The 72089-nt window shown below is 44.9% G+C and overlaps 1 protein-coding gene across 1 annotated transcript; it reads right to left on the bottom strand.

The window, feature by feature from the left end:
* Nucleotides 1–47568: 47568 nt before the first annotated feature.
* mmp15b (matrix metallopeptidase 15b) lies at nt 47569–69469 on the bottom strand. The gene is made up of 11 exons (XM_053886774.1): nt 69314–69469; nt 68820–69195; nt 60508–60656; nt 60059–60181; nt 58649–58956; nt 55677–55838; nt 55174–55370; nt 52168–52306; nt 49514–49664; nt 48736–48854; nt 47569–48663 (listed from the first exon to the last, which is right to left on the bottom strand). The coding sequence occupies exons 2-11, from the start codon at nt 68937–68939 to the stop codon at nt 48155–48157; spliced, it is 1977 nt and encodes a 658-aa protein (XP_053742749.1). The 5' UTR covers nt 68940–69195; nt 69314–69469; the 3' UTR covers nt 47569–48154.
* Nucleotides 69470–72089: the final 2620 nt, after the last annotated feature.

Raw genomic sequence — 72089 nt, 5'->3', positions numbered from 1 at the left:
GGATGGTAGAAAATAACCTGGATTCAATTGAGTCATTCCCTCTGTCGAAATGCATCAGCCAATATAGGCAAATGTTATTAGCCACTACATTAGAGAACACTGTCCGCACCCCAGAACAAAGACAGCTGACGCCATTATTTCTTGTTTTGCTGAAAGTACACGGTCGGCACTTTCTATGAAACGGAGGTGAGATGCTTTTAATGTGTTTCACCAGCTGGGAGACCGGTTTAATACATTCAGGGGTGACATTTTATGCTGTTTTTTTTCCCCCTGTGGAGTGAGACTTCTCAATGGCTGGTGGAGCTGGAGGCAATTTACAGTTTGGATTTGACATGCAGCATTATTTTGACGGATCATCTGCACCGACCTGTCTCAATTGGAAAAGTGCTGATCTTGCATGAAGCTGAGTCAAACACTGAGTCAACGACATTTTTTTTTAATTCAAGCACATGTCCAAAAACAGACCTTTGACTTGAACAGGTATAGAAATCAAATCTGCATCAGCATCTATCTATCTATTGATCTAAAAAAATATATAAACATATATATATATATATATATGTAAACGGATGTGTATCTGATCTTTACCCAGTGTGGGGCGCAAAATATATATATAAATAATATATATAAAAATATATATATATATATAAAAAAAAAAATTTGAGACCTGTGTCTCATTGTTCTCTCAAATAATAATATAATATCTCAAATAAAATTCATAGTTCCACCCTATCAAAAGTGATCAGACCGAGGTGCCACTCTGTGCAGGGCATTAGTGGCTCATGCCTTGTGTTTTAACATCCTCCCTCCAGCCCGTAACTTGCTGAGAGAGAAGCAAACCAGTCGGACATTGAAGGTACTTGTCACGAGACGAAGGGACGAGGGAGCTAAAAGCCCACGTATAGAGGACGTGGGGCTTAAAGGTCACGTATAGTGGACGTGACCAAGACCCAAGTGCGAGTGGTGAAAGGCACTGGAGGCAGGACGGAGTCAAAATTAGATATTTAATAATTAAACAAACTGAATCACAAACTGAAAGCGTCACCGAACCGGGAGAAACTAAGCACAAACTGAATATACAATGAACAGAGAATAAACTACAAAAGGGAACAAGAAACACATGGAGACTGGGGAGAAACAAAACACTAAGCTCAGGGCACCAGGGTTAAACAGAGAAATCCAAAAGCTAGCTAACAGAACAAGAGGAGCCGAACACAGGAAGAGACACGAGAACCAGGAGTGACTACAAGAGCTAGCAAACAGAACAAAAGAGGAGCCGAACACAGGAAGAGACACGAGAACCAGGAGTGACTACAAGAGCTAGCAAACAGAACAAAAGAGGAGCCGAACACAGGGAGAGATACGAGAACCAGGAGTTAAACGAGCTAGCTGCACACAAAACAAGAAGCTTAACAGAGAGGGAGCGAAACGAGAACCGGGAGTTAAAGGAGCTAGCTAGCACACAGAAACAAGACAGAACAAAAAGCCGAACACAGGGAGAGACACGAGAACCAGGAGTTACCACAGGGAACGCGAAGTCCAAAAAACACCGGAACGTGAGGAATAATCACAGGGACTTCCGGCAAACACAGGGAACAAACAATGGGATCAAATACGGTCTGGCACACGTTGCTGGAGCCCAGGTGTTCTTGTAGACCACCAGTCATTAGAGGTCAATCGGCTCCAGCCGTGTGCCAAAGGAACAGAGGGGAAAAACCAAAACCAGGATTCGGAGCCTGGAAGCGGAGCCATGAGAGTACTGTCACCGGCTTTTCTGCACTTCCTCCCTCCACTTCCTCCTTCCTGTCTGGCTATTGGCCCTTTTCCGCCCAGGGACTTTCTTTTTCGTCAGAATCAGAGAATGAAGTTGTTTGTTTGGTTTCAATCTCCAGGAAAAGATCCATTGATCTGCAGCTTCTGCCTGTTTATGCATGTGTGCGCCTCCGCGTCAGCATTTATCCAGTGAGAGAGAGGAGTTTCCTGCTTCCCAACCTCCAGTTAATGCAGGTTTTTTACATATATATTTCATTGTCAGTGAATGTCCTTGTGTTTACTACCCAGTAGTTGAGTTGCAATATACAATATATGCAGAAGACGAAGGCAGCAACTGAAGGCGCCGGAGTCAAAACACGAACCGGGAAATACACAGAGGGACTGGGGGAAAATCTGCAACAAAAGAGAGGTGAATTAGATTCAACCTCCAAAAACAGGGAGAACTCAAACACGCTGGGATATAAATTCACGCGGTCCAGATCAACTAAAAGCGCTACGTGGAGGAGAAGACTCAAACTCACACGCAGGGAAAAATCTACACAATCGATAAATGAAAAGTGAGCTTAAGAAGACTCATACGCAGTCTGGCTACAGAATTGAGATGAAAACGGAACTAAGAAAGCGTCTGAAGAAAAATTGAAGCGTGCACAAAAGTCTAGAAAGCTCAGGAGTACAACAAGGAAGGTTAAGTCGTGGGAGAGCTACCAAATGACACGTAGTGACCATCTAGCAGCCAGCAGTCTGGAGCTTGTGAGGTGATATCCACTGGAGTTGATGACGAGATGAGCTCCAGCTGCGCTGCCATTAAGCTGGATGGAACACAGGAAAAGGAAACTACAGGGGGTTAACAAAATAAAAGCACGTGGAACAGACCAGAACGTGACAAGTTCCATGCATTGAATTATAACAGCCGGACATGAAGCGTCAGCCTTTTGCTCCGCAGCAATACAAGCTAGTCACTAGGCCACAGGTCGTAATAAGAATGTCATTTGAGGCGTGTGCCCTTTCTTCAGGCTGAAACACCAGTCCACCTAAATGTCCACCGCAGGATGCTGGGGCGCATTTTTACCAGAGACAACCACTGGTGTTGTTTCTTTGCATTTATTTTTTAAAGTTTTCCACTTTACATTCTCAACATCTCACAGTAAAGAAAGCATGGAAGTAAAAGTATGGACGCATGGCAATAGTATTTTTTGTGACAGGTGGCTTGAGTACTGACCCCCAAAAAATGGCTCTGTACAGTAGGTGTCTGACTCCAAAGATGAAACTCGTGGGATTTTTCTTTTTTTTGTTTTTGGCTCGGACTGAGTTCACTGTTTGGGCCAATGCCTGATTGAGTTTGACACCCTTGTCATGGTAAATCAAGATGTGAGTTTTGAGCTGTTGTGTGTGGTTGTGTTGAAGCAACTGAGTGGCAGAAAGCGTGTTTAAGCGTATCCATCCTAGTGAGGTCCAATGTTAGGGAAAACACACAGCTTAAACACAAGTTTAGGATGAAGACTTCGACAAAACAATAAGGTGATTATAACTGGGTTCCAGTTTGGTTCAGAGTCCTGGTTCAGGTGGCCATGTGTGTTGGATGGTTAGGTTTAGGGGGAGAGGCTGGGGAAAGGGCGATGGCCATCTGAGGTCTCACAAAGATGGCGAGACAAACGTGTGTGTGTCTGGTTGATCCTCATTGGTGGGGAGCAAATATTGACCAAACACTATCCTTGTGAGGACAGTACGCCAAGGTGGGGACCATCTGACTGGACCGCACAAACCCAAGACTCAGTTTAAGGATGAAGGCATCAAAATAAGTGTAAGTTTGGTTCAGAGTCCTGGTTCAGGTGAGCCATGCGATTTGGATGGTTAGGTTTAGGGGGAGAGGCTGGGGAAAGGTGATGGCAACGATGGCGTGTGCTCTTGTACTTCTATCTTTGTAGAGAACCTGTACGTGTTTTTAATCGACAGGGTGAGGACATTTTGGCCAGTGCTCACTTTGTAAAGTCTCATTCTGAGAGTTGAAACTACAAAATACCAAGGTTATTATCATTGGGTTTTAGTTTGGTTCAGAGTAAAGGTTAAGTTTAGCCATGTGTTTTAGGTGGTTAGGCTTGGGGGCTGGGGAAAGGGTTATATCAATGTATGTCAATGACGGTTCTCACTAAGATAGGAAGAGAAACATGTGTGTGTGCGTCTGGTTGATCCTCCCTAACCGGATGTACTTGGATGGAGTCAAGTATCTTGGTAACTTCCAAATGTTTGGTCCCCAGCAGCAGAACTGCACCCGCCTCATTCTTCTACAGCTAGAACCGTCATCTTGTCTGTGAAGGTGTTTGCCAGTTGCCATGGCCCTCTTCGAGTCACGCTGCCTAGAGTGTCCTTTTCCCTGCTGACTTCAGAGGATCCCACTGCCTCCTGGCATCGCACATTTCACACAAGATCCTGTCAACTACTGCAGTCCGATACACACACACACACGCGTCTACAGCCTCTGACTTCCATGTTATGTGGCACTATTGAAACCTTCAGTATCCATCTGGGTTCTCTAGAACTGTTTTGACGCTAAAAGTAAAAAAAAAAAAAGCGTATTATTTTGGGTGTTTTTCAACGCTCCCTCCTTCCTCAGTGTGAATGAAAGCTGTATAGTTTACACACCACTTTGTTTACCCAGGAATCAGTCCAAATCCCGTGATCACACACACATGATCCCCATTCATCTAATAATCCAGCTGTTTGGCAACAAGAGCCGAGGGTCTGGGCGGGTTCTGCTGTGACTCTCGAATTAAAACAGCCTGTGCCAGCAAGCTATTAAAATCCCTTCACTCACTGCAGTAAACCACTGAAAAGTTCAGATGTTTCCACGACGAACACGAGTCTCTCGGGGGCGGGTGGATTCCCATCAGCACCTGTCAGGGTGATGCACTGGCCAAGCTTTGTGGCGGTGCAGTTTTTAGAAAGACTCAATGTCTCTGGATTATGTGGCTAATGTCCAAACAGCTGCTGTTTAGCACATGACACAAGCGGCGCCTCAAACTGATGTCTGCATCATCTCACTGGGTGAGGCAACACGGCTGTGGCTTCAGGTCCCCAGAGAGGCGCATCCCTCCGAAGGCCCGTTCATTCACGCTCCCTTTACGTTACCGTCACTGATCGCATGCTGCCATGCGTTCGCTACATTGGTGTGGCTGTTCACCAATATGTCCACCAGGGGGAGCAGCCCAGAGTCGAAAGTTTAAGTCAACCAACATGGCGTCTGTGGAGTCAGTATTGATCATGTAGCTCTTGCACCAAAGAGGAAACGGAGGCAGCGTTGTAGGAGGCAGTGGTTGGTGAGGCTGTTAAATATATCACCACTGGAGGACGGAGACTTTCCACCATTGTCACGTCGTCTTCATGTCTCAACAGAGCTACGTACCAGGGAGTAACAGCAACACTGCCCCCCATGGTTTCCGGTGGCACTGCTCCATTAGGTTTGGATCCGTAAGGTTTTTCAAAACGTGCAGAAATACAGAGGAAATGAAAGCAGAGTCCGGACAGAAGGATCCGTGCGCAATGTTGAGCGTAATTGGGCCTTAAACCAGAGGTGGGTTTTTGCTTCAACCTTTTCTGGAACTGTTTAAACTCCCCACTTTTGTCTGATTTAAATGACAATTGTATTTGTTCTGCATACTTAGACTTAATTGTAAACTCACCTGAGTCCAGTCCTTCGCAAATAGTGGGGCAGCGCCCCCCCGAGGGGCGTGGAGCGATGGGCATGTGACCTCATACGTTTCATTTCAGGCAAAGTGATGGACTGTAATCTCTTCTGTTACAGACAAAAACAATGTTAATAAAGTTATTGTTCATTGGAAGTTGATCTATATTACCTACTTTTTCCTTTTCTTTCATGTTAACAAGGGTACAATGTCATGCAGAGGTGTACTTGTAATAATTTTACAGACAAATGATACTATTTACAGAGGCGGTGGAGAGTTGGGGAACGCGAAATGTTTACTTCTTCCTGGTGGAAAATAATGGAGAAGCACTGGAGCAAGTTTCAGGTGCTTTAATAAAAGATGTTTCATACAAGTGGGGCTGGTTTCTTTGGATTGCTTATATGTTAAAATGGTCAACCACAGTCTTTAAACCTTGGTCCACATGCACCACTGAGTGAGAACTCCTGGTGCCAAGTGTCATATATATACATATATATATATACACACACAGACACTCACAGCTAATATAACACACACAGGCCTGGGGATTCAGACAAGCACACGCACACCATAAACCCCAGCAGTCACATGTTTTGCTTTAGATCAGACACAAACACACTGAGACACACTATGCACTTCCTCTCCTCCTAAGTTGGCATGAGACCTCCTTGTTTTCTGTGGGTCGCCGCTCTGCCAGGTCGACTCCCAGCACCTCCGTAATGCTGCCCGTCTGTGGTGTGTATTTTGGTGTGGGCTGGTCCCCCGGAGCTCATTGTGATGTTCCCACACCCTCGACCACTTCATTCACACTCCGACCCATTCACTCCCTGCAGCATGGCGCGCGCTTCAATGCCTCTCTTGGGCAGAAGAGGAAAAACCTTTCCTGCGGGTAACTGAACCGCCTCAAGAGGAGCTGCAGTATGAAAAGGTCTCTAGCAGTGCGACTTTACTTTGTGAATCTGGATACTTGGTCAGAAAATTGGGATCTTATATAATAATTTCTAAGGTGAATTTTTTTTTTTCTGCTTCTGGCACTTCCAGTCTGCACAGTGTTTTTTTTTATTTATTTTTACTCATTATTTTTATTGTGTCTGTTTCTTTGTAACTATATATTCCTCTATTTTTCTCTGTAAATATATATTCTTCTGTTTCCTATTGAAAATCTCTATAGAGTCACCATCGGCTGGAACCAAATTCCCTGTATGTTAAACATTCTTGGCAATAAAGCTGATCCTGATTCCTGAAATGATTCAGGAAGTGAAGTTACATAAAAATGTTCCAACTAAAAAAAGTTGCATCATATTTTAGAACGATAAATTCAAATATCAGGATGAACAAAACATAATTTTGGAGGGGGAATGGGACACTTAATAGCAAAACAAAAGCATATAAAACAGCAACTGTTAGGGTTAGGGTTAGGTAAAAACAATGTTTTTATTTCTAGTTTTTTAATGTTATTTATTTTTTGTTCATTATTCCACAATGTACCAAACTACTGTCCTAGTTGGTGGGATCCTGACTGACGTATATCACATTCAGATTCAGATTCTGAACATTTTTCTACACCACATGAAATGTTGAAACAATCCCCAAAGTTCCAGACACACATGCAGATCACCAGCAGTGGTGGATATGGAAACATGGACGTGGCACTCACTTGGCAAAACTGGAAGTGACCACAACAAGCTCAACAGAATCATCAGCTGCTTTGAAAGGCCACAATTGTGGTTCAGTCACGGTAAAATCTCTTGTCAGCCACCAGCCTCACATAGATCGGATTGAATCCCAGATAAAATCCTCCTGTGTGGACCCCGTACCAAGGTGCTATTACGGTATATGGATTGTTGTGAGAGTTGGGTTCATTTGTCAAACATAATGCAAATGACTTTTTGCTTGGGTTTATATTTATTTAGTGCAAAGAAAATGTTCAATAAACTTCAATAAAATATTGTTTCCAACATAGGGATGTGCTGGTGAAATGGTTAGATAACTGTGTTGGGGGGCAGAAGGTCTGTCTAGTTACCAAAAAATAAAAAATAAAAACAAAAAAAATACAATAAAATACAAACCAGATCGACATGATGGGATTGTCCGCACTGATTTCCTGTTCTGGTCATAATGACACAGTTTGTGTGTCAGTAAAAGTGATGACGTTTGTGATGTTCAGAAAGGGAACGTGACGTTCACAAGTACATGAAAATCTCAGGAGAAGTCATCCAGGTAGTGGAGGAAGTTCCTACGATGGGGAGCAAGATATCAAGATAAGACTGGTGAAGACTCACTGGCCCGCACCTTACAGGATGCTCATAACATGGAAAAATGCCAAAAGATAAAGCTCTCAATAGCAATAGCAGATGGCTGTTGAGATATTGTAAGCAACCAAATGTAGACTTGTCTGCAAACTTTGGGACTCACCAGAGCAGTCTGTCCAAAACGCCAAGGGCCAAGATGGAGCAGGACACAAGTGGGATGCTGCTCAGGCCGAAGATGGCGCTGTTACCCGCCTGAAACCTCAAGAAGTTGTCGGGCTACAGCAGCAAGGCGGGTCTGGCTGCAGACTGGGATCTGCACCTAAGATGTGGTCCAAGGCTTCGAGGGAGGAGAGGAAAGACCTGGCGATCGCTGAAGTTGTCTAGATCAGGGGTTCTTAACGTTTCTGATCTGGGGGCCCACCTGTCCTAGAACATATGGGGGGCGGGGCCCATTCAAGTAATAGAACAGATTCATGACTCTTGATTTCATTTGTGATCAATAACCATATTTACTCTATTTACACGTAAAACAAACCTTGGGCAATAACATGAAACCATGTCATCGAAAAGTCCAACCAGCAGCAGAATCAGGTGCAAGTCATATTCATCAAACAAAAAAAAAAAACATTTGATACAAATGGCAAAAACTGTGTAATAACTGTGTAATAAAGGTATGTATATATGTGTGTATAATAGATTTTATTATACATTTATTAAGATATAAGAAAAGTCTAAATGAAAGTATCGCTACAAACTTTTCCAAATCATTTTAAGAACTGCTTCAACAGGTGCTCTCATGAACAGTTTTTACTTTTGGTGAAGCATCGCTTTCTTTATCATTTTCCTTTTCAAGGACTCAATACCGTGTCAATACAGTGACACACTACTGCCAGCGTACGTGGCTCATGGATTAAAGCTGAGCGTCTCACGGCCCAGAGGTGCGGAAGAAAAGAAAACTTTTAGCGGCCCTCTAGGAGGCGCTCACCACCCAACCACAGGCCTTGGCACTATGGTTAAGAATCACTGGTCCAGATCAGACCAGCAACAACAAGGGAGATGAATGATGTCGTCGGCAGAACCATCACGTGGCCAGATATGTAAAGGATGCCCCAAGTAAGGCTGATCATATATATATCAAGAGGAGGAAGAGCAAGGCAGCGTCTGGCCCTGTCTTCGGAGAAAAGAAGGAGCATTGGGGAAGCAAGGCTCTGAGTCAGCTCGGTATGCGGCCAGGCCTACACCTGACTCAGGGAACTGGACGGCCCGGGGCTCATTCCTCATCCAGCAGATGCAATAAACCAGGGGTGGCCAACCAGTCAGAGGCGAGGAGCCACATTGTTTTACATGCTACAAACATGTCAGGTTGTAAGGCTCACCTGAACAGATGGTCACGTGACTTAGCGGCAGTATAGCGGTTAAAGCATATCCCTGTGTGTCACAAGGTTGCTGGTTCACTTCCGGCGTATGTAAAAAAAGGTTAAAATTAATCGATTTTTACCGTGATCCTGAAATGTCAAGTGGTGTGGTTAGAAATGTGTGCACCATTTATTTTACTTGTTGTTTACTTGTTGTTTTACGTGGCTCATGCCACCAATGGCCCCGGTCTGTGTGTGTGTGTGTGTGTGTGTGTGTGAGCGACGCTGCAGACTGGAGCGTCTCATCTTCAACTCCACAGAATTCAACGGACTTCACCACCATCAACATCACCGGTGAAGCACATGCCAGACCTTTAGTTGAGGGAAGGACAAAGTCAAACGTGCAACTGAGTCATGTCAGTCGTGTTGATTGTGGTGTTAGGACAGCGACTCACATCGCATTGAATAATGCAATAATTGTTTATGTCAAAGTTAAATACAAAGCAAAGTCTTTGAACAATATTTTGGCATTTCGCCTGAATAATTCTTACTTTTTCCTCTTATTTCCTGTTTAAACCATCATCTCAACAGCAACTTGACTAAAGTTGCAGCCAGTTCGGCAGCTCATTTGGTGAAGAGCCGCATGGAATTAGGGGAAGAGCTGCTCAGGAGCCGCAGCTTGGCCAGAAGACAGTGGGTCAGGCTTCGTCCCAGACACTGCCCCAGCACCCCGACTTGTTCCAGGATCAAAGGAGCGATTCCTCTGTGAGAGGCTGGCGACCCTGCAGCAGGCCCACTGGCACCGTCAGTCACTCACACGGCATAAACCAGAATCTTCAGCTGCTTTGAAAGGCCACAACTGTGGTCCATTCGCGGTAAAATCTCATGTCAGCCATTAGACAAGAAAATGAATTGCAAACGCTCTTGGATGGCAGAGGTTTCATCAAAGGATTCCTCTTATCTCAGCCCCAAACTGGTCATATGTCTGTGTCTTGAAGGAAGGTTTTAGCGTGAAAGTGGAGGAGTGAAGACCAACTAGCTTCCTGAGTCATGCTCTATCAACGCGGCTCAAACATGATGCATCTGTCTGGATAAATCTAGGATCCTTTATTAACTTGTGGCCCTTCAGAGACGGCGGTGTGTATAATTCATGGAGACAGTTATGGTGCAGCTTTAGCGCACATGTGAAAAAAAAAAAAAATCACTGTGGCAGAGAGTTAACTCCATGTGATCCGACACGCTCTTCTCTAGTCATGAGTGATGTCGACAAGGCTGGGGATAGAATCTCCCGTCGACTCGCTGATGCGAACTGCAGACAAAAAAAAAGAAAAAGTCGGAGGACATTCCATTACAGACAGTGCGGACTCCTTGGTTGTATTCCTTCCTTCATGTCTCCCTACACTGTCTGGCATTTTTATGAAGCACTTCATGGCTTCTCTCTGCAATTACTTCTCTCAGTCATGCTTTGGCTCTCATCTATATTTTCATTCTTGTTTTGCTCTCTGTGCAAACTCGAGGGAGGACGCTAAGACTAAGCAGATATTGAAGACACGTGTAGTTAGGAGGGTTTTTTTAAGGATGTTTGGCATGAGACTTAATGAATGGCTGATGCACAGGAAGATCACATCCCATTTGTGGTTGGTTTTATTGCCGAACAGGGCTGTGTATGTCTAGTGGAACGGTCGTGACATGGAGGAGTTAAAGTCCTTTGACCTTTTAAAATGGCTGCAGGATGTTCAGCGTAGATTATTGTTTACAAACAAAAACACAACGCTGTATACAGGTCACGTCTGGAAGATCAGTTTGAATTGATATGAGTTGCTGCTCAGTCCTGTCATGTCACCTCCTTTAACCAGTAGATGACGTGCAACCCTGCTTGTGAGAGCGAGCGACTTAAAACTGGACCAGGTGAAGGTGCTTGAAGTTCAAATCTACTCTTCTCTGTGGTTATCCATGGAGTCGTCTGCTGGGCGGGCAACACTACAGAGCCTGGACAGACTGGTGAAGAGCTCAGTCCTGGGCTGCTCTCTAGACTGGGTGGAGGAGGACCGTGGCCAAGCTGTCACCCATGATGGTCCACCTGTCTCACCTCCTCCAGGAGACTCTGACGGCTCTGGGCGGCTCCTTCAGTCGCAGGCTGATCCACCATCTCGGAGCCATTTCTTCTTTCTCCACAGAGCAGTCAGGTTGTGCAACAGTAAAACCTGATGGACCATGGATCACCACTGCCGATCATTTGTTTACGTATTGTCCATCTATCTTGCAATTTATTATGGATATATTTTGGCAAGATATTTGTTGATATACCATATTTATTCGTCTTGTGTTGTTAGCTTGTGGCTTCACTTTTATTTTTCCTCTTTTTTTGCTGATGCTTTGTGGACGTCTCTGTTGTTTGTGTTGTGTCTTCATGTCTTTGTGCCAGTGTCTTTGTTGTCATTGGCTGCTGTGACATGTTGTAATGAAGGCCATCTCATCTCATCTAATCTCATAATAAAGATGGCGTCATCGTGACCCAGAACGCGGCTGTGGACAGGTCTGTCGGTTCAGCACAGACATCCGCTCAGTCATCAGGATGATGCAGCATCTGAGGTAGTTTAGTAGAATGAGCTACATTCCAATTTGTCTCCATCAACAAACTCCTGCTGACTGTGTCAGTGTAGTGTGAAAATCAAAGCTTGAGGAGCCACATTGTTTTACATGCTACAAACATGTCAGGCTGTGAGGCTTCACTTGAACAGCTGGTCATGTGACTTAGCGGCAGTATAGCGGTTAAAGCTCATCCCTGTGTGTCACAAGGTTGCTGGTTCACGTCCGGCGTACATCTCCTGTGCATGTATTTTTAAGTTGATCTGGCAAATGAGTCCGTAAAACACGTCTTTAAATGGCCAAACAGTTTGGTTTTCACTGTCACCTCCACCACACTCTGTTAAGACACATGATCTTTGACTCTCCTGCATCTGCCTCTCTATTGTCTGAAGAGTCAAGACTGAATAAGAAAGCGAACAGCACCCTGAACAGCTACCCAGGACCTTTCAAAAATGGCCGAGCTCTTCTTTTTTTCCCAATAGCAAGCGACAGACAAAAATACTGGTCTGATCTGATTTCATTCAGTCATGCGGGAGCAGAGAACTGACTGTTCTTGGAAATGAAACTGTTGCAACTGCAGCCAAGTCGTGGGTGTAATGAACCCTTGACATCACATAGTACACAGCAGAACGTCAGGTTCACAGCTCACACTTGTTGAAGTTCTGTGGAGATGTACCATTCCTCCTGAGAAGTGTCTGGTACACAAGCTTTGCAAGCTTCTAAAAAACAGTAAGTGTAATGTTCATTGTATCAGCACTTCAACTGTGACGGACACTGTTGAAAACAGTAAACCAGCAAGACTTTTGCTCCACCTGGACCATTTGCCTCGTCTTTCAGACGCCCACGGTCCTCCATTCATCGTCTGTTTCAGTCGTTACCGTAATAATAAAAGACATCTGTCCACATACTCAGTCATTCAGACTCTGGCGTGTCCAGCGAGAGCCGAGATCTGAGGACTCCCACGACAAAACCGTAGACATAACTGAGAAGCAGGAACTGGGAGGAAGACTGCTGCTTCATTCAATACTTCGCCTCATATGTAGCCAGGACAGGTACATATAGACCCTCGAGAGCTCTCTTTCTGGCTTGGCCACCAGGCCCCCAAAGTGTTGGTGCACCTCCCTGTTATCGCTGATGATGAATACAAAGGAGGGTACGTCCTATGTTCTCATAGATTTAGATACTGCTGCAAGGTCCTCTTGGTCAAGACAGCACCACCAAGTTCAGGATGACTCACAGTAGGCATGGGAGACCATGAAGTATTCTTCCTTCTCATGTTTGGAGGAAGAAGTAGGATGAGTACCCGAGGCTTCCATCCCAACTGTCAAGCCATGGAGAGGCTTCAGGCACCTGAAGCCAAAGAGCATTTTGAAAGCCAGTGGCTTTAGTGATGGGTCGATGAGGTTTCATGACACAGTATTGAAGGTTTGTGTTGAGGTTTCATGAAACGGTGTCCTGACATTCAGAGGCCACCAGATGCCGCTGTCTGCTGTAAAATGTTTGGACATGAACAACATCATTTCTAAACTAATAGTGCCGTCTCGTGGCCTCTGGAAAATCGAACACTGTTTCATCAAACCTGCAAAACTGTTTCATGACACCTCATCTACACATCACTACCGGCTACTGTTCCATCCCGAAACTTGAAATCCCTGGATCGAGGAGTTGTCCAAAATCCCTGCAGCAGAGTGTAATGTTTGACCGTCTCAACAAACAGTGTTTGGAGGTTTTGGTGTTTTATTCGGTTCTATTCTTCAATTTACATTTATATTTTTTATGAAAAGTACAGACCTAACGGGGAAAAAATAGACAAAATCAGTGCTTCGTGAAGTAGCCCACTTATTGTCCCCATAAGAGCTTTAAGTCATAATAGAAGAACACCTCTGTTGGCTTCCTCCGAGTGAGGACATGGGAGGACATCAGTCAGTGCAGAGACGTGCTGATAATAACACATCAGTCAAGAGTTAAAGTCCACAAACAGGACAGTGGGAAAACAAGCTGGGAAGAAGGAAGACCAAGGGGAGTGAACCCAGAAGGACAAAGATAGAGACGCCCCAAGGACACGTCCTGTTTTGTCACTCACCCAGACTTGCTCAGAGGACATGCATCAGCTGACAATGTGCATGAGCATCAGCAGTGTTTGTGTGCGCTAGATAGGACGAGTCAAGAGGTCGAGCTCATTTATTACGGTTGTACCAGACGTTGCACCCCCCAACCTTCATTCCGGTCTTGGCCCACCTTATTTGTCTTGAATAAATCCATGACACCCACTAAAACGCTGTCCTTTATTTTGAATTGTTTCCAATTGAGGGCATCTTTAGTGTCTGCCTCGTCTGTCGTGGATTTTTCACTGCCTTGCCCGTCGATCTCTCGCAGGCCGTTCTCCTCCAGATTCATTTCAGTTGGTGTCCCAACATATTGTGGTGAATGCTAATGGCTTCCCACGCTCGCAAGGTACAATGCAGTGAAGAGTAAACGACTGTGTGTGTGTGTGTGTTGGAAAGCTTGTGGTCAGTGCACAGTTCCATTAGCCTGATGGAGTTTCTATTAAATTAGAAAGTCTCTCTATCTCCGTCTCTCTCTCCCAATCACATTAGTCCTCTTATCTCATTTGTGGAGGCAGGGAGGAGGCAGGGGGAGCGGTGGAAGGGAGGAGTTATGCTCTTGAAGCAGACCGGAAAAAGGACGAGCCCTTGTCAAGGGGAAGAAGCAGGGAAGGCGAACGGCGTGGATGGCGCTTGCTTTTGTCAGCGATCGGCAAGAGCCGGCTTCATCCATCCATCACCATGTGATGGTTTGCTTGTGTAGAAAGACTTCCTGCACATCCTTTGTCTTCCTTGTTCTGCTGTCAAAGGCTGCGTTCTGGAATGAAATCCATGTTGTGTCATGTCGTGACGGCTTGCTGGTGTCATGATTCTATCACGGTACATAGAGCGATATTTGCTATCTTCTGCCCGGAGACAGTTCACAGTTAACACAGTGAGGTTCACTATACAGAAGTCACTGGTTCTGAGAGTCAGGCAGACTTGAAGAGGTCAAGACAGGAAGAGATCAAACACAGTCAGGTGACCTCACATACCGGATATCAATGGCTCGAATTCCTACCAGTTCCAAAACCATACTCAGTCATAGATACATTATGTTAAAGTTTATGAAAATGTCTGTCTCGTGTAACCACCCCACCCGACAATGCATCCAACACATCCTCACTCCCACGGCGTCATGTACCGACGTTGGCAAAGTGGACTTTTCTGACCTTCAGCGCTGCATGTGGACGCATTGGCATTTCATTATTTTTCTGTTGCGCCCTCACCCAGGACGAAGTAAACGTTTTGCACCCCCAACTCCAACGCCACCTTCGTAAGTAGTATTATTTGTCTAAAAAATGATTGTATCTGAGCTAACACTAAAGAAAAGAAAAAAGAAAGTAACATAGATCAACTCACAATAAAGAATGACTTTATTAACAGTATTTTTGTCTGTAAGAAAAAAGACCTAAAGAAAAACAAAATCATGACATGGACGTGCACTTAATTCTAGTAAGCCCCCCCTCCTCCTATTTGAGAAGGAGTGGATCAAACAAACATTTTCAGGCGGGACTGTGGATGGTGCAAGGAGCATCGCCCGTATAGCCTCTCAGGAGGGGGAGGAGGAAGGATGAACTTTGGGCGTCAACATGCAGCGCACAAGGCTGCCCTCGGCGTCAGTATAGGACGCAAAAGTCCACTTTCCCAACATCAATACGGGAGCGAGGCAGTGTTGATCCGCTGCACATTTTATAGACTCCCGGCTGAATGTTACTGTGTTAACTACACCAACACATTTATTGCTGAAACATTCACAAGGTGACAAGAATGAACCGGATGCACATCATCACAGTTCTTAGCCATAAAGCTTCAGTAATAAACACCATCTTCTGAGACGCCATGATTTTAGGAGCACGACTTGTGTGTGTGTGTGTCATATCTCTCCTTCTCTGGACTGAATATACCTCTCTTTGTTCTTGTTAGGGACAAGTCTGACATCCACCTTCACATGTTGGGGGGAGGTATGGGGTGCAGTGCTGCGTGAAAAACCAAAGAAAACAACATGTCCGATGATTGATTGTGTATAATTCAATCCGTTGAAAGAGTTTGTGTCCTTAAAAAGCTAAAGTGCTGCGTCGTTTCAAGGCCCTGGAATGTGTAATTACTAGTGTGTACGGTCGGGCGTGTGTTCAGGATGAAGCATTAGCTTGGTTTAAATGAAGGTCTGCATCAGCAGCAACTCTGCTAATAATGACTGGGCTTGGTCACAGACGAGCTAATGTAGCGGCGGCGGCGTCAGCGGCGGCGTCCTGCTGAGGGAGTGTGCACGGCGGAGTAAGGACACATGCCTGTGAAATGATCTGAGGTGACACGGGCGTCTGCGCAGGGACGACCCCTTATGAAGCACCTCTGGCAGCGATTGAGTTTCCCTCCTCTGCTGAGCTCTTTGTCTCGCCATGCACGCACAAAGATGTCCGCACAGACTGAGTATATCATCCGCAGACAGGGGTCGGCTCCTCCTCTCGAATTCCTGTCTGTCACTGACAAAGGAATTTTTATATATCGCTGATAAATGCGCCTTCATTTCTGCAAAACTCTGTCCAGACACGACTCAATATTTTCCAAGCGCTTCTCAAAAACACACCTCGCCTTCGCCTGTAGGTCACACGAGCGCAGATTCAGTGTCGTGATCTCACTGCTGACCACATTGCTACCAAGCCTGGTGATCGGTTGACAGTCACTCCTCCAGCTTTGCCGACAATTAACCTGCTTTCATTGTCTGCTTCTTTGTTTGCAGAGCAAGACCTTTCATCATGTTCCAGCACCTGCTTGTCCTTCTCCCAGTGATCAGGCCTTTTGAAATAGCCTCTCCTTGTACTGTCATGTGCTGTTATGTACTGTCTTCAACTCTGGGTTTGAACTTTCCTCCAGATAAAACCAAAAGCAACTGTCTTTTGGTTCACTATATCAAGAGGATAAAGGGCGCCGAATTGAGAATCTTCACAAGAAAGCATTGTTGTCCTTTTGTTACTGGTCTCTGTTTATGGTCGGCTTGATCCAAAACAATTCTGAGGAACTTTTCATGTCTTTATTTTTTCTCAAAATTTGAGAACATTTTGACAGGCATTGTTTTCCTTTTATCACTGGTCTCTGTTTATGGTCGGATTGATCCAAAACAAATCTGAGGAACTTTTCATGTCTTTATTTTTTCTCCAAATTTGAGAACATTTTTGACAGACATTGTTTTCCTTTTATCACCGGTCTCTGTTTATGGTCAGCTTGATCCAAAACAATTCTGAGGAACTTTTCATGTCTTTATTTTTTCTCACCATTTTGAAAAAAATTTGAGGGACATTGTTTGCCTTTTGTCACTGGTCTCTGTTTATGGTCGGCTTGAGCCAAAACAAATCTGAGAAACTTTCCAATTCTTAATTTTTCTCACAATTTTGAGAACATTTTGACAGACATTGTTTGCCTTTTGTCACTCTCAAGATTATGTCAAAGATAAATTCTTCGTGGACTCCACCAAGGAGGTTTTGTTTCTGACGTCTGTTGAAAAGAACTTTAAAAGTTATGCGTGGGTCTGGTGGCAATTTTCAATGTTACAGTCACTGATCACATGCTTCCATGCGTTCTTCGTCATGTCTTTCCATGAATTTAAGGAGTGCAAAAGGCTGCCTAGCCATAGCAGAGAGTAAGCTAGGTCCAAAAATATAGACGCGCGAACTCTCATTTGAAAGGCATCGGTTGATAAGAACAGAAATTCTTGGCGATCACATGACCCAGCCAGCCTTCACAGAAGCCCACAGTGCAAGTGAGCGACGTGTGTGATCACATTTGAATTCATCATTTATCCACACAGACATATGTGTGGATTGAATCACGCCATGAAAGCCATTATCTCCCTCCCTGCGGTGCCGTCGAAGGCTAATCACTCAGATCCCGCGGGGCACATTCAAAGGCTCGCATCATCCTCTCCAGCGTGGAGATGAGTCACTTTCAAGAGGCCGTATCACGGTGATGAAAGTACCAGTGGGGCCACATGGACCCCCGAAGACAAGGCCAAGTTATTTATGAAATCATTTCTGCCGTTCTCTTTCAGCAACTGGCAGCACTGGTCTTCTCAACCGAGACTGTGGAAGTTGAGCCTTGAACCATAAGCTCAATGTGGATGGACACAGTCTAAAAAATAGCTTGGAAAAATCCAGATTTCATGGAATTTTGAAGCACTACATTTGATCAAGTCTGGTGGGAATTACACCACTGGAGACACTTTCAGTATAGGTAGTGTGTCCGTACACTGTGGACAAAAGTTTTTCATGATCCACCTGTGAAACCATGGTATTGTTTGCCTTTTGTCACTGGTCTCTGTTTATGGTCGGCTTGAGCCAAAACAAATCTGAGGCACTTTCCAATTCTTTATTTTTTCTCACAATTTTGACAGACATAGTTTGCTTTTTGTCACTCTCAAAATTTTGAGAGTTGCAATAAGAACCATCATTTCAAGAGGGAAACAGATAATGCAGTACAATATCATGTGCATGAAAACAAGTGCATTGTTATGACATCAGTCCAGTTTGACTTTCTGCAGAAGAGTGTATCACTCGCTTCAATATCAACAAAGTAACTCCGGTGTACAAAGAGATGTGAGAATGAAACACGTCACAAATGCAGTATCCATGTATCTATGTATGAAATATGGATATAGCCGAGTTGAAATATTAAAACAATATCACACAACCAAGGATTGCAATATTCAAAATATCAATATAATATGACACAATGAAGTACCGCAAAGTTTGAGCGTATCAATATTTTCCTACAGCGCGACTAGCAACTGCATAACTCGGTTTAAAATGGACGAAGATCAAAGCTGAACAGGTCCAAGCTGAGGACAAATCTGAGGACTTGTGTGGGAACTTGCATGTTGGAGACCTTGGGTGTGATGTCACCCATGTTCTGAGATGTCACCTAAATAAACACTGTCTTTGTAGTCGCTCAAACATGCAGGTGCTACGCGCAGGTAAGTGAAGCTGGTGGGCAGAAATTGTGATTTCTATTCAACACATGATGCCTTCAGGATTTCCAAAATAATTATATTCATGAAACTTCCATTCATTTTGAATCTGAAGGTTGGTGGAAATGTTACGTGGGATGTGTCCATGTCCACTGTGGAAAAGTGTCAAGTTTATAATGACATTGACATTAAAAACAACACTTGCATCAATGGTTCTAATGAAAATATGCAGAAACAAAAGGCATTTGTTTTGTAGAATGAACCACCAAATAGAAACAGGTGTAGAGCGCTTTAAAAAACAAAAAGTGGGACGTGGGAGACAACAGGTCCAGAGGGGCCTCCTCAGGGGTTTGGTTTCATAACTGCACCTGAAGCTAGAAACCAAACAAATTACCTTCAGCTCAAAGAGAATGTTGCATTGAAGAATGTGTTAAGTAGCGTTTAAAGCCTGAAGCCTTTTTGCTTCAATATTTATCCTAAGTGAGACGAATCGTAGTCGACTCTTTCTGTGATGAATGTTGAATCTAAAACTACTGCCTGAGAAAAAATCCCAAGTGGTCTGTCTGTTGCTATGATGCTGCTTTGTTTTCTGCCTCACTCTGTCGTTTATCTGTGCCTCTCGTCGGCGTCGGCTGGTTCAGTCCCTCGCACCAAAACAAAGCAACATCCGGAGCTTTACATGGCTTCATGTCTTGCAACCTCAGTTCTGTACATTACAGGACACGTTTCTGTGGTTCACTGTCCACATTTCTGGCAGATATTTCCATACAGGCAGAGCAACTGCGTGTAAGTACTGGACACCCTGGGTGGTAGACTGACCACAGTTCACTGAAAGGTCAACAAGTAAACATTAGTATCCTCTTTCATATCTGCCTGCAGACTGGAACCCGGTGCATTACTGCTGATGTGTGAGAGTTCGCACTGCTGATAAGTGATTCCGAGAGTGAACCGTGACTCTGCATCGCCTTGCTGCTTCGCACAATGTTGGATTCAGCTCATCTGGTCAGCAATGGTGGCGGAACGTGGAGTCATTTCTATTGAGAACAGTGTGTATTCTTTGTTTGTGTTGCGGCTGAGCCGGAGACGGTGCCAATATTCCATCATAAATAAAAGCATTAAAGGCCTTTTGTGACAACTACAGTGGTGCCTCGGTTTTCGAAGGTCCCAGACTTCGAACAAATCGGAGTTCGAACAAAAATTTCGAGATTTTTTTGCCTCGGATTTCGATGAAAATCCAGAACTCGAACGCATCCAAAAAAGCGTGCGCGGACCGACCAGCTGACCCACGAGGCGCTTTGTTATTGTGTATAACGCAGCCTCTGTATGCAGACGTGTCCCGTTAGCTCCATTTACTGACTGTTTTTTCTTCATATTGAGGTGTAAAACCTTTTCTGTCTCCACACTGGACCGTGGTAGAGTGTCACAGGGGAGGTGCTGGAGCGCTCACTCCAGGGTTTGATGTCCTGTTGTGGGCTGGAGCTGGGACAGGGATGAGGCCAGTCTGGGACAGAGCGTGACTTGGTTTATGACTTTGTCACAGCCAAACTGCACAGAAGCGCACATTCAGAGCTGGACACGCACCGGGCACCTCTTCACTTCTGGAGAGACCTCACTCACTCAGCAACCCCTCCCACATGCAGCGGCCACACACATAGAGGAACAGCGCACCTGCAGCAGACACTCTACATTCACTCCTACAAAAGACTGTTTTAAGGCTTGGAACCATTAGTTCTTTTTCCATTCATTGTAATGGAAAGATCGATTCAGATTTCGAACAAATCGCTGGAACGGATCGTGATCAAGAACCCAGGTACCACTGTACCTGGCTGTGTATTACACTGATATTACTTCCTGCATAGAAGTAGAAGGTTCATAACCTAAAAACAATTCACAAGATTTTCATTTTTCGATTTATCTAATATTCATATTCGCCTGGGATTTAAAACCTGACAGCGTAACGGCTAGGTTTCTCCAAATACGCAACAATAAACCTACGCAAATGATGACCTCATCAAAAAGAGATCAGGACAACTTGCCGCTGCTGCTCCAGCCTCAAACCTCCACTTAAATAATAGCCTTTGCTGCGTCGATCATTTAGTATTTTACGTTGTAAAACTCTGATTGTTCCGTGTGAAAACAAATCCCGGTCTTAAATCACAAAACCCTATTTCAATGCTTTCGTTTGTCGGGTTCCAGGAGCCAACATTCCTTCAACGTCCATTAAAAGAGCTTGTAACTCTATGCTCCTACGCCGTGGCACGTTCAGTGTGTGGATTCAGGGTTACCGTCGCTGCCCCCCAAATTTTAATGGCCCCCGCCGGCTGCTCTACCGCTTCACGTTCCAGTTGGTCATTTTGTGGTTAGCTGCACGTCACGTCACGCAGTAGATCGAAGCAGGTTAATAAAAAAGTAAATGCGGCTCCGCTATGTCGACTCGACAGTCTTTCCCGCTAACACCAGAGTCGGCGAGCTTTCAAGCTTCATATCTAGTGTCCCAGAAATACCCCAGCACTAATGAGCACCTTTTGAGAATCCCTTGAAGTCAAACTTAAGCAGGAACATTATGTTGAGGGAAGGTAACGCAAGGATCGCACACAGCTCATCCAAACATGGTGCTCTTCCAGTTTGGGAGTGTCACATCCCTGAAGACAAACATGCAGGTGTCAGTAGTTTCAACTTGAAGTGGCCACAAACTACTTTCTTTGAGTTGTGCTGACAAAAGACTCACTCATCCTACTGTTCTACTCGTCCTTACTCCTCTATTATTTCCCACTGTAGCTTTGACTCAAAGATCGCTGTGGTCATTCCAGGCCACAGTCCTGGAAAAAATAGCAACCTTCTTCTGCTGCTTATCCGGGGTCGGGTCGCGGAGGCAGCATTCGGAGCAGGGAAGCCCACACTTCCCGATCTGCACAAACCTCCTCCAGCTCTTCCAGGGGATCCCGAGGTGTTCCCAGGCCAGACCGGAGACATCATCTCTCCAGCGAGTCCTGGGTCTTCCCCAGGGTCTCCTCCCGGTAGGACATGCCCGGAATACCTCCCCAGGGAGGCGTCCAGGGGGCATCCGGATCAGATGCCCGAGCCACCTCAGCTGGTTCCTCTGGATGTGGAGGAGCAGCGGCTCCACCCTGAGCTCCTCCCGGATGACCAAACTCCTCACCCTCTCTCTAAGGGTGCGCCCAGCCACCCTGCGGAGGAAACTCATCTCAGCCGCTTGTATCCGCGATCTCATCCTTTCAGTCATGACCCAGAGCTGGTGACCATAGGTGAGGGGCGCCAGCATGTAAGTCACACGTGTTATGGACAACATGGTCTCTGCATAAATTGGCACGGGTGGTTCAACATTTCCTTCAGTTTGCAGTCGAAAAGAAAAAAAGTCTCTCAAACTCTTATGTGTAATGGGGTGGTAAGGTTACGCTCAACAGTCCTTATTCTGCTCCCAAAGAGAGCCAATAAATCATGTTTAACTGTGTGGGAATTTGCCTGCTGGACTCCTCAAGGAGTGGAGTGGCACCATCAGACGTCAGCCACATCACTTAGTTGGATAGAAGCAGTGTCTTTGTATTATACGAAAGAAGAAAAACATGGAATATTAATAGATGTAATATTATCAAGGGCCAAATTTCATCATGAATTCATGAGAACGTAGCTTTAAAAAGGAGCGTTTTGAATCAATATGTTTAGTGCTAATTCTCTGAGTCACTTTCCATTCATTGGTAAATTGACCATGTTCTTGGTGCTGAAGGGTTTCGAATTCATCCAACTGAAACGTCGACTCATCAGTTTTGACTCTTCTATATTTTGACATATACTTCTGGTTTCTGATATTGACCCCCCAAAAAAAACAAAGACTCCCAAGACACCAGTGAAAACGTACTTAAAACAACATCAACAAATGAGTATGAATGTGTTTGTGTCATGATCTGCTTTTATTTTGTAAGTTCCTTTCCTGTTTACTCCACCTGAGTTTGCCAGCTCTGCTGTGACAGTGCTGTGTCTCATGTTGTCACTGCTCTCTTTGCAGGCAACTTTCTTGAATATTCCAGCTGTGTTCCATTCCATTGGCTTCTTTGGTCCTTAAGCTTTAAGAGTCACATTGATCCATGAGTCAGTTCTGAGTCTGTTTTCTTTCCCCCTGTCCTTCCTGTGTTCCCAGTCGTGTTCTCTCTTCCTCCCTCTTCCGCGGGTCCGAGTCCTCCACCTCACTTTCTCTTGCTTATGACTGGACTTTTTATCTCCACGATCGTGTGTCTGACCATGGTGTGTGTGTGTGTGTGTGAAGTGCTCATGGACGACTGTGACTCTAACATGTTTCTGTTTCCTGATTTATTCCACACTTCTTTCCCGGTTCTGCTCCCGATTCTGTCTTATTTCATGAATGAATAACTTGTAAACTTCTATTCTTGTTGTCAGTGGCTTTGCTAGTGGTTACCACTTGCACTTGTGTTCCGTGCACAAGCGGTTTGCTCACCGTCTCACAGTGTTTATGCCCTCCCCTGTCGCCAAGCTGAGCAGGTCCATGAGTCAGACCTGCTTCTGATGGTTTAATAAAACATAGAGAACAATTATGTTTGGCAGAAAAAGTAAGCGCTCGAGCGCCGACTGCGACTCAGTGGAAATATCTCATGTGTAACCACCAGTGAATACGACGGGTGACTCCACCAGCACTTCTCTTGGTGAGTGGTGTCATCATGACCCAAACAGTTGTTCGGCAACGCTGCATTTCTATCCACAACAAATCGCTGGAAACGTTTTGGAACGCAACTGGGTTTTGTGACCCTGACCACTGCCAACAACTTCTCCAAGTACATGGGAAATCAAGTGAAGACACACATTTGGGTTCTTGCCGTTTGTATTTCTTATTTAAGTCAGCTCTGATTTTTCTTCATGACAGCAAGCTGTATTCACTGTTATCGATTTTTCCAGTTATTCGGCCGCTCGCAGCTCGAGGCATTTCAATATACGTAATGACATCTGTGGAGTAATTGTTGTGTTTTGTTGCTATTGTAGTACTAGCCATAACAAATACACGCTGAGGTTTGGGAACACAAGCAGGGGCTCTGACCACCGTGTCCAAAATGACAACCTCCGGGGCAAAGAGCAGGGCCGTGATGGATGGCAGAGCGAGGGGGAAAGAGACAATGTCAGGGAGAGGCAGAGCTTCACAGAGGAAAGACGGAGGACAAAAGGGAAGGAAGGGGCAACGGGGGGCTTTATTATCTGACCGCCACGGTTACAGATCAGCGCTTTTCGAAGTGGACCTTCTCAAGCATGATGACTAACGGCTCCTCTCCACTCCCCCCTCGCCTCTTGTGCTCGGGCTCTGACCCCCGGCAATGGCGCACATTTCCACCTCTTTCGATTTAGGCCTCTCACGACGCTCCTGAATTCTCTCCAGAACCTTGGTGAGGTCCTCGCTCTGACGTGAAAATGACCACTCTGCTGGGCCGCCTCTGAATTCAACACCCTTCAGAACTGCACTGTCAATCAAAAGCAGCGTGTCTCCGCACCAGAGTGTCTCCAGACGACGTCAACCACATGGAATTTGAATCGGGGTGAATTAGCACGTGGCGGTTTGAAGCCCAGACCTGCGCCTACACACCCATTACTGCAGAAGAATTATAATAGTGGGCAGCGATCACCTCACTTCTTGCTCATTTAACATGGAGAATATCGATGAATAACGTCTACGAGTGACAATGATCACAAACCAAAACGTGTGGAAACAGTGCAACTGCAGTTTGAAGTGTTGTTGGGAGGAGAGTGATGTAACCGACTCATTCAAAGAGGTGGTGGGAGTTGAGCGGCGAGGAAGGGGAAGGTGTGGGTGACATCACGTCCTTCCTCTTACAATCGCGTCTACGTGCTGCCGCTGGAGGAAGTGTGTGAGTGAGGATGGGTTGTGGTGGGACAGGAAAACATGCAAGGCTTTTCGACACCCTTCCCTGCATGCTTGGCACGCCGGCGTGATGTCATGCGCTGGGAAACAATCGGGCCTGGACAAGGTTTTGGTTAGGCGACTCCCATGAAGGCGAATTTACCAGAACCATCGGGACAAAGGCTCACGTCATCTCAACTCCTCCACCTGGTGCTGACACGTCAGGTGGAGGAGTTCTGTTTTACTGGCCTCTTGACCTTCTACGCAGATGACTGCAGGAGACGACTACTTTCACAGAGGCATCAATAATCTGCCAAACACATGCTCTTCTTAGTTTCATGGAGAATGTTGAGGGGAAAAAACTCTGAGCTGATATTAGCTCAGAAATGATATCAGTTGACTTTTTATATATGCATTTTTGACAAGATATTTTGCTCGCACACGTGTCTTAAATGTCCATCACCCCTCCAACCTGAAGCACCATGTAACTCCCGTTGCTTGTTCCCTCACTCTCAGTCCGTCATGAATGAGACATAACACAAAGCTACTCTGACTCATTGGCTGCCTTGGTGTGGGCCATGAGCTCAACCAGGTGCCTGTTGCCCTTCTGGGAGCTTCAGATTCAGATTCCAGAAAGATGCAACCCAAAAAAATAGATAGCCGTTTTAAGACGTGGCAGAAAACGTGTGGTAGAGAATCCATACGACATGATCCTCCGCCACACACGTCGGACTCGAGGCCCACGGTCGGGTGTGTGCATGCATATGTGGCTGAAAATGATTTTTAAAACAACACCAGATCTAGATCACCTCATGAAGATGTCAAGAGTCATCTGCATTCTTCAAAAATAAAAAAAAGAATATAGTAATGGCAGGGTGGTCGATTGGAATTTTTGTGTTCACAGTCCTAAACGCTTGAATAAAAATACATTTTGTGGCTCATTTTGTGATTGATTTTGACACTCTAGAATCAAGTCGTATAACAGGACTTTGCGGAAAGGCATTCAGATCAGAACACTCTCTCTCAGCTGTTCATAGACACTGTGGCGTTTGGTAAAAAAAAAAACAAAAAAACAAAAAAAAAAACTTTTTTTATAATATATGTATTATTCAATCTCAATCGTTCTGGAATTTTTTAAATGCCAGTTTTTGAAGTGTCTGTAATGTAAACTATTGCAGCTACTGATGTCATGCTGTGTGGGAACGTTACGGGTTATCTTGGTGGCTAACGCTACAAACAGATCCTCAGCCAAAGTAGCTAAAAACACAAACAAATGGCCGATCAAATGAATCAGTTGAATAAATGCCCTCAGTTCTCTGAGAGCTCTCAGAATTCATGCTATGTTTTGAACTCGTGCATTTTGCAGCCTTTGCCGTCATCGGTCGGATTCAGAAGGCGGTGACCTCTGGTGTCAGGGAGGTGAGCTGCAGCCAGCGAGTCCATGTTTAACTGAGAAATTGAGACCGTTCATTCATCAATAAAAGTAGTCGAAAAACAGTATACCGAAGAACAGAGCGAGCCTATTATGACCACTAACTCTCAGTGATAATAAATGGTAATTATTATGATAATGACCAGCTAATATGTGTAGCATCCTCGTGATGTGGTAGCCTCAGGGAGGACTGAAAGATGGGTTCAGGCAAGTCAAGAAACCAGACTCCTTCACACGAGTGCAGCATCCAAACCAAACGCTTTTGTGGTCAATATCTGTTCACGCACTGCAGTCAGATTGTCAGTCCAGACCGTTGTAATGGGCTGGTGTCTCTTCTCTCCAAGCTGGTACATAAGACAGACACTGATACAGATCTGACAAGGCTAAAAGCGTCTCTGACAGGCGCGTGACAGGGGGCAGGCGGTTCAGAACCAAATTAGCGGGGCAGACATGGCTTTGTGTTTGGTCCTCTCAGATGAGAAATGGAAGCCTGAACAGACGTGATGCAAACTTTGCTGTCCAGACCTCGCAGCGGGTTTAAGAGCAGGCGATGGAAAGTTGAGCAGCAGGTCCGAAGCAGCACCAGCTCCCTGGGCCACGTCTGGGGAGCATGGTCACGTTCATCTCACATTCATTCAAATATGTGTGGTATAATGAACAACAATAGATAGAGCTGCATCTACATGACATTACATTATTACGAGGGGGTTCGATTAAAAAAAAAAATCTAATTTGTGTAATCTCAATTGATCACATTTAATTGTACAAAAATATTGCCACAAGAAGCCACATTTTTCGATTTGAATGAATTTGTGAATCAAATGATGGAGCCACACATACATTGAAACGACAAAATATTGTTTATTTTGCATCAGTTTGACAATAAATCACCATGGTGGCTATATTCAAGTTTTTATATCACGTTTTTTTAAACTAAAGTTTTAAACTAAAGCTCTTTTCATGTCTTGAAAATATTTGTATGAGAATTTCAAGTCCATTCAGAGTGGTGGAAACCCTGGTCATTGTGTAGTGAAAAACCTCCCTGAACCAAAGCAAACAGCTGCTTTTGTTTGCTTTGGTTCAGGGATGATTCCTCCATGTTTGTTGTTGTTGTTCTCATCCTAGCTGCCACGTGTCTGCTGCATCAGTGGGATCAGTGGAGCAGGAACTCCTGCACTGACAAAGGTTCCCTGTTGTTGGGAGAGAAAACTGTTCAATTCAATTACATTAAATTAAAATGATTAAATTCGATTAAAATATTTTAATGCGTTTTTTTGTTGTTGTAATGAATTAATCTTAATGAACTAGTTAAAGTCCCACCACTAATTATTACATATATGCAAGGCAATATTCGGCTGAACAAAACAAACCAGTCACTTTGAAATATGTCTAAATATTTAAATACTGAAGACAAAATAATAATAAAAAAAGATCAAGCGGCATTTAAATAGTTCCATAAAAAACTTTAACAGTTTGATTCATGTTTTTGACGTCATATCAAATATTGTTTTAAACATTCTCAAAATACATATTTTTATTGATTTATTTATTTTATTTTATCATACGACATATCAAATGTTTTCAGCTTTACAGTTTCACTGTGACTTTCTGGTGCCTCAAAAATCCAGGTCAAAGACGCCTTTGAAAATGAGGACACTGTTTCAGAAACCCTGCAATACTGTTTCATGACGCCTCATCTGCCCATCACTAGTTGTCACTGCTTGAGTTGCGTATGGTTTGCAGAAAATCTAATTCAAAACTGATGAACATCCTGAACTACGGAGATTGCAGCGTTTAATCTTTTGACCAGTTGGCCCTTTTGACCAGTTGTTTTCAACCAAACAGGGCCAATCATGAACCGGGACATTTCCAAAAACTAAAAAGTGGCTGTCAGGTGGGAACGTAAACTTATGCTCAAGTTTTGTGAGGAGTATAGTGTTTGTACATCTTCAGTCAGAGAGTCGCTTCATGAGACAATTGTTATTGTTATTATTGATTTATAAATGAGGTTTTACTTCACCATCACATATGTCTTTGCTATACATGTAGAATGGTATATAAATACTGCAGGCAAATTGTCCATGGAGCATCTCACTAGGTCCCGCAGCTGCAGGTCGAGGGAGGAAAACATCATGTGAGTGATGTAAACACGGAGTCTCACGAAGCCATTGTCCGCTGGACGGTCGCAGACGTTTCCCTGATGCAGCCCTCTGCGCAGCTTGTGGAGTGACTTCTTCATGTCCTGGAGCTCATACTTGACATTGTTGCCTTGTCTGTTTACTTTACAACCAAGCCACTGAGCTCGCGGATGCGGCGGGTGCAATCGCACTAATCTCTTAATCTCTGTTGTTGCTGCTCACTGTCGGAGCTGTTTTCATTCAGAGCAAGCTCTAAAGAAACATTTATTCACTCGCTGGTCCACGGACTCCAGCGGGAGCAGAGATCTGCATACGCACAGCTGCATGACGGAAATAGAAGAAGATGGGACAAACAGACTGGCACCAGAAACAGCCCAGTAAATCTACAGCCTGCCTGTCTGTGCGCACGTCTTCCTCTATGTTATCGTCCAGGGATGTAAAGTGGCTGCTAACTCGCCGTCTGCCATCAGTCCACAGGCCAATAAACAAGTGGCTGCCACTGAAATGAGTTGGCAGAGTCATGGTCTCCCAACCGTCGCCCAGCGGGCTTGTTTTGCTGACATGACTTTTCATCTTCGGTGCCATCCATTGTACACTCTGGTGAGTCAGATCAAGAAGCTCTGAAGTGTCACCGAGGGCCTCGGACTTCTCCTCACTCTTCTCCTTAGTGCCTCAAGTCTGCTTCTCTGGAGGGGTCCACTCAACTGTCTCACCTCAGGAAGGGAAAGCAGGGGGAGGGGCAAATTTTTAAGGTTTGAAGAGTGAATGTTTGAAAGTTCCTCTTCCACACGGACATATTTCACCGCGGTCCTCAGCGAACAGGCCGCTGTGTCGAGGTGACATTGACGCGTAGCTCTAATATTGACGCTACACTGTAGCTAGAACTTTCATTACTCACTGTAGCTAGAACTTCCATTACATAACACAGCACAATTCATGAATCATGGCAGAGGGTTTTTCTTTTTGAAATTGTTTTTTCTAATGCATTTTCAGGTGGCGGTGGAGATATGCTCAGTATGCTCTTCTTCAATATCGTTTTTTTATGTCCAAAGGGTAAAAATACATGGTTTCATAAGGCGTTTTGTGCCATCTGAATAGTAGAAATACAATTATTTTTATTTTTCAATTTTCTGGAATAGTTTATTTATTTATTTTAATGGTTTATTCCATCATTCAAATTGACGTTTTTTTTAATTATTAATATTATTGAAGAAGAAAAAAGAAAAAAAAAATTGGCAAAATTTTGACTTTAAAGTGAGAATTCTGACTTGAACTTGAACAAAAAAGTCAGAGTTCTGAGATTAAAGGTAGAGTTCTCACTTTTAAGTCAGAATTCTTTTTTTTGCACTGGCCCTAATCCTCTTCCGTAGTTTTGTTATTTCAGAGTATGTTTTTTTTTTTTATTTGTTTTTACTTTTTTTTACAGTTGAAGTTCACATTTTTTTCAAATTTTTGCTCTTTTTGCAATTTTTTTTGTAAATTGAATTTGAAAGGCTGACAATGTTTTTTTTTTTTTTTTTTAAATGTATTCGAATGTGAATCTCAATGTACTTCTGTTTCTTTTTTAAATTAAAATCTTCATCTTGAGAAAGAAAAAAAAGTCCACTCATGAAGTTTAGGATTGAATTGAAAGGTTGAATTGTACCTCTGTTGTTCCACATGTGGTGTGTTATTCACTGGCACTGACACCCGACGCTCCGTCTGCAGCCACACTTTTATTCTGTTCAGTCCCACTCTTTTGCTGAGCGTAATTAAATGAGCGCTTGTGTCAGTCCCTTATCGAGCAGCAGCTTGGAAGTGCAGCGCCCCCACACCTTGCCCAGGATCAAACCTGTCAGCTCGCTGCTCAGCGCTGACAGACAAGCCGCCGCCGCCGCCACCGCCGCCCCCTCCGCGTGTCAGCATCAGGACTGAAGTCACTGCTCTGGCTGTGCATGGAACCATTTCACAGGCAGGAGACTGGCGCACCAATACTTTATTCTGGGACCACATCACGCGTGAAGAGTCGCCACCCGGCAAGAGGCGTTGGTCAGAAGTAGCAGTGTTTTAAGGTCACTCCGGAATGAGCCCCATTATCTTCAGTATCCCTGGCTTGTCAGGGGAAATCAATATTACAACTGATCCGTCTCTGGCTCTCCGTTCGGCGGCGCCGCACCCCTCCACTTCTCCCTCTTCCTGGTGTCGGAAATATCTCGACTTCGAGGATGCTATCAGAGGAATCCTTCACACTCCACGCAGACTGAAGGAAGCCATCGATGGAACTGGCTGGCCTCTGCGGCACGATGAGCGAGTATGAGTGATGTACAGAGACGGAACAAGTCGAGTACTGTGAAAGAGATGGAACCACCAGGCGATTCACAGTGGAAAATAACAAGTTTCAAATAAGAACAAGTCCTGCATTACAGCACTTCCATCTCTGATCTTATGTGGGAGTAACGTGAGTCATGCTCTCTACAATTTCTGCGACCAAAGAGTCCCACTGTCCACAGTTCTCCACGCAACCATCCATATCCGTTCATCCATTGCCGGGTCACAGGGACAATGGGTCGAGCCAAATGCCCTTCTCCTGGGCAACATCCAGCAGCTCTGACTCGGGATCCCGAGACGCACCCAGGCCAGTGAAAAGATCTCATCCCTGCACCTGGTCCTGGGTCGACCATGGAAACACCTCCACAGGGAGGCCTCCAGGGGGCGTCCTCATGAGATGCCCACCTCAGCTGACTCCTCTCAGCAGCAGCTGTACTCCGAGTCTTTCCCGAGAGACAGAGCTCCTCACCCTCTCTTTAAGGGAGACGCTGCCACCCGTCGGAGAAAGCTCATTTCAGCTGCTTGTATCTGGGATCTAGTTCTTTCGGTTATGACCCACAGCTCATGACCACAAGTGAGGGTCGGAATGAAGATTGACTTTGCCTTTTGGCTCAGCTCTCCCTTACACGACACTCCCATACCGTCGCTGTTGCGCCGATTCACAGACAAACCTCCAACTCCCTTACCCCCTCACTCGAGAACAAGACCCCAAGATACTTAAACTTCTCCCCTTCAGGCAGGAACTCCTCACCTGGAGAGAGCAAATCCTTATGCAAAACATATTCTCGTGCAGTACAGCAGTACACAATGACCACTTCAGTGGTATTTCAGGATGTTTGTGATTTATTTGCAAGTTGCTAAGACGTGTTGTTGGGGCTGTGCAACTCCCAGCACATGATTTTCCCTAGTGTAGCTACATCGGCTGGTCGCTAGCCCTTTAGGTGTGTTTCTCCATGAGTGTGGTCTAGTGGAGTGGAAAACTTGATTGAATTAATAATGCAAACATTTTCTTTCATGTGTGCGTTTCCCCTGCAGCTGTGTTTAAGTCAAGGCAAAAAAGTTTTTCCTTTTTCTCCTTTTTCGATATTTTCCAAGCCGCCAGGTGTCAAATTCTGTGGTTCATTTTGGTACATTTGACAATCGTTTGAAAATAAAAGCTTGTCACAAGATGCACTTGAGCTTGGCTTCCCCACTGTTGACCAGGAAACGGATATGGCGTTGCATCTTGCTGCCGTCATATTCGTGTGGGAAAAAAGTAAATTCTTTGCAGAAATAATGATATTTAATTTTGTCCCCAACATATTGCGATTTATTGGAGAATGGATTCCAGCTGCTTTCGAGATGGAAACGCAGACGCAGGACATGTAGGAGAAGTTGCATCTCTTCCCTGCATCAAGTTGCGGGATCTTCAGTGAAAACTCTGACCTCTGCTCCACGGCAACAATTTAACTTCGGGATAAAATGCATGTGATTTTTTTTTCTCTTGCGCTAGAAGAGATAGGTTTACAGGTACAGTAGGCTCAAAGATATGTTTTTAAACAGCAACTCTGGTGATTTATTCCGAGGAATGTGCAGTGTATCTCGCGAGGCAAATGTGCGTCTGACTGCAAAAAGCTTTCCCATCCATCATTCTGCGACAGTGAAGCCAGAACCCTGAGGTGAATGAAAGAGATGAAAAGCTCAACAACATGTCACTTCTGAGCATTTAAAAACTTTCAACTCGGAACTAAAGACGGAATGGGATTATCCTGCATTAGCATAACAGCGGAACAGGGGAATCGGCTCTGACTTTGCCAGATAAAAAAAACAACCTTCCGGCTGGCTTGTTGAAGCCCAGCTCTCAGTCAGCGCGCGTTCATTCAGAAATAACTTCAGACACTTGGTCTTATCCCGTGTCGCTGTGTTTCAAAGGGAACTTATCCTGCATCTGCAGGTTCATTCACACGTTTCACACCATGATGTTGCTTTGTTGGTTAGTAGTTGCTGAGTCTTTGTTTTATTCCATTGAGACGTTTATCTGATCATTGACACAGAGTCCAACGTTGCGCCTTAATAACTTCTTAAACGAAGAAGTAAACAAAGAGAAGGCAGCTGCTCTCTCGCTAGCTGTGTTTACATGGACTGCTGTGATCGGAATAAGCAGCGACTCGGTGGAGACACGTCCCAAAAGTGCCCATGTATTTGTAGCTACTGTGTGTCAGGACAGACTACAGGAGAAAGGTCACAGATGAGAGACAAATTCCCTGCAACATTGAAGCGTTGCAGATCCAGAGTCCGGAAAATGTTCTGGCCCATTTACACTCCCTTCACTGTAAATACGAAATTCTGTGTCATTTCAAAATCCTGCCCGTTTCAAACAATATTACTGTCACTGATCACATGCTTCAATGCGTTTTTCGGACCAATATATCCACCAGGGGGAGCAGCCCAGAGTCAAAGGTTTATGACAACAACAAACGCCAAAACCAACATGGCGACTGTGGCGTCAGTATTGAGCATGTAGCTCTTGAACTAAAGAGGAAACGGAGGCAGCGTTGTAGCAGTCGGTGAGTACGGTAAATATATCGCGACTGGAGGACGGAGAATTTCCGCCATTGTTACGTCTTCTTCGTGTCTCATTCGAGCTACGTAATAGTTCATAACAGCAACACTGACCCCCATGGTTTCCGGTGGTACTGCTCTGTATGCCTTGTGGAAATGTGCAGAAATTCGGACGAAATGAACCCAGAACCTGGACAGAAGCATAAATAGCCTTTTACTGTGTTAAAGTTACTATTGAACTCCAATGGGCTTCAATTTCCCTGGAGGCTCCTGTGACATTTAGGCTCACTACCATCCAGTTGTGATAGAAAACTATCACACAATATCTGCAGCAGCGACCAAACCAAAATTGTTTTATTGTTACTGTTTGGATTGTTATCAGCAGCTGTGTTTATATCCAACTGAAGGTGTGCTGTCAGTCCAGTTCAGCTCCATTTGCTCCACTCAGTTTCACTTCATTCAGAGTGCTGGCACATGTTCCATGAGCTGCACCCATCTTCCTTCACCTTTTCATTTCCAGCGCCTTTCCTTAAGACGAGCGTAGAGCCGACCACGGACACCATTGGATGGACACCTCCGAGGCTGCTCCAAATATATCGCAAGATTCTCCCACTCACTTCCTGTCTCCTCATACATACCAGGCAGCTGTGACAGTTGGCACAAGAGTGGAAGCAAAGATGCGGAGAGCAAGTTATAAATCCAGAGAAACTTGAAAGTTGTTGAAATGCTTTTACTTTCTATGCAACATGAACAGTGAGAAACATTTTAAGATCATATGGCATAAAGGCTGCGTCTCTTATTCCGCACGCGTCCACACTGTTGACTCTGATAAACCCGACTGACACCCAGAGTTTCTGCATGTAACTAGTGATGCATGCATTCCAGGCGCAGTCTTGTCTGTGGAGTGGAGGCACAGGTCTACAGGACGGCAGAGGAGTTGGTGACTGATGAAAGAAATCCTGAGAAGTTGGTTCCTCATGGGTTCATTTTACGAGCAAGGCGATGGACCATTGGATGGAACAGCCTTTGTTTTCGCACTGCTGTTAAAAAGGAACGTGCTAAAAAAGCCATATCATATGAAACATTGTTGGTATCGATGATAACAAAATATGTGTGTGTTGTTGGCCAATGTTGTTGTTCAGTAGATGAAACAAATACTTTCAACTCGCTCTAGTCCAGTTCTGGTTCTGGTTCTGGTTCCTAAATGTTTCAATACGAGCTGGTGAATAAATAAGGTGCTAAAGCAAGTTAATGGGCCGGGGCGAGACATTCCGCCTGGCACGTAAAACCTCTTCATTTCCTCACGCACTTGTTCTCCTTTCATTCCTCCAGTGGGCATCTGTTTGTCTCCTCCAGGTTAGTGTGTCACCTCGCGTACGACTGGCCCAGGTGCAGGAAAACATGACATCACCTCTCAAGACTGCCAGGACCTGGCACTCCCCTCCTGCTGTATGTGTGGCCCACTCACAGTGGAGCAGGACATCTGGAGCTGCCAGAGGTTCCTCCTGCAGGTTGAGGTTGGTCCACCAGGCTCACAATCCGACTTAACAGGCGCAGAATATTGGACTGATCTTGTCTCCAGATGCTTGTTGGTGTGCGTCTCAGCTGACACTTGCACAAACAGAGACGTGTGAATTTACAGACTCTCTGTCATGAAGGTTGGAGGATCTGAAGAGAGGCGGATGGAGACATAAAAACCAAGGGTGTTTGTGGATTAATGGATGCAGCTGATGCTCACGCGGCGCAGAAATGTTTCCGTCCATTCAGGACGTGTCGTCCCGAAGGCTTCGATCAGTTTCTGTGTCAGGGTGAAGCACAATCATATTTCTAAACAGAGGGATGAGCATGAGTTCTGGAGCTGAATGGTTGTGTCCTGCAGATGCAGGTCAAGAATGTTGAAACCTTCAGCTTCACATGTGGTCATGTGGGTGTTTCCATGTACTAAAACATCCCATCCTCACTATCATGGCGTCATATACTGACATTGGGAAAGTTGCCTTTAGCAGCCTCCTGTGTTGCACGTTATTGGCAGCGCAACACATGAAAAAAAGACAGAGTTTGGGGTTAGATGAGCCAGTGGATTGCGATCCATTCATAATACGTTTAATGGCGTGTCAGATTGCTAGTAAAAGGCCACAGTGACTGTCTCCCGCCGTGTGTTGCTCCTCGCACTGCGTGACCTGGAGTTACATGGAAGTGAAACCTGTTTTTTCTTCCCTTCTTCTTTCTTTTTGATGCTCCAATCTGCCCCACCTGGAAGGCTACACAGGAAGGAAACCATTCTTTTACTCGGCAACTCTCTTTACTCTTTTTCTTTTGCTTGGCAAGCATTTGCTAGGTCAAACTCTTCAAGTTATTATATTGCCTAGTGCACCTTTAAAAGATACCTGGCAGGTTGGAAACTGGTGAACGTTTGTTCGAAAGATGCAAACATGCTGTACACTTTGTATGACTTTGTTTACGTCATGCTTTTGCACTAGGTTTAATATAGACTGGTACGACAGTAGACTGCCGTGGGCAGACTTGGTGTGTTGGTTAAGTTGTTTCGAGTTCATAGCGAGATATGCATCACCTGAATATTGATGTCCATCAGCAAATGCGTGTATTTCATAAGTGGCTGCATTTTTGTTTGAAGCTGTAAACATGTATTTTGAATGTGTAGATGCATATGCAAAGTTGGTTATGGGGATGGATGTCCATGACTTGTTGCTAACGTTAGCTTGTGGGTCAGAGTGGCTTGCGGATGTTGTCTTTCGGTGATCGATGGTTGGAAGTATAAATTATATTTGACATCGCTAAATACAAACTCGCATGTTGATTTTATTTTTGTTGTTTATTTTTACTTATTTTGCATGTTTACTACACTGATTTTAAGGGACATTTTATTATTATTATTATTATTATTATTATGTAGCAGTAGCAGCCGTAGCTGTAGTTTGTTGAAGAAAATGTGTATATTCTGAGCAACCATTGTCTTTCTCTCCCTGTTGAGTGGTGGTGTGTCGTTTTATTTTTCACTCCGTTGTGGATCCCATATCTATGACAACCAACCTGGCAGATATATATTCCAATATGCCTGGGCAATATCTGTGGCGTCTCCGGGAGAAATAAGCCGCCGCACGGATAAGATCTGCTCAGCATCATTTGAAAATTCAATCATGTTTTTTTTCCGTAATACAATGGCATTGTAGAGAGACCAGCGTCTGACCCCGACTCATCTCCAGCAACATGTGTCCCCAGCCATTTTCCCTCATTCATTTTATGGTGTGTCGTCGGTCGGCCGTCCTCATAAGGATGAGAGTAGCGTGAGCCCCCCCCACACACACACGCGCTATCATTAACACACACGTGCAGGTTTTATCGTTCAGATGTGGAAAGTATCATCATAAAGCACACAAACAGCCTGAATTCACCTGAAGGCGCTTTGTCGTCTCGCTGCATGTGTCGTAAAGATGATGCAGCATGTGATAAAGGCTCAGCGACGGCGACCACCTCTCAGGAATGTTCTGCAGCCGCTCTGATGGCGTGTCCTCTTCACAGAGTGAGTGATGCCTCAAATGGTTTTAGGTGGGGAGATGAAACGTCATCAAGCAAGGCAGAGCCTCAAAGGTCTTAGTGCTATTGATATATTTCAGTGGATTTTTTGGTCCGTGTGGCAAAGTAAACAACGTGAAAAAACTAAACTAAAATGTTTTCCGTCAGTGGAATTTCACTTCATCCTTTTAGGATTTGAATTCTAATTGATTGCAGTGAGCTCATCCGGACAGCGGGTGGCAGCGTGAGTGACAGACACACAACACACGCACTCGGAGAAGATGATGGCTGTGGAGATCAGAGTCAGAACCAAAGTTCAGTCATTCAACGTTTCTGAACAAACACTGATGTCCACATCACGTCCTCTGACAAAGTGACAGACAACTGTTAGAGGTGTAACAAAAATTCTGTTTCTTTTCTTCAGAGTTCCAAGCTGTTTCTCCTACCACGTGTTTTTGGAAGCAGTCATGTCAGGTCTTTGTTTGTAGCCACGTATCCGCCTGTCTCCGTTGTGCAGGGGCCGCGGAGCATAATGCGCCCGAGTGGAAGAACGGTCAAAACTCAAAATAAATGAAAGTCATGAATCCCTTTTGCAGATTTGCCGTGAATGTAAATGTATTTTCCAGGTCATTGCTTTAGTCATCTAAATCAGTCTGTTGGACCTTTTCATTGAAGCCAAATTTTGTTGACATTTTATACAACTGTATCGATAGTCTGTCCAAAGTGACGACAAAACATAAAAAACAGACTTCAATTTACTATCATTTTGCAATATTTATTGTGTTTATATATATATATATATATATATATATATATATATATATATATATATATATATATATATATATATATATATAGATTGGGACAAGAAAATATGGTTTCATTCAGTATGGTGCTCAGTTTTTGATCGTTCTCGATCATATTTGTTTTTCTTTGTTTGATGATATTCCATTTATGTATTTATTTTATTTTTTTTATAAAGTGATATTTCATATTGTCAACCTCTTTTAGTTGAGGTTACGTTTCGTCCACAATAATAATGTAATGTTCGGATGATTCAGGGACGAGACGGTTGAGAATTAGATGCTTCTTCGCTCCAAAACTCAAGTCGCACGCACAACCTTTCACCCGGAACTCGAACAAAAGCCCAGCACCTAACCACTCTCGCGAGATCCCCAACGCTTTAGGTCAGTTGTCACAACATTCAGTTATAGTGTCTTATTTATATGAGATGCAAATATTAGCCCGACTCATTGTTGAGAGTCGGCACCGTCAGTAGCAACGCAACAGTGACAAATCTTTTATTCATGGCCTGAGAACGGACGCACATCTCTGGCGAGCAGCTGTTGCCTGCTCTCGCTGCCGCTGTCGTTGGAAGTTCCTCCTCACCACTGTTGGAGGGTCACAGACATTCAGAGGATTATTCATGGAGTGTCCCAGCTCTCCAGGGTCTGTCCAGGTCAAGTGTCACCCCCAGGGGTGCTGAGACCAGAGGCTTTTGGTTCACAGCAGCTGTGGTGACAGTGCGGTTTGGATGGTCCAAATATCTGAGGGGAAATCCAGCGTCAGACGTTGAGGACATTGTGAGTGGATGGAGCGACGTGCGGACTGTCTGTGTGTGTCTGTGGAGTAACTACAGCCAGGTGTTTCACTGTTGTATACGAGTGGAGAGCAGCTGCTCTGAGCTTTTATAGCATCTACTCCACACTGTGTTTCTTACACATCACCACAGATGTGTGAATGGATGGACCCTGATGATGTAATGGCAAATCCACATGTCACTCCCACTGTGGCCTGGAAAATCATGGATATGCTGCATGGTGACATCATTCATCACACTGGGTTATAGACAGTTGCAAATCCGCAAATACATTTGGGTTTAGAGAGGATGAGATGATCGAAAGGAAACTGCAGCAGGATGTGCACAATATATTTACCTTCTCCTGGAGGAGCCTCTTGAACCAAAAGGTCTATGTCAGAAGACATTTAGCAATGAAAAGGTGGACAGTAGAAGGATGGAAAAGCCTGACTCTAGACCTAGACTCAGACGGTTGGGTCAGAATTTGACAGACTTGTTTGAGTATGGAAATGACTCTGGGCTATTCCTCGGACAAAGCTAGTCATTCCAGAGAGGCTCAAAACTGTACTGCGAGGACCAAGTGTTCCCAGTCTGAATGAGTTGTTCTGAGCATGACGAGTCAGAAACCAAGTCTCACTGACTCTGCAGGGCTGCAGCCCAGCATCATTTGGTCAGAATGGAGGCCGATGGATGGGTGAGTCGCTGCTTGGAGGTGTGGCAAGACAGAGAGGTACAATGAACTTTTGCTCAAATACTCTCTTCAAGGAGTAAAACAAAAATGTGCCATCGCCCGACGTGGCGAACTAAATAATCAAATCTCACATCCCAATATTGTAGCATCAAAGTAACACTGGAAAACCATTTTGAAACTCTGAAACGGAGCTGAGCGAACAGTTAGAGTGCGTCCTCTTAGAACTGGAGTTACCTCCAGGTAACTAGTATTTCGATATTGTACATGCTCCGCCCTCTAACAGACTTTGCTGTTGGTTTAGGGTTTGTCTTTAAGAAAGGCAAGTACAAGTTCCTCGACCTCACAGCCAAAAACACACCTCTCTATTTTTACTCTGTCGTCATCTTTACTTCACAGGAACTTATCGCCTTTCAAGGCAATAGTCGCCACAGTTCAAATTTCTGTGTCAGTTCCGAGACGCTCCCAGTCCAGCGTAGAGATATGATCCCTCCACCTGGTCCAGGGTCGACCCCTCAGGCTTCTCCCAGCTGGACGTGCCTGAAACACCTCCAAAGGGAGGCCTCCAGGGGGCGTCCTCATGAGATGCCCCAACCACCTCAACTGAGAAGCAGCGGCTCTCTCCCGAGTCTCTCCCGAGTGACAGAGCTCCTCACCCTATCACTAAGGGAGACGCCCTCCACCCATCTGAGAAACAAATTTCAGCCACTTGTACCTGTGATCTCCTTTGCCTTTTGGCTCAGCTCTCTCTTACATGCAACAGTGCAGTAGAGCACTAATATTCCCATAATCCTTTGCGGGTAATACAAACGTTGCTGAGCTGTGAGAGGCGACGGAATAGGCGAAATGGAACATGTTTTTAAGAGTGAATTACTCAGAAATGGATGCATATCGTTATTTAACATTTATTTTACACTATATATATATACAACAAATTTATATTTTTTCATTATTTACAAAAACATTTTCTGATTTTTGTAACTGCACCTGCAAAATGTCTCAGAATACAACGTCCCCTATTTTTTCCCACTGTAATTTGATTTTTTCATGGTGTTTAAGTGTAATAACAGCAAACCTCCCTTGAGAGACGGTGAAGTCTGTGTCTCTTCTCAAGCAGGCGTTTCATGGAGTCACACTTCTCTGCGCTCGTGTGCCTGTGTTGCCCGTATGTGCTGCGTGAATAGAAGTGAGTTCACCTTCAAACCAGGGGAAAGAGACGACTGCAAGTCATTAGAGGACTCGGCGGGGCGTCGCTGGTGATAACTGTGGCCGATGGATTTAACAAGCAATAACCGCGGCCAGACTTACACACACGCACACAGCAGGAAAGTATTAGTACCTGGTGGTGCGCAGTCTGTTCGTACCAACTATTAAATTTGTTTACCAGCGACGCAAAGTTGCCCTACTTTTGAACGCAGAAAGAACGTTTGTCTTTAAGATGTGGTCATTTTCTTCCGACAGATCAGTGAACGGTTTGATGGCAGTGCAGCCTCATGGCAAGAAAGCCACGGAGGGTTCCTGAAGGTGGGAACGCTTGTCTTCAAATATTCGTAAAGCCATTAGTAGCCAGTCAAAAGCACTGTTTAAACCACAAGTTCCGTGGTGAACAATTGAAGCTCTAATGCAGTGAACATTAGCAGCCAAAAATGACACGAAATGCCTCAATAAACCCAGGGAATTCAATTCATATTCATCCAGACCATTTTTTTTTTGGCTCCATTGTGACCCTGGTGGATAATGCAGCTGGTATTGGTCTGGGTTTACCTTGCACATGAGAATATGGTGGCTGCGAGCTGCACAACAAAAGACACAACTGCAAAAACTGAGCACACATTCACAGAGCAAAACAATCGATCACTGAATCAAACTGCACATTCTCAGAAAGGAAACCCAGAGAGAAGAACAAACACAAGTGTGAAGTGTGGAAGTGGTTGCTTGAGTGTTGGAATAACTACAAAACATTGCGTCTTAAAGCTGGAGTGATTCTGTTTCCTTATGTGAATGTGTCATTTGTTTTTGCAATTGTGAGTTGTGTTTTCTGATTATGATTTTTCTTTTAGAAATTTTGTGTTGTTTTAGTGAATATGTGTTTTGTTTTGGTGGTTGTGTGTTTAGTTATGTGATTGTGTGTTTTGTTTGAGCAATTGTGTGTCGTTTTCTAATTGTACTTTGTTTTGTGATTGTGTGTTTTGTCATGTGATTGTGTGCTTTTTCAGCAATTGTGTGTTGTTTTCTGATTGTACTTTTTGTTTTGTGATTGTACTTTTTGTTTTGTGATTGTGTGTTTTGCCATGTGATTGTGTGTTTTGTTATGTGATTGTGTGTTTTGTTTGAGCAATTGTGTGTCCTTTTCTGATTGTACTTTTTGTTTTGTGATTGTGTGTTTTGCCATGTGATTGTGTGTTTTGTTATGTGATTGTGTGTTTTGTTTGAGCAATTGTGTGTCCTTTTCTGGTTGTACTTTTTGTTTTGTGATTGTGTGTTTTGCCATGTGATTGTGTGTTTTGTTATGTGATTGTGTGTTTTGTTTGAGCAATTGTGTGTCCTTTTCTGATTGTACTTTTTGTTTTGTGATTGTGTGTTTTGTTATGTGATTGTGTGTTTTGTTTGAGCAATTGTGTGTCCTTTTCTGATTGTACTTTTTGTTTTGTGATTGTGTGTTTTGCCATGTGATTGTGTGTTTTGTTATGAGATTGTGTGTTTTGTTTGAGCAATTGTGTGTTGTTTTCTGATTGTACTTTTTGTTTTGTGATTGTGTGTTTTGCCATGTGATTGAGTGTATTTTTTGCGATTGTGTGTCGTTTTCTGATTGTACTTTTTGTTTTGTGATTGTGTGTTTTGCCATGTGATTGTGTGTTTTGTTATGTGATTGTGTGTTTTGTTTGAGCAATTGTGTGTCCCTTTCTGATTGTACTTTTTGTTTTGTGATTGTACTTTTTGTTTTGTGATTGTGTGTTTTGCCATGTGATTGTGTGTTTTGTTATGTGATTGTGTGTTTTGTTTGAGCAATTGTGTGTCCTTTTCTGATTGTACTTTTTGTTTTGTGATTGTGTGTTTTGCCATGTGATTGTGTGTTTTGTTATGTGATTGTGTGTTTTGTTTGAGCAATTGTGTGTCCTTTTCTGGTTGTACTTTTTGTTTTGTGATTGTGTGTTTTGCCATGTGATTGTGTGTTTTGTTATGTGATTGTGTGTTTTGTTTGAGCAATTGTGTGTCCTTTTCTGATTGTACTTTTTGTTTTGTGATTGTGTGTTTTGTTATGTGATTGTGTGTTTTGTTTGAGCAATTGTGTGTCCTTTTCTGATTGTACTTTTTGTTTTGTGATTGTGTGTTTTGCCATGTGATTGTGTGTTTTGTTATGAGATTGTGTGTTTTGTTTGAGCAATTGTGTGTTGTTTTCTGATTGTACTTTTTGTTTTGTGATTGTGTGTTTTGCCATGTGATTGAGTGTATTTTTTGCGATTGTGTGTCGTTTTCTGATTGTACTTTTTGTTTTGTGATTGTGTGTTTTGCCATGTGATTGTGTGTTTTGTTATGTGATTGTGTGTTTTGTTTGAGCAATTGTGTGTCCTTTTCTGATTGTACTTTTTGTTTTGTGATTGTGTGTTTTGCCATGTGATTGTGTGTTTTGTTTGAGCAATTGTGTGTCCTTTTCTGATTGTACTTTTTGTTTTGTGATTGTACTTTTTGTTTTGTGATTGTGTGTTTTGCCATGTGATTGTGTGTTTTGTTATGTGATTGTGTGTTTTGTTTGAGCAATTGTGTGTCCTTTTCTGATTGTACTTTTTGTTTTGTGATTGTGTGTTTTGCCATGTGATTGTGTGTTTTGTTATGTGATTGTGTGTTTTGTTATGAGATTGTGTGTTTTGTTTGAGCAATTGTGTGTTGTTTTCTGATTGTACTTTTAGTTTTGTGATTGTGTGTTTTGCCATGTGATTGTGTGTTTTGTTATGAGATTGTGTGTTTTGTTTGAGCAATTGTGTGTTGTTTTCTGATTGTACTTTTTGTTTTGTGATTGTGTGTTTTGCCATGTGATTGAGTGTTTTTTTTGCGATTGTGTGTCGTTTTCTGATTGTACTTTTTGTTTTGTGATTGTGTGTTTTGCCATGTGATTGAGTGTATTTTTTGCGATTGTGTGTCCTTTTCTGATTGTACTTTTTGTTTTGTGATTGTGTGTTTTGCCATGTGATTGTGTGTTTTGTTATGAGATTGTGTGTTTTGTTTGAGCAATTGTGTGTTGTTTTCTGATTGTACTTTTTGTTTTGTGATTGTGTGTTTTGCCATGTGATTGAGTGTTTTTTTTGCGATTGTGTGTCGTTTTCTGATTGTACTTTTTGTTTTGTGATTGTGTGTTTCGCCATGTGATTGTATGATTTTTTTTAGCAATTGTGTGTTGTTTTCTGATTGTACGTTTTGTCATGTGATTGTGTGTTTGGTTTGGCAATAGTGTGTTGTATTTTAGCAATTCTGAAAATCGGAGTTGTTATAGTGTGTGTATGCAACGTGTGAGCAGATGCTGGGTGCAACACCTGAATCAATAATCCCTCAGTACAAGTACGAGGAAATGTGTGAGTTCATCACGATTTTCCAAGCTTTTCCCAAGTTGCTCAGTGATGTGTGAATTTTATTATATTACATTTTGTTTTTAGTGTCATTTACAGCTAAAGAAGGAGGAAAAAGAAAAAGGTTTTGAACAATGTTCTGCCTCAAACAGCGAGACCATGGTTTTGTGTTGCCACACAATGGCTTTCCTGTGGCGTGGTGACACTATAACCCGATTCTTGTCTGGCAGGTTCTCAACACTTCCCCCTGGCTTGATCATGTGGCTGCATGGCTGCGATCCAACCCCCCTCCCCGCCTCTCACGGCCCCATTCTGCTGCCTGTCCCATGTGAGACAGGAAGTAAGGCTCTATGGACAGTGACCTCACTGCAGGAAGCGAGGAGGGTGTGTATATGTGTGTGTGTGTGTAGCAGCTGAGAAAGTCCACAGTCACCAATGTTCTCAGAGCAATTTTAATGTGAACATGTCCAGCATGGCTTGTTAACACACTCAACTAGAGGTGAACACACAACACAAACGTATAAAATCTTACAACTCTCCTACAGGAAATGAACCCACTAACAACCAATCGAAAACATTGGAATGTTAACACAAAAAAGGCACAAAATTGAATCACAAAATGATACAAATAAAAAAATCATCTGCTCGTCTTTCAGTTTCAGATTAGTTTGTGAGTGAGATGCAGACGTCAACTGCTACATCCAGAGTTGGTTGCTTCCTCCTGTAGAAACATTTAGCCGCCACACTTGTCGAGGAGCAACGTTAAAGTCTTCTATTTTTTTGTGTCCGTTGTCGGCGTTACTTTGATCTAGCTGCACGATCTTTCAGTGATGTGTTGGGAGTCTACAGAAGGAATACAGAGGGAGGTGCGTTTGCCTGCGGACACACAACCTTTTCAGTTCTCAAGAGTTTGACATCGAACAAAAGCGATGGAAAACTGTGTCTGGGTGCACGAGTGGCCGACTCAGATCACAGGAGACAGTAAAAGTCAAGCTGCGGCGCTAAGAAAAAACTTCCTGAGACAAAAACTTCGACTGCACTTTGAAGAAAAGTTTGATTCTTCGAAGAAGAATCGGGCGAGAAAGAGAAAACCTCCATCCAAGCATGAGCTCACGAGCTGTAAACCGAATAGGACACACTCCGTTTCAGTCAGTTTTCAGGTGCAACTTGTGGGAATAGATCAAAGGTAATGAGGGGACGCGGAGACGCCTGCCGCACGATGACCAGGATGGTGTCTAGCGTAGGAGAACAGACAGGGATGGCATCAAGAAGACTTGTGTCTAGTTCCGTTTCTCACAGTTATGTAGGAATTCAGTAGTACTTGTGTGTGTACTTGAACCACGAAGAGTAATTCAATTAGCATTAGCTTCAAAAATATTGGGGATGGTTGGGGGGGTGCTGGGAATGGGGGGCGGGCAATGATGTGTGCATTATGGGGAGAGAAAATCGGTGGAAGAGAGCACGAGGTGTTTGTTGTTATTACGATCCCCCTGGTGAGGGCTGAGTGAGTGGGGGAGGGGGGGGGTGATTTACAGTCGGCTGAAGAAACAGCTCACTTACGCAGAGTAACTGTCGCAAACACACGTGCGTCCATCACCTGGCGAGTTAACCAGAACTACGCAGCGAATAGAAGTCCTTACGCAACGTCTTTTCAAGGACAATGAGTTGGCATTTTATTCTCTCTTTTTTCCGGATGATGTCACGGAACTGTCGGAGCTGCTCTTCATCACCGACGCGCTGCTGGAGAGCGGAGAGTGCGGCGAGGTTGCTTTTAGCGCTGATTAACTGCCGGGATGGACACAAGATGCCGTCTCCTAGCAACTGCTATCGAGCGGCCGGCCATCAATCTCCCGCGGACGGCCCATTATGTCTACCTGCTCGCCGGCCGTCCTGGGGAAATCCGCCGCTCCGAGGCCCAAACTTTCACCTCCCTCCTGGGTCTGTTTCCACTCTGCTGCTGAGTTGCAGAGTATGTGGGTCATCTGGGATCCTGCCAGCACAGTAGAGCCCTCGCTCACTTCCCACCCCGCCTGACTCCTGCCAGCTGAAGTCTGCAAGCTCAGGGAGGCCCAGGTCAGTGCCCTTCATCTCCACCCCCAGCTTCCCCTTTCCTGCAGGAAATTAGCTCCACTCTCCCTGGTCACGACTGCAGCTCATCACTACAGTGAATGAAGGAGGAAAAGAAGGGGCAACTTTCATGAATCACACTGATAAAGGTGGCGGTTGGAAGTCCATGGAATAGTTGAGCCTCAACCTGTGTCGTCAGCTCCATATGGACCAATGGCCTTTACACACCTGCAGCTATCTGCTTCTCTGCTCGAGTTTTGTTGTTTGTTTGTTTCAGAAGTGGACTGTACGAGTGGATCTGTATTTGTGTCAAATTCCAGCGGTACGTTCGACGACCACCCTTAGAGCAAGAGCGTCGACTCCAATAACCCCTCCAAAAAAAAAGTCACTCGCTCCTTCACTGCCAAACTGACGTCTCACTCTCGACTGGTCTTTGTTCTTTCCAAGATGAAAGGCGAAGAAAGTGTTTTGGTATCTGCTCAGTGGAGGATTTAGCTTGGGGTCGCCGTAGGTTAACAGCATCGGCACACACACCTGCTGTTTTTTAATGAAGAGGATTAGGATTCTTTAAAATCGCCCGCCCAGCTGATCACAGCACCACCCTCGACACAAGTAAAGGAGCGGAGGTCGACAATGAGGTTCCTTTTTTTTCTCCCTCGTAGCAGTAAAAGGTCCATTAGAAGCTCCACGGTAGATTAACCACGACGTGCAGCACTGGCCCTTGATGTTCCGTCCCTCAGCCACCTTCAAAGTAGCTGCGGCGCTTTGTTTCACGTGCAGATGTGCCAAACTCCTTCAAACTAACAGCTTCCTCTCACACCAAAGAGAGCGCAGACATAGAGGTTGCGACTTGGAGCTCTCAGAAATCAGGGAAAAAGGTCTCATTCGCGGTGTGTTTACACTCATCCGAGGAGGTCACAGTGCAGCGCCAAATATGGCAAAGACGCGAGCTGCGATCCGATTGTGAAAGCATGTCCACAGATGCCAGGTCATAAAACATCTCTCCAGTCTGGGGTTAACTTTGCTCCTCTGGAATTTGGTTTGACAAAGTCACACATAAGTGTTTGGATAAAATTCTGACTGATCGCAAAATAATTGAAGCCGTAGAGGGATGTTGAAAGTTAGAATTCTGGGTGGCTTTCTCACCTCTCACTGGAAAGTACAGCAGCACAGATGGAAGTGGAGAGAGAGGAAGTGTTGCACTTGCAGCACGCTATTTAAAAAAATAGTAATAATGAAATAAAAAAAAGAATGTTCTGTCAGGTCACAAGAGGTCATCACACACCATGCCAGGAGGGCATTTCCTGGGATTTAACTGCTCAAAAAAGTGACTTCATGAGCCGGCTGTGATGGGACACATACGGTGAATCCTGGACTGTAGAGTGCACCCCAATATTAGTGTTCACTAAATTTAAGATGGTGTTCATCCATAAGCCGGTCTATAAGCCGCGGGTGCAGTGGTGCTGTCTGCACCGTAGAAAGGCTTAAAAATGCACGAGGATCTCTTCTAAATTAGTTTGGAAAACGGGCTCCAGCATGGAGACCATGAACCATGAAACAAACTGGCCAATGATCTGAACTGGAATCATCAACTCCTCACATCTGTTATTGACATTAAAGCGCTCAAAATGTGTCCCAAGTTTCAACACCACAGCCGGTCTCAGCTGCTGCTTCTCGTCTCCGCTCCTCCAGGAGATCGGCTCTGTGGGTGGAGCTGCGGACACGCGAGTGAAAACAGAGCATTTTGAGCGCTTTAAGGTCAATAAAACGCCTGTGATGTCATGGGTTTGATGTGACCAGGCTCAATATTTTGAAAACCATATATTAGCCGCATCGCTGTATAAGACGCAGGGTTCAGAACGCGAGAATAGTACCGGCTTACAGTCCGGGAATTACGGTAGTTTATTATTGATCAATAAAAAGTAATGGACTCTAGACACCACTGGGGGAAAAAAAGATGTATGTTATGCTCAAAGGCAACTGTCTATTGAAGAACCTTTGTATCCAGATGTTTTTCTGAGGAGCCTGCTCGTGTAAGGTAGGGTAAGAGGGTGCAGCATTAGTAAGAAGGGAAGCGACTCCGAATCGCAGTTAACCTGTCGCTACTCATAGAGGTCTTTTGTACAATACCAGTATAGTTTTTGTTGGAAAAAAAAAAACAAAAAACAAAAAAAAAAACAAGTGCAGTATCAGTTGCGGTGGCCATTGTTCCTCAGATGTCTCCCACCTTTAAAATCAAGTCTGGATCAACAAATGCAAGATCAAGTCAGAGAGAAGTGATTCAGCAGTTATGATAGTCATGAGTTCTCAAGCTTTGCTCAGTCATCTAAATGTGGGCTGCCACCTCTCTGACACTGATACTGTGCGGTCAGCTGATCGCACCAGCAGATGTCAAGCTAACAGTGAGGGGAAAAGCCCCTGCGGAGATTAGAGGGAGGTGGACAGGCGCGGAAAACAGCCTTCCTGGTTTAGAACAATCACAAAAAAACAAGAAAAAAACTATGTGCAAACTTCTCTCACATAAATAGACTACAGTCACTGCATTGTGGAGCACCATAGGGGAGAGGAGGAGGAGGGGGTGGGTGTGAGTCTGACTGACTGAGAGTGTGTAAGACATAATTTAGGTTTCGAGTTAGTGTATCCCTACAGTATCGAATGTATCTACTCGCACTAAGAGCTGCAGGAGCCTTGGCTCTAGTGGATCTAACAGCGCTTTTCCCCGCCATGAGTCCGGTTCAAACCCAGTCCTGCAAAGAGCGCTTGCAGTGAACCAGCAACCGCGGAGCCCCCTTGCTCTGCAGCGTGTTGATGATGGCGTAGATGAGACCCAAGATGCACAGCACCAGGACCAGTGGGATCGTCACCATCAGGATATTCATGGTCCGTTCCTCGCTGTCGTCCACCTTCAGCACCACATCCACCTCGTTGGTGTCTTCCTCCCGGCCCTCCCGGTAATCTTCGTCCTTGTCGGCGTCCGAGCCTTTGCCTGGGTCGGTTTCAGTCCTGTCAGGTACATCCTTGTCTTTGCCCTTGTCCGGCTCACGTCCGGCGTCGGGATTGAACGGCGGACGGTTGACGTCGGGCTGTTTGCGGCCCGAGTCCGTGTCCCTGTCTCTGTCGGGGTCCAGGTCCACACTGCAGCCCATGTAGTCCCTCAGGATGGATTTGGGGTAGCCCGGCTCGCTCTTCATGCGGTGGTTGTCAAACTTCCAGTACTTAGAGCCTTTGTAGAAGAACGTGTACGCTGCCAAGACAAGGACACGAAACTCACGTACATGTTTGAAATTCAATCCACAGGCTGCCCGCAGAGACTCACCTCCATCGTCGCTGAGAAAGGCCCCCTTTGGAGAGGATGGCACCGACGACCCCCACACACTGATGGGCTTCGGGTACCCTCTATCAGCTGAGCGTGACTGCTCATTAAAGCGCCAGTACCTGTGCAGAAGATGAAACTACAGTCTGAGATGGACGGATGGATGGATGGATGGATGGATGGACGGATGGATGGATGGATGGATGGATTAACGGATGGACAAATAGATAGATGGATGGATGGATGAATGGATTGATGGATGGAGCGAGGGATGGATGGATGGATAGATAGATGGATGGATGGATGGATAGATAGATAGATAGATAGACAGACAGAAAGACAGACAGACAGACAGATGGACAGATAGATTGCACGTGTTATCTAAACACCTAAATTAAATGGACGGATGGATGGACGAACAGACAGCTATATTGGTAGCTAGATAGATGGATGGCTGGATGGACAGATGAACAGACAGACAGCTAAATAGATAGATAGACAGATAGACTAGAAGACAGAGGAAGACAGGGTAACTGTTGGATGGATAGCTAGATGGACAGGCAGATGGATGGATAAATGGATGGATAAATGGACGGACAAACAGACAGCTAGATGGCTGGATAGATAGATAGATAGATAGATGATAGACAGACAGACAGACAGACAGACAGACAGACAGACAGAAAGACAGACAGATAGATAGATAGAATGATTGATGGACGGATGAATAGATCAATGGATGGATGGATGGATGGATGGATGGATGGATTCAGAAGCTTACCAGTCTCCCTGGAAGAAATAGGTGTAGCCGGAGGGCTCCCACCAGATTGCGGTGTCAATGCGATCGTAGGGAATATCCTGGCCGTAGTCGACGAGCTCCAGTGGGTAGCCCTGTTCCAGGTTCGCCTCACGGAAAACCCAGAATCTGCTTCCTGAAAAGAAAAAAAAGGAATCAACTATCGATGAACTACACGCGCCCTGTGCCACTCCCGTCCAGAAACCTTCTGAACTCAGTTTCATGTTCAGTCACGCCAACCATGACGTGCCTGCTGGCTCCGCACACACACACACACACACGTGCGCCGACACGTCCGTGACATCAGATAATGAGGAATCCTAGAAACCCTCGTTCACATGCGCTCGTAAACGATATTGAATCATTAGTGATCTGTTGGCCCACGATCAGAACACATGCAGCAGAATCAGAGCCAAGCGACTGACTTCACGTTCCGTCTTGTAATTATCGGGTTGGAGCGCTGCGCCGAGTTTCAGGCTGCGGGGAAGGTTTTATTATTTTCACCGTGTCAGACGGGGACTTGGTACCTCTTGGCAGCGCTCGAACTCCTCTTGGCTTCGCTCGCTCTTCTCCTGCCCCAGCACTTCATCCTGCCCCCCAAAACTGTTGCATCTGGAGTTGACGCAATGTTTCCCCAGAGCTCCCGCTGAGCCCCATCTTCACGCAAAGGCTGAGGACTCCTTCCATCAAACGCAGCTCTTCTGACCTCTGGACTTCATTCCTTCCTGCTGTTCCGCAGTTGTTTGGCTTCACTTATCATCACTGCGGTTTCTGTTACACTTGTTTTGGTGGAAACAGCTGCCACCAAGCTTCTCATCGCCGAAGCATATTTTGCTTTCTGTGTTTTGTTTAGTGACTGACCGCAAGCTGTTTCTCTTGACCCACTGATGCTTCCATTGTTAAAAGACGCCTGCAGATATTTTGCCAGTGTGTGAGGACAAACATGGACTGAAATGAGGGAGTCATTTCTATGACTTACGCATCATCAGCAGCAGCTACTAAGCTGTATGAATATTCAGAAATAATGGAGATTTCAATGCCCAAAATCTTTGTGATGGAGAGCTCGTGCTGATAAAACAGAAATATATTCTTGGAATTTTAGCGTTAGCTTTAGTTTCATACTGTTTTACATGATCTTAGTAAAGATGAAAAGATTTTAGGCTCAGATTTGGATAACTTGAATAAAATAACACCATTCTAAATTTTCGTTCGTTTGTTGTAACAACAAATCTGAATTGTAAAAGGGGAAAAGGCAAATAAAAGACCCTTAGATGAAACAGTTGTGATTGTTTACTGTTTTAAAAGCATTCACTGAACTCTTAGCAAGTTTCTTATGCCTTATTTTTCATCAAAATATCTCGTACCACTCGATATCAGTGATATTCACTTTTATATATTTCAGCAAGACTGAGCATATTTCTATATTTTTGCCCCGAAATAAGTGAAAAAACATCATATTTAAGTCTGAAACAAAGTCCCTCCGTCTTGCTGAAGTGCCATATACAAGTGAATGTATATTAAATGTTAAACGTGAGCTATTTTGACAAAAAATATTGATATACAAGGGATGACTTAAAATCCTCCAAACCATTAGGAATATTCCATTTGACAACCATTCTAAGTCACTTACAATACACTTTGAATTTTAAAAAATGAAGTCTTGACTACGGTCCATGACTAAGTCCTACTTTGATATTGATGCAGTCGATGAAAGTACTTGGGGGTGATTCTGAAAAAGTGGCTTGATGGCCTCAGCTGTTTCGAAGCCCTCCAGCCTGCTGACATCAGCAGCCCAGGCCACCACACGCTCAGGTGGAATCTGCTGAAGGTGAGACCGGAGAACAGCTGCAGGCCACGACTCAGCATCCGCCCAGAGAAATGTGTTCAGCTGTCGGACGTCGTGTCAGAGAGATCCGTCCTGACTGAACATGATCGCAGAGACGGCTGTGTTTTGAATTCTTGGTCTTGGTCTCCTGGACGCTGGACAAGTGCCTGCGCCCCCGAAAGCATCTAAACTTGACTCGACTGTCGCCTTCTGATTTCCTGCTTCCTCCTCAGCTCCTCCCGCATCTTCTGCTATTCCATTTCCCTGGCCTCCGTCCAGGTGTCGCGCTGGGAGTCTTGATGATGACATCATCACCATCGGCTCCCCTGCATTAGCGCCGCACATCTTCATGTTTCATTCAACAACGTTATCATCACGGTGACAGTGTTGCGCGGAGACATCGATGTGTGGATTCCCTCATCATCTCACATCTATTCCCTGAATGCAGTCAGGTCTTCCATGTTCCTGAAATCCCTGTCAGTCCATGAAAGACCTGGCTGCGACAATGAAACTGTATTTGCTGACTCAGCAGATGCTCAAAATGAATTCCCTCCAAGAGTTGCATCAAGCTGGAACCTAACCTTCTTGCAGTGAGGCAGCGCCACTAACCACTTCCCCGCTGAGATGCTGGGACGTGAACCGTACCTTTAAAAAAGACGAAGCGGCCGTCGTGTCAGCAGCAGCTACTAAGCTACTAAGATTTCTATGCCAAATGTTTGTTATGCAGAGCTCACGCTGATAAAACAGAAATATATTCTTGAAATCTTAGCTTTAATTTGATGCTGTTGTTTGCGTTGTCAGATGTGAACCATACCTTTAAAAAAGACAAAGCGGCCGTCGTGTCTCTCGTAGGCAGCGTCGATGTCTCCAGGAAGACCTCTCCAGAAGTGGCTGATCGGCATGGGGTAATTGTCCAGAACCCTGTTCCTACGAACCCTCCAGAACCAGCGGCCCTGAGGGAATAACAAGTCTGTTAGGGTCCATGTATGAATTCAGACGTTGTGGGTCAGTGGGAGAGACAGTGTCTGTTGGAATCCTGTTTCGCCCAATGATTTAAGGGCTCAGATGGTGACCTCAAAGTTAAAAAGGAGTGATGCAGTGGATCGACAGCAGTTCGTCCTTCAAGATAATACTGAAAAACAAAACTTGTTTGCCTCCTTAGTTGTTGCTTGATGTTGCCCCTCTGCTTTCACTTGCAAGAGTCAAAGCCAAATAAGGAAAACTGGCCTTTTGCCAATTTTCACCCAACACTGGGTTCTGTGCGTCACATGTGAGTGTAGTGGATCAGACTCAGGACACTTAGCGTTCACCACTTGAAATGATCCCTTCAAGGCGAGGCTCCGGATCTGACTGGAACCCAAGTGGGAAGATGAAGCGCGGGTAGATTCCCAGGACGCCAAAGTCTGAAGTGAATAACATGACTTATAGACAACTGGGACATTGTCGTTACGAGGGCGTCTTTTCCGTTTGTTTATTTTCTCCTCGTGTCACACGTTACTGACCTAAGAGCCGACTGTGTCTGACAACATTAACAACACTATGTTGTTGACAAATAACAGTCGGCTAGCGTCCAGGCTAATGTTAGCGTCAACACGTCTCTTCGCTTTGGCTCCAGCCATTTCTTCTTTGTTGGTTGACCAAACCAAAAGTGAGATGCTAGAGGCGCCGATGCTAGAGGTTGCAGAAAGGCTGAAGCAGCCGTTTCCAAAACGCCTCCAACACTCGACATACAGTGAACAAAACACAGCCCGGCAGCCAATGATGCTAACGTTGTCTTGACGTCATGAAGTGCCGTCCAAATCATTCGGGATGTCGGAGGGCACTCAGAACCAAGCGCTAGCATTAAGGGAGAGAAGTGGAATTGGACCTAACAAATGTCCGGCCTCTGTAATGGCACCGCATCATATCTGTCGGCCATCTTGCCTTTTTTTGCCAGTGTGAAGAATGACACAATGGGTCAAGACTGACTGCTGTCTCAGCATAAATGGGTTAAAAGCCATGACTCAGTGACCCAGCCAAACACAACAGTTAAAGTCTCGGAGCGGCATTTTTCTGGCGAGAATCCAGACGCTTCACCTTCATGCCAGAGCGCAGAGTGAACCTGACAGCTCATGAATTGATTAAAACATCTTGTTTCAATATTGGATTCCGCTTAGATTGACTGTCTGCGGCGAGCAGGAGCACAATAAATGAGCGGAGACATTTCCCTTTTAAATAAGTCGACCGGCGTCTAATGGACGGGCCTCAGTGGAGTGGGTGGTAATGATGTGCTACAAATGACTCCCACTGCTTATCTGCATAAAGTCGTGGGGCTCTTGGAAGCTATAATGGAGGAAGGCAGTCCGCAGACTTCTGGACTTGTCAGGGCCTGGCGTGACCCCGTGATGTCACTGGCAGTGGAACTGTGTCTCAGCATTAACGGCGGCGCAACATGAGATTGTGGCTGCCTGAGCTGATGAATCAAAACACGGCGCGTGCGTGAGGAGGTCAGAGATTTCGGAAGTTCCAAGGTGACTTTTGGAATGGAAAACCGAGCCTGGTGTCCTTTACATTAGAGGTGTGTTCGTCGGGTTCTCTCATATCTGCCGAGCGCTTCTGTGATCAGCACTTTGCCCACGCACACACCTCGCTGCTTATCTCACTGTCGCTGAAGCTAGCCAGACCTGAAGGTGAGCGCACACTGGTTTCTGTTGAAAGGCTTCCAACTCAGCGCAGAGTTCAGAGACACTTATTTTAAAGACGCTCAGTTGACAGTGTTCCTTTACATCTCTGCTGAGGTCACGACTTCTGTGTTGAACCCCGCCTCAGACATTGGACGTTGACCATCCGAAGGTGAAAGTTTAAAGGTCATGAGGTCGTCCAGTCGATTTCATGTGCTCTTAAACATGAGTCAAAACCCGCACTTTTTGTGTCTCCTCACCAAGGACACAGACAATTTCCAAAAAGTTCCAGACAAGCCACTTGAATTATTGAGTTCATAATTTAAATGAAAAATGATGTTTTCCTTTAACTAAAAGTGTAGTTTTTGGCAGTTTTACATGCCACCCCATGATGCTGGATATTACAAAGACACTGTTTCTTTCGGTGACGTCACAGTCAGTTGATGCAGTTGTAGGGTTCAACCTTGCCACCCCATAATACCACCCCGTCCTCACTCCCATGCCGTTGTATATTGAGACTTTTACGTCTCATACTGACGACAAAGGCAAACATTTTTTACTCTATTGAAACGCCTATGCGTCAACATGCGACGCCGAAGGCTGCCTTTCTCTTCAGTATCAGACGCAAGAGTCTACTTTCCCAACGTCGATATATGATGCCATGGGAGTGAGGATGGGCTGCAGGGAAACCATTGTTTTCTAGTGAACTGAAAGGTGAGGGAAAGTTTAAATCCTTACATTCCAATACCACAACGTTTTGAAGTAAATGTATGCATTATGTATCAAATGGAGAGTGGGTTCATTTGGGGTGGTAAAAAATAAATAAATAAAATGATGTTTTGTTGCAGGTCATACATGTTTCAGACAATATGAGTCTCTATATAAGGCCCTGTCCTGCACATCTGTTGTGTCAAACTGAAAACGGTGAAGGTTTTCTCTCATCTCACTCTTTACTTTTGATTCATGTGGTCTGAAATCACCAACAGGCTACTAAGTCGTGTCTTATCTGTATAATAGAATCATTGCTTCCTGTCATTGCGTACCAGGAAACATGGCAGCAAAAGTCATAACTCCAACACCCTCTGAAAAGATAGTGTTTTACTATAGAAGGCTGCTTGGCATGACTTCCTAAGCAGCTGTGTACTTCCCTCATGGCTCACCTTGAAAACAAACATCTCCCCCCGCAGCATTGCAACTGTATCAAAGTTGCCTTCGCAGATATTGGGGCCGTAATGATCGGGTCGGTCTGTGGTTCTGGGGCGGTCCGGTTGCCGCGGGGGCGGATGTGGTGGTCTGGGCTCCGGCCGACGAGGTGTCACAGTGGGCAAAGCTTGTGTGGGGCTGCTATCTGGCTGACCTGCCAGAAAAGAATACAAAGACATTACTAACTGGTCTGAGGACTTGAACAATTTTTTGATTATTAAAATGACTCCACATAGTGTCACAAAAAAAGTGCTGTATCCTAAAACTGTTTATTATTCCAGTTTTTCCTATCTTCAAGAGCATACCCCTCTGTTGTCCCAAGCCATTTTATTGAGCTTCAAACTCAAGGCTCGGGGACCAATTCCGGACCATCCAAGAGCTGCCTCTGCAGCTACAAAAATCCATAGGTTGAATCCGAGTCATGAACTGAACAAAGCTAGACGGGTGAAGAATCAAGTACCATAGATCTGCTGAATGCCCCTCCTATCATCTTCGGGCAGCTGGAAGTTGTCGGTCTCCATCCACTGGTAGAAGGGAGCCATGATGGCCAGGGGGTTGTTGGAGTGCTCCAAGCCCAGGGCGTGGCCCAGCTCGTGGATTGCCACGAGGAAGAGGTCGTTGCCTGCATGGATGACGGACATGGAAAAGAGGGGTTTTAGCTTCCTCACACAAATAACACAGAATTGCTGACACAGCGTGGGAAGCCCTGATCCATAGACTTGGTCATTGTTCTAAAAGCCTGGTCATAAATCAAAGCCTGCTAGTGACTTGATATGGCTCTGACATCTTTCTCATGTCAAGTGACGCTGTTGCCCGCTGTCGTGCTGCGACACTGACCACTGCTTGAACTTCCTCTTAGCACAAAGGACAATACCAATAAATACATGTAGCGCTCTCTGAAACATGTCCTCGACACGAAGGAGCAGGTCCCTCTTCATCTATGGCTCTTTGTCGCCCGCCAATGTGCTGCGTGAACTTTGAACTCTGGGCCACATTGATTGGGCAGATTTGTTCCGGCGACCTCCTGCTATTGGGACGTTATGAATTTGCACAGGAAGAGGACACAGACACAAACACATCTCGTGGCTTGGACAGGCTAAACATCTGAGTCACATGAGTGTCCTCGTGGTGCTCAGCGGTGAGAACAGTTTTAGTCATATCAAGTGGGGAATGACGAGTGTGTGCTCCACAAAGAGCCCTTTGTGAGGTCACCGAGGCGACTGTCCACTTCACCAACTAACTTGACTAGCGAATGGTAACAAAACGTCTTGCTTGGACTCATTCAGCCTTTCATTGGTCTCTGTTTGTTCATGGTTCACACTGAATTCAGAGCAGAAAATCCCCACTATTGCAGCACCCTGACAACCAGAAGGATTCCATCAAGCCCTTCGCCTTTGTAGCCAAAGGCTGACTCACATTTGTCTTATCTGACCACAAAAGAACACAGTGCACGTGACCTTTCACTCCCGCCGTCCTGCAGCGCTAATGTCAGGAAGGTTTGTTTTGCATTGTCAGGAAATTGTTTATAAGACTTGTTGCTCTGACTAGTGCCTCGGTGGTGGTGGGGATGGGGGGATGAGGGTCGTAGTTGGTCACAAGATTTTCATGAAGACGCTATGCTTCACCGACAGATGAAAGCGAGAGTTGCGCGAGGGAAAAAAATTGGAAATCCATTAGTTTCCTATGCATTTTTCATGTGTTTCTATTGATTTATGGGGAAATGTTAAATCCTGTTCAACCCCGAGGCCCAAAGGGAGGTGAAAGGTCAGAGCTTTTAGGAAATTTGAGCATCTGTGACGTGGTACAATTTCAGTAATATATAACCATTATTTGTAATTCATCAAATTACTTGCGTCACGGTGGACAGGAGGAGTGCAACACGACGGTCAGGCCAGTTTTGGCACGGCTTCATTGGTAAATAAATAAATGAACAGGGTCTCTGACTCAGACAACACAGTGCTTAGGCTCCATCAATCCATGGTCAGCCCCAGGCACTCGAGGGATTTGGAGGGAGAAGTCAGGGTCTCGGGTTCTGCTCCTGAAAACAGGAACTTCAGGGGCAGGGAAAATGTAGACAGAGGGTTGTCCAGATGCAATAAAGGATTGGTTCAAAGTCTGCAGACGTGTGTCTCTAGCCAAGTCAGACAAGACTGTTGAAATGCATTTTGGCTCTGAGAAGTCTAAGTAGGTGTGCTGCAACAAAGGGCCTGGTCTCTCTCTGAGTGGGTCACACTCCCACTTAGTGTGGCATTCAAGCGTCTCTGTGATCTGCCCCACTACACTTAACACACACACACGCACGAGTCCATGGGCAGCCAGCGTCCGCCATGTTGATAACAGGGAAGGAAGGGCCATTGTTGCCACACAGCCTTTGGTCTGGGGGGGTTAATGGGTGCACTGGGGGGACGGGCTGAGTTAGTGGTCAAGGCATTTCTGCCACTAAAAGACTGGCTCTGAAAAAGAAATTCTACTTTTACAACAACGACTCTTTCATCTGAACTTGATCTGGGAGATGAAAAAGGAGCAGGGACTAAGGACAGAAGTGAAAATAAATACCATACCTGCTGAAAACTAGTTTGCCACGTGATGATGCTATGAAACTAAATTCACATTGCTTTTAATAAATATCCAGCTTGCTGTCATGTTCGCACTCAGTGTGCACATTCTGTTTATCGTCTGTTCTGCGTTTTCCCTGTGCTGTTATTTTGTTACTCTCTGTAGTTTTCGTTTCCTGCCTTCCCGTCAGCTTATTGGCATCGCAGCTGGAACTCATTCCATCATCAGTGCTTCCATGGATATCTTCTCCTGGGTTCCAGCCTGCAGCTGCCAGATGGTCTCCTGGTGTCCCGGGTACCTCTCCCAAGACTTATGCCTTGTCGTAACTCTGAGTATTTCGAGATTCCTGTGTGCGCTTGAATTCCTCTTCAGTCGCTTCCTGAGTTTCGTTTTGTCTCCTCCATTCTCTAGCCTTCCCACGTGTGAGCGTTTTACGGTCTCACTTTTCATTTATCGGTTGTTGCAGTTTTTCCTCGTGTGAGTTTGAGTGTTCTCCTCCACGTAGCGCTTTTAGTTTATTGGTTTGTGTCCTCCCCCGTTTTTACAGGCTTGATATTAATTTGCCCCTCTTTTGTTACAGATTCTTCCCCAGTTGCTTCGTGTAGTTCCCAGTTCGTGTTTTGGTTCCGGCGCCTTCAGTTTCCCATTATTGTTCGTCTGTGTTTGTGTTAATCGTCTTTATTAAATTCCTTAATTTCACCTTGTAACCTGTAAGCCTGCAATACTTGCACCTGGGTCCATCCTCAGACAGCCATGACATGTGCTTTGTTATACATCAATACTCAAACAGTAATACAAGTCTCTGTCAAACAAGGAAATGCAAATCATTTCACAACAATTTCTGAATGAAGCAGGGTAGAAACATGCCTCCCTCACCTTGAACATTCTGGTTTCCGATGGTCCAAGGCTCGTCCGAGTCAAAATGTGTGTCTCCACCCATGCCTGGCCCGGGGAAGTAGGCATGAGCAAGAAAGCCCCCCTCTCCGTCGAAAGGAGAGCTGTCTCCATGAAAACCCGAGGCGAAGAAGATCATAATGTCGGGCTCCTTGCGGCGTCCGTACTTGATCTCTTGGTAGGGGATTTCGTCAAAGGTCAGCGGGGTGACGCTCTGCCAGACTTTGAAGGCCCGTCTAATGGCTTCATATGAGTTATACTCCCCGATCTTCGGGGTGTAGTTCTGGATACTGCGAGGAAAGACAGGAAGATGAGTGAACGTCTGCGGGACAATGGGGATTCATTATTTAGCAAGGGTGAGTGTGTGTATGGGTGGGTTGCGCAGTGTGATACTCAAAACAACACAATTGTGTACCATTTTATCACTATAAAACCAACATGTCTCTGTTTTGTTTGAGGAAAATGTGGCTCTCTAGCTCAAACAAAGCTTCCCCCACAATAAAGTCGACCCGTCCACCAGCACTCCTGAGGGATTACCGAGGCATTTCCAGGCCCGCTATGAGATGTAACCTCTCCCACAAGTCCAGGGTCAGCCTCAGGGCCTACTACAGGTTAGACATGGCCTGGAATGCCTCACAAGAGCCGGCTCAGATGGCTTCTCTCTTGACCGTAGGTGATGGTAGGATTGACCTTTGCCTTTAGACTCCTTCTCCACAATAGAACAATATAGAACTGGAAACCCACGCTCCATCCTTCTCTCCCTTGTGGACTAGACCCCAAATAATTTACGACCAAGTTAAAGCTCAATGCTACGTCCAGATCCGGATATGGACGGATTTTTCTGTCCGTGCTGAGCATTCAGAGTACGGACTGTGCTCTGAATGCAGAGCACAGACCAGGATTCGCATCCTGAGTTCAGGATACGTATCAAATGGAGCAGTACCACCAGAAACCATGGGGGGCAGTGCTCCTCTTACTGCCCGATACGTAGCCCTAATGAGACATGAAGAAGACATAACAATGGAGGAAACTCTCCGTTCTCCTGTGGCGATATATTTAACGTCCTCACTGACAATGCTACCTCTCTTTTCTCTTCTGTGCAAGAGCTACATGATCAATACTGACTCCACAGACGGCATGTTGGTTTTGGAGTTTGTTGTTGACATAAACCTTTGACTCTGGGCTGCTCCCCCTGGTGGATATATATTGGTGAAGAGCAATACCAAAGCGAAGGAAGCATGGAAGCAGGTGATCAGTGACAGTAACATTGTTTGAAGTGGACGGGTCCAGTTTTGTAGGTAAAGCCCAGAACCCTGGTAGAAGAACATTCACAGTGGCCCCGCTAATAAAAAGTATCCCACATCTTTATTCGGACCAGTTGTAATCCTTTACCTGTAGGTTAAGTGGCTCTTATTCCATTTATGTCCAGTGAGGGCGTAGCGTTTCCGCCGCACGTTGGTCTTGATCTGACCGCCAAACTTGTCCGGCACACCGCAGCGAGGTCTTCTCATCGCACTGGACAAAAAGGAAAGAGAGGAGAGGACAGTTCTTCAGCGAGTGGTGACTGGAGGAGGCCTGTGCTCTCTGTTTCGCTCCATAGTGCCTGGCGCAGCTGTGAGCCGCCAGTGGAGGAGAGCTGCTCAGCTGCTGGAGAAGCAATTACCTATTCACTTTAGGGAATTAACCCAGCAACCACTCCTCTTAAATGCCCATATTTCTTCGTCCTGTGCCAGAGTGTCCCATTAACATTCACTCGCAGAGCTCATTCTTGAGTTTCAATGAAACCAACGCACAGCTGCGTGTAACTGGAAGACGGGAGAGGTTTCATGACTCCTGCTGACCTGATGGTTTGAGGATCCATTTGTCCCGTCACCTCCAGGCCGTAGAACCTCTGCATGTCGCTGACGGCGTTGGACAGGATCTGAGCCGATCTCATGGTGGACATCTGCCTGCTGGCCTGAGGCAGATAGCCGTACATCCTCAGCCATGACTGCGGACACAAAAGAAGTCCACACAGCGGATCATCAGAATGGACTTGTGCGACTAATACAGAGTGAGGAGAATTGCGGAAAGCATCCAGTGCTTTGTTTCAAGAGTAAAAGGCAGAGGTCAGGTCATTTCAAATCCCTGTGACGGGTCCTGTATCCACTGCACGGAGTGAGTGGGAGGTCCCACGGCCTCATGGACTTGAAAGAAAAATGTGATATTTGATCCAATCTCATACGAAGCACAGTCTGCTCCACCTGTTCCGTGGAAAGAGGAGATCACTTACGGCGCACACACACATTCATTTCTGGGCTGATACCAGATCCGCGGCCCCCCGCCCCCCGACGGAAGTGCTGGGATTATTTTAAAGTTACAGCCTGTTTATCTTTTGTGGGGCCGTCCGTTCCGACGACAAAGACTCGGCCCTCTGTTTACTCAACCACTCCTTCCTGAATCGCTCCTCACATACCTGAAGCATTAATGATTACACTCACACTGTCCTCAGTCCAAGTTCAGCCAGCCACTCCACCACCCGAAAACCCCACTCACTTGCTGAGTAATGTGGTTGGCTATCGACGGGACACGAAAGTATCAGAAGCACCTTTCAGTGATTTAATAGTTAAACACACTGAGCTGAAAAGCCCAGTTTCGCAATCAGATGGCTGTGTTTTTCAGTACCATAAAGTCGTGCAGTACATATTGATATTAATCTTAAAAAAAAAAAAAAAAAAAAAATCTGAAGTTTCCAAATATATTCAGCACAAAATGCTGATGCAATTTTATCACATTTGTTTCTCGTGCTGCTGCATCTTATCATTGTCTCCCTGCGCTAGTTTGTCATACTTTATTGCTTGTTATAAGGGCAATTTTACTTGACTGTATTGTTTATGGTGCCGGTTATAGTCGTGGGTGTGTTTCCTTCAATTCATGATGTGCTCGACACCATTAAGAAAAGTCATTAGAACAAGGTGAATCACTAAAACGCTCATTCTTCCTGCTCGTAAAGTGGGGCCATACTGAACAATAAATAAAACACAACACGGAATATTATTCCGCTCAATCAAGAAGCGAAAATGAATATGACAAAACCAAAGGCAATAATCGTAAAAGAAGATTACGGAAATGGAACCATGCGAAAATGCTTTTTAATGAACCGTAAGATGGTTCGAATCCTGTTTAGTGCAGTTTGAGTTGGATGCTTCAATAGGTGGAGTCTGATGTTCTGCTGGTTGACATGCAGTGGAGAGAAAGTCGACTATGTCATGCACCTCAGCACTTCTGGTTCTGCTGTCAGTAGAAGAGGGAGGTCGCGGGGAGCCGTTCAGACTGTTATCGCGATCCTGCTGCCTGACTAACTAGCTTAACACGCTCAACACGCTTCCTTCAGCAGATGTCTGGATTAAAATAGCAATGTCAAGTCGCTAAAGCACTGAGTTGTGCTTTCCATCCCCTGACTAGCTTAGCAACCATGGTTGCTAACATGGAGGTTATGATGTCTTAAACCAACAAATCACTTCCTCTAATATTCTTGTGAGGACAAACGATCAAAACGCTCTGCATGAATATGGACATCATATCCATATTCACGCATCATATCAAAGCAGCTGATAGAAGGTTTGTCATGTGATCACTGCAGACATGGGCTCAGACCCAGGAACACACACTGCATCAGGTCACACACACGTCTCCATTGTATAGAAGGTTGTTAGACATCATGAGACCGCGATGAGTCTCAGAGTTTGTTTACTTCCACTGCGTAGCTGAAACTGGTGCAGCCGCACATCATCCAGTCCCATCTTACTCCAGCTACTGGCTACATGCTAGCTTAGTCCAGCTACTGGCTACATGCTAGCTTAGTTCATCTACCGCTTTCATGCTAGCTTAGTCCAGCTACTGGCTACATGCTAGCTTTGTTCAGCTACTGGCTACATGCTAGCTTAGTTCAGCTACTGGCCACATGCTAGCTTACTTCATCTACCGGTTTCATGCTAGCTTAGTTCAGCTACTGGCTACATGCTAGCTTACTTCATCAACCAGTTTCATGCTAGCTTAGTTCAGCTACTGGCTACATGCTAGCTTAGTCCAGCTACTGGGCTCCATGCTAGCTTAGTCCAACTATTAACCGCATTATCCAGGTCGCGTAGTCCGACTAAGAAAAATTCCAATTTCTCTCCAGTAGTCGGACTAAGCTGCTTCCATGCATTTTGAACGTTAGAACTCAGTCGGATTAACGCAATAATTCGGCTTTCTGAGCCGTCAGGTGAACATAGTCATGTCAAACTCAATTTCCAATAAAAAAAATAAAAAAAACTATACTATGAAAAGGATTTAATTCTAAATAAATGTATCTACTGTTATTTTATAGATAATAAAAACACAACAGTGCAAAAGATTACAAAGCAGAGGAAGGAGAAAACGTCGAGGCTCTGAACATGACGCACTGAAGTTCTTGGTGCGCTCGATCTGAACGCCTTTCAGTCCTTTTTCATGAACATGCAGCACTAAATGAGCCAAACCAATCTCCCCCTAACAGGTTCAACCCTCATAAAAAATCACTCCTCTTTTTCCCGAACGGGCAGGAAGAAGTGAAGAGAGAGCCGAACTGGATGTGACCCTGACCCACCTCAGAGCTTTGCGATAAGAACCTTCAAACAATTAGAAGGAACATGAAATAGAGTGACGTGCATGCTCGCTCTCTCCCTCCTTCCCTCCCTCCTTCTCTCTCTCTCTGTCACCAGCCTGATGAAATGAAGACACTTCAGAAAAGCGCCTTTCCATGAGGAAAAATGCTTCAACACAAATGTTCTTGGGAGACAAATCATCTTTTCTACTGGGATTAGTGGCGGGGAATATTGATCGCTGTCTGGTGTCATGCTCATATTTCAGCCTGCGTAGCGATGAAAACATCCAATAATGTCTCGGATAACAATAGACACCGTGGGAGCAACAATGGACCTATGAAATTCCCACATCAGAGGCCAAACCCTGGTCAAGTGCATTCAAAACAGTCAGGACATCACCCTTTGACTGGCTGTTCTAGGCTGCAGCAGAGAGTGAAAAAGCTCTCACACCTTGACTGTTGAAAACATATATATATTTTGTAGCTTTTTAAACATAGGACTATTGCCTCATTTCCCCGTCCCACCCCTGTACTCTCTCAGAGCTGGTGAACAAAACAAGGGAAGTGCCCTGTCACTGCTACAGCTGTTACACAGTGCATTGCATTGTGGATGATACACGAGATGATATATATTAAATATACTAAAACTATTGCTCATTTGACGACCAAAGCACGAATCATAATGGAATTCACAGAAGATGTCATGAATGTTTAGAATCATGTACGATATGTTATAACAATGTTTCTCAAGCATCATAAGGGTCAGAGGTTCTGGAGTCTTTTTTACCAAGGTTTAGCCATGTCCACAACTTACAGTACTTTATAAACCGTGTGCTAAATTTCCATGCATTGACATGACCACTGGTTCCATAAAGCCTTTCAGATGCATTATGATGCCTTATGAATGCACTTATCATGCATTACAGATGAGTGCGTTTTTACTAAATAAACATAGCTAAAATGAAACAAGCACACAGACAGAATCAGAGTAAAAAAATGTATAAAAAATGTGACAGGCTGCAAATCCTCATATGGAATGAGTGAAAGTAGATGACAACGTAAATTAATAATAAGTAATAACAGTAGAAGATAACAGGATAAGTGGATGCAATAATGCCCCAGTAGAAGAAACATTTTCAAAGAAGATTTTTAAGTGCAATAACTAAACAATAGTGAATATGATTCATCAATATCAGCAGTGACGATGATAAAATTGGCTAAACAGTGAAGTAGTGACACAGGTGAGGTATCATGAAACAGTGTTGCAGGGTTGATGAAACAGTGTGCTAATTTTCAGAGGCCACTAGACGGCGCTCTTGGTTTGGAAATGATGCGAGGCTTCATCAGCGACGGTGCCATCTGGTGGCCTCTGCAAAATCAGGACACTGTTTCATGAAACCTCACCGAAGCCTAAAACTAAACCGAATGGCTCAGTCAACATCTAACAAAGTACAAGGCACTTTCATGAAACCTCACCAACCCATCACTAGTCTGAAATGAAAGAGTCAAGTGTGTCACTTCCAAATGACATGTTGTAAACCGAATGGCTCAGTCAACATCTAACAAAGTACAAGCCACTGTCGTAAAGCTGTATAAGCTATCAGAACCAGCGGGTCAGAGGTAAATTGGCTGGGGATTTTCCGGAAAGCCAAATATAGATTCTTGAGTTGACGGATGAAGGGATGCAATTTTGAAACTGTTTGGCCACACAATAATGGACAACCACATGTGATCAACATTACAAGACGAGCTCCTCTCTGCCACTGTCGATACGTAGTTTGGCATGTTTCATTGCTCCGCAGGGTGCAGACAATGCTATTTCAGGGTCAAACAACTTTGGGCTTTAAGTGCGTGTGACTGCACTGAGACTCGTGGGAATCGTCGCCAATAATACAACCTGAGGATTCAAAACCAAAATCGCTCCAAAATGAATGCATGATACATTTTGGATGAATCCATCTAAAAAAGGATCCATGTTTACATTGTTTTATGAGTTTCACTTCCCCTCACTTATTCTGACCTGAAGCCGCCCAAATTCCCAAGGACACTTCAAACACAGAGATTCAAGTAAATGGACTCAAATGATCTACGGATGTAATTGAAGTCTCCTCCACCGCTTGAGTCTGTCTGCTCACTCACCTTCCTACATCACTCGCGTAGCACAGAATACAAATCTCAGAACAAGCAATGAGGAAAGTGTGTGTCTGTTAAATGGTCTCTCCCAAAGTCCTTGAGCCTACCTGCCAAAACCAGAGCCGGCAATATACAAGGAGCCGTAAAAGCTGCCAGCGCTGTGTGTGTGTGTGTGAGTGTGTGTGTGTGTGTGTGTGTGTCCGCCACAATGTCAGCCAAGATACTAACAGAGCTTTTATTTCAATGCTTGGTCTGGTGCCATCCATCGCCCCAGAAGACAGACACGCAAACGGAGACGAGCATGAGGAAGGACGAGCAGAATTCCATTTCATTTCAGCGTTTCCGAAAGTACACAAACATGGCCGCCGCACCATGAACCAGAGAGTTCTGGAGAGGCTCACGAGCCGGACCTACAGTGGCTAACACGGGTGGGGAAAGAGGACCATAGAGACCGGATCAGTGCCGTGACTGTGTTGAGTGAGGAAAATGGCTCTTGTTCGTCGGGGTTTGAGTTGCTTCACTCTTTCAATCAGATTCACAGGTTTGCTCCCATCGTGGAGAGACAAGAGGCGGCATTGTACTTCCTCTGATGCCTCTGAGTCCCAGACGCAGCATGCCAGCACTTGTGTGAGTGTGCGTCCCAGTTGGAGAACAGCTGTCACATTGAGCTATCACATGCTGCACAGCTGAGACCCCACCCCCCGCTCTCTATCTTTAATAGGTGACTCCATCGTAGCTATCATTTCGTGAAACTTCTTCCTCAAACAGCCAACATCCTTTTGACTTCTTACTACTTCATCCTTGGAGTCCAGATCACTGGCGCAGCATACATTGTCTATAGCGTCAACATCCTCACTCCCATCGCGTCATATATATTGACGTAGGGAAAGTGGACTTTCGCGTCTTTTACTGCAGACAAAGGCAGCCTTCAGCGACGCTCACGTTGCGGTCCAGGCAGGGCGCCGTGGATTGTGCGTTGCCACATGGAGCATCAAGCAAGGGGGGCGGAAAAAAAACACCTTTTACTTCCATATAACTCCAAGTGTGGGTGTGGCTCACGCATCACAGAGCACGAGGAGCTCCACACGGAGGTGCGGGAATGCGCAAGCTAGTGTCGCGTCGCATCGCGGGGAGGCAGGTTGTCAGTTGCCATTTATTACCCCTTTACATGGCTCTCCTTCTGAGTGACGGTACTGAAAGTCAACGGCCGTTTCATTGGCTTTAAATAGCAGCTGGCTCAGAACAAAGAACGAATGGAGCACCATCCTAACCCCAAGCTAGTTCTAGTTCTTTTCACATGTTGCGCTGCCAATGCGTCAACATGCAATGCTGAAGGAGGCTTCGTCAGTATACTACGCAAAAGGCAACTTTCCCAATGTCAATACATGCAAAACAGCCTAACACAATGCCTCTCCCTGTGCCAGAGTGGGTTATCTCCAGGAACTCTGTTTTCCTCCCACAGCCCAAAGATACGCTCACTAGGTTAACTGGACTCTCTAAAATTGTCCCTGGGTGTGTGTGTGACCTGCCCAGGGTGAATCCCGGCCGCTCGCCCAATGGCGGCTGGGATGGGCTCCAGCACTCCCCGCAACCCTCCACAGGACTAAGGTAGAATTCTTGAGAAGCTGAGAGAGCAACAATGTATAGAGAAGTATTGTCTCCATGGCGCTCTTAAAAGATTACATTAGGTTGTGTATGTCTTTACCACAATTTCAGCATGAGCTGGAGCTCTGTCGAGAGCTTCCATATGGTGTTTCCATCTCTTTAAGTGGGCCACTTCAACATGAATAAAGGACGCCTGATTGTTCAAAAGAGCACATGATCCCAATGTAAAACTGCTCATTTGCCTTTTTAACTGACAGGACTCAGGCTCACAGGACTCCATCTGTTCAAAGGCAGACTCACTTTGTCCCCTGCGACCCTTCTACACGGGCCTCTTACTGTACCTAGCACCCAGTCCATCAGAAGTCTGGCGCCTCAGATCAGTTTTCTCGCCACAGAAAAATTGTTCCTGCTTTACTTAAGTTGAAAGCCTACCACATTGTTTTGACATACGGTAATATTCTACATTGAAATTATGTATTCAAGTATTTAAGAACAACACGAGGAACACAGTGCCAAAATGAATGTGCCAAATTTTACTTTCAACTCACTTCTGTTTTTCGATCAATACTTGCCCTCACCTCAACTGCAACTCTAGAATAACTCAGCGACACCAAAGAAGAGGTGAAGACATCCTGAATTGTCCTGCCTATCAATCACCGCTGGCAGGCCCATTCTCCCCTGAGCAGTTTCTTTTCACTGAACTAGAAAGGCGCTCAGAGAGGGCCGACATCCGCCGTGCACAGGCACAGCTGCTCTCATTTGGCAAAACAAACGAGGCACCACTTCAAGTTTCAACGCTGCTGACTGCCTATGATGTCGCCCGGTATATATAGGGCATATATCAGTATTGGCACGTATCTCGGGATACAATACGTTTCCCGATACAGGAGTGATGATGCGATACTGTAAAATCAGCAATATATTGCAATGAGAACCATCATTTTAAGAGGGAAAATCAGTTATATATTGTTATGAAGTCAACATTGTGCACAAAGAAAACGCTTATTATTAAACACGTTATTAAGTATCTGTGTATTAAATATTGATATAGACAACTTAGAATGACAAAAGGTTTTGGGATATTTCAGCAAAAATGTCAGTACAATTGTTGATAATATTGTCTTACACCTCTAGTCATGTGCAGTCGCCGCCATCATTTCCTAGACATTTCACTGGAAACCATTCATAGCTTTTCAGGTTATTTTGCAGCCGAATCAGACATAACCTCCTTTTCATCGATGTGCGATGAGAAAAGGAAAGCGGAATAAACGTCTCATGGAAGTCAAATCTGTTTATGTTTCAGATAACTTCATCCAAAACAAACTCTATAGAGGTTATTTTTTTTATTAAGTCTGTTTATTCATATTCATTTCACCTGCTCAGAAACTCAGCTCCTTCTTTGAACTTGACTGGAAAAACGTTTATTTAAAGAGCAACAGTTGAGATCCCTTTCTTTTCCCAGGGAAGCTATGAGGAGTGTTGAGGTTCACAGACTGTCAACACACGGGATATAAACCGGGCTACAAGTGGTTAGGGATTTCTCATCCGTCCACACGGTGCGTAAACCCTCCGTCTGTGTGAGACGCATGAGCAGCTCGACACACACTTGGCAGGGAGTTGGAACCTGACTAGACAAAAAGAGCACCCTGCCTCACCCTGCATGGCTTTGACCCCTGCGAGCCCAGAGACTGGTCCTTTTCGTGGTCGACCTGGCTCTGCGCAGGCGAGCGCCACGGACCTCGAGCTCCAACTGGAGTACTTTTATACTGCTCGCTTTCAGTGACATTAACCAGGAGATTGTGTGTTTACCTCTGCGTTGAACGTGACGTCATCCCCCGACCCGAAGGCTCCGAGTGCGCACAGGCAGAGCGCGAGCACGGCCCGTTTCCACAGCAACCAGAAGCAGCTGTCCCGCGAGGAGCGCGCCATGGTCCGCGTCCAGTGCCACACACCCTCGCAATGTTCTCGCTCTCCGGCCAGATACTCGTCTCAAACTGGCGCAAGTGCAGGCGTGTGTCAAGCTACCGACATCCAGTCCTCAGCAGTGCGCTTGCGTCCTCCATCGCAGCTCTCACCAGTGCGGTTCACACGCGCGTAAGTCCCGGGGCGCTTCCTTCCAACCAGCACAGGGTTCGTCAGTCATTAACCCGGGGTTTTCTTATCGCCTCGCACACTTTACTCGAACCTGCATGACAAAAAAAAAAAGTCAAGTTTAAGCCAGCAAACGGCGGCTGAACTGCCCGCGGCTCATTGAAAAGTTGGCAACCCTTTGAAAAATACACGTCTATAGTAATAAGTCATACGCGTCATAAGCTGACGTTTCCGCGCAGTTGGAGTCCAGTTCGTTGTTTTCCTTTCGTGGAGAGAATCCTGCGGAAAAGCGCGTCGCGGGCTCGGTGGTGTGGTCCGGCTGTGGGAGCCTGATGGACAGTGGACCGCTGCTCCCGTGCTCCGAGACTAGCGTGGTTATGGTCTGTGTGAAGTCGACCAAAAGAAAGAAGGCAACTTCCGTCATGACTTTCAAAGTAAAACGCCAACGGGTCAACGCTTTATTTTGAACTTCACAGCAGGAAACAGCGTCAGCGAGCGATTGCTGTGAATACGCTATGAAAGGAATGGCTATATATATATATATATATATATATATATATATATATATATATATATATATATATATATATATATATATATATATATATATATATATATATATATATATATATATATCCTTTAAGACGAATTACACATTTTCCCATACTCCCACATGCTTCAAACTTCAATTGTGATGACAAAAACTAGCACTACTGTCATGTCTTTATGCTTTCACAGAAAGTCATGTTAGACACAATAAAATCTCATTTCATTCACCAAGAAAGGCAGATTTAAGCACCGTAAATACACTCGAAATACCTTGTACGATTGTGATTTTAAACTTGAAAATTCAAGTAAATAAAGTCAAGAAATAAACACTGTATGTCCACAGTAACCATGTTATCATTTAGTGCACAATTGAATTTACTGTTTTCTTTTAGGGTTGTTGTTCACTGTTATTACAATGACAGCTCTGGAATTCAAGCAAACAAGTAGATAAAAAAAAAAGTTGAGCTAGCAAAAAAAAAAAAAAAAAAGAGTTTTTGCTCCTTTCCAGGCGACGAGAAGTCGGCGGTAATAAGCATTGCTGCTTCTTGTCATTTGTTAGCAGCACCTGTCAGCACCACGGATGGTTCAGAAGAAAGACGAGAGGATCCAGCTTCCTCAGGCAGCTCTTCATTTCCTTTGTCTGTGAGTGACGGAGACGGCCGAGGGCCGTGCCAGGATAATCAGATCCATATCTATGGATAGCATCTAAAGCAGCAGGAAGCGGCTACTCACCGCACCAGTCGGTGCAATGTTATTCGCTCAAGGCGATGGCTGGGTATTGTGGCCTGGGGTCACTCCAGGGAAGATCCTTTTTTTCGTCCGCTGAACACTCACAAAGGAAACGCACTTGAGTTAGAAATGGAACCGTGAGGGGGTCTGTTCTGTGACCTGAACCCGTACCATGATGAAAACAAAGTTTGAAGAGTAGTAGGAGTTAGTAGTAGTTGATGGGGTCTAGTAGAAGCAGAAGTAACTGCAGGAGATCACGACTAGTAGTAGCCACAGTACGACAGTAGTTCCTGTTTTTATTTTTACTGAGTTAGGTCAGGTCACTTTTGCGGATGAGAAAAGCAGCATGTTTTTATAACCATGGATTTCCAACTCGGTCTTCACCCCACAGGGACTGCAGGTGAGCACGGACTCACCCTCGGAGGCGAGCGCCAGTCGCCGTATGTCAATGGGAAAATCCCAACACACTGGGAGGCGACTTTGAGCTGTTGCCAAATGCTTCAATATTCATGAGCGAAAGAGCACTGCGACACTAGAAAGGCGCTCAAAAGAGGCACAAGTCTTTTTTTCTCCTGAATTCACCCTATGTTTCACTGAAATATCCTCATCCATTTTGACATCTTTTATTAAGAAGCAAATAAGCAAACCCTCATACGCTCACCCCATGATTGTATGAGACTGTTTTCAGTATTTTCAGACTGAAACATAGCATCTAGAGTAGTTACACCAAGTGTACTGACACTAGTCAGACTGAAACATAGCATCTAGAGTAGTTACACCAAGTGTACTGACACTAGTCAGACTGAAACATAGCATCTAGAGTAGTTACACCAAGTGTACTCACACTAGTCAGACTGAAACATAGCATCTAGAGTAGTTACACCAAGTGTACTGACACTAGTCAGACTGAAACATAGCATCTAGAGTAGTTACACCAAGTGTACTGACACTAGTCAGACTGAAACATAGCATCTAGAGTAGTTACACCAAGTGTACTGACACTAGTCAGACTGAAACATAGCATCTAGAGTAGTTACACCAAGTGTACTGACACTAGTCAGACTGAAACATAGCATCTAGAGTAGTTACACCAAGTGTACTGACACTAGTCAGACTGAAACATAGCATCTAGAGTAGTTACACCAAGTGTACTGACACTAGTCAAACTGAAACATAGCATCTAGAGTAGTTACACCAAGTGTACTGACACTAGTCAGACTGAAACATAGCATCTAGAGTAGTTACATGCAAGTGTACTGACACTAGTCAGACTGAAACATAGCATCTAGAGTAGTTACACCAAGTGTACTGACACTAGTCAGACTGAAACATAGCATCTAGAGTAGTTACACCAAGTGTACTGACACTAGTCAGACTGAAACATAGCATCTAGAGTAGTTACATGCAAGTGTACTGACACTAGTCAGACTGAAACATAGCATCTAGAGTAGTTACACACAAGTCTACTGACACTAGTCAAACTGAAACATGGCATCTAGAGTAGTTACACCAAGTGTACTGACACTAGTCAGACTGAAACATAGCATCTAGAGTAGTTACACACAAGTCTACTGACACTAGTCAGACTGAAACATAGCATCTAGAGTAGTTACACCAAGTGTACTGACACTAGTCAGACTGAAACATAGCATCTAGAGTAGTTACACCAAGTGTACTGACACTAGTCAGACTGAAACATAGCATCTAGAG

This window comes from Synchiropus splendidus, chromosome 1 (genome assembly GCF_027744825.2).
Source record: "Synchiropus splendidus isolate RoL2022-P1 chromosome 1, RoL_Sspl_1.0, whole genome shotgun sequence".
In the NCBI taxonomy this organism is placed as follows: domain Eukaryota; kingdom Metazoa; phylum Chordata; class Actinopteri; order Syngnathiformes; family Callionymidae; genus Synchiropus; species Synchiropus splendidus.
The sequence above is the reverse complement of the archived record's forward strand: the minus strand, read 5'-3'. Positions and strand labels throughout refer to the sequence as shown.

Coding starts and splice junctions, on each gene's coding strand:
- mmp15b (XM_053886774.1), bottom strand. CDS start 68,939: ATGGCGCGCTCCTCGCGGGACAGCTGCTTCTGGTTGCTGTGGAAACGG. Junction 58,957..60,058: donor AAGAGCCACTTAACCTACAG/GTAAAGGATTAC, acceptor CTTTCCTCGCAG/TATCCAGAACTACACCCCGA. Junction 48,855..49,513: donor TATTTCTTCCAGGGAGACTG/GTAAGCTTCTGA, acceptor TCTTCTGCACAG/GTACTGGCGCTTTAATGAGC.